Source organism: Meles meles, chromosome 12 (genome assembly GCF_922984935.1).
Source record: "Meles meles chromosome 12, mMelMel3.1 paternal haplotype, whole genome shotgun sequence".
Taxonomy (NCBI): Eukaryota; Metazoa; Chordata; class Mammalia; order Carnivora; family Mustelidae; genus Meles; species Meles meles.
This window is the reverse complement of record NC_060077.1, coordinates 83368920-83441008: the sequence shown is the minus strand read 5'-3', so window position 1 is coordinate 83441008 and position 72089 is coordinate 83368920. Positions and strand designations below refer to the sequence as shown.

Below are 72089 nucleotides of genomic sequence, written 5' to 3'. Positions count from 1 at the left end.
CCCTGTCTTTTCCATGTCTGTCTTGATTTTCTTCACAGCCTATAGCAATCATATTTCTACATTTGCTTATGCAGAAATATATTTATATATAAGAAATGAGATTTTAATTTTTAGCCATGTTCACAACACATCTGAATAACTTGAACACCAAGCCAGAGTGGACTGAGAAGCCAGGGAACTGGGCTCTCATGACATTATAGACACAAGTTGCTATGAAATACTGAGCAAATCATGGTTTGGTTTCTTTTCCAGGTTTCTTTCCCCCTGATAGGCTGCCAGTGCCTGCCTGGTTGTCTCACAGGACCAGTGATCCTTGCCACCGGGAATGAAGAAAGAATGAAGGAGAAGATGAGAAGTCTGTAGCCAGAGAGAAACAGATGGGAGCAATGTGAACTTGAGAGATGCATAAAATGCAAACGCAAAGGAGGAAAGAGGGGAATTTAAAGAAAGCTGCAGGGGCTAGATCCTTTCAATGGTGGGAGCAAGAAGACACCATCACAGTGTGGAGAAAAACATCCACTAGGGGCTCAGGGGAAAGTACCAGAGAAGGTAGCACAGGGAAAAGCCTGAACATTGAATTTGTATGTTTGGGAAGTCAATTTAGTTAGTTGGCAGCAGGTCCAAAAGACATGTCAATGCATAATATTAAAAAAAAAAAAATACATGTAAACCAACAACCAGCCATGAGCCAAGTAAAATGTGAATAATCTGTACTGATTATAGTTGACTATAACAAATTTTAAGTTGATCAACAATTTCAAGCATTTGTTGGCAATACAATTAAGAGAATACACATATTTGATAGTTTAGGGACTGAGTTATAAAATACAAATCCATTCTTTCTTATTAAGTGACATGTCTTATTTTGGTTTCAGCCTGATATCTTGGACACCTTTGGGGCACTCAGAAAAGAAGTTGAAGAAAAGAAGACTGGAGGTAGGAGTAAGACAGCACACCTGGAAACTTCTATTGTGATTGTGAATCTTGTTCCCCAGTTTGTCTTTGCTTAAGGTCACACCATTTTACAAATGACCTGCCCATTATTTCTGAAAGTGTCAATTCCTCATTCTCCATCACCTGCCTCTTTTCCAATTTGCAGTTAGAGAATTCTTTAAAAATGATTTAGCTTAACCCAAAGCCCAAAGTCATTTTAAACTTTTCCAAGACCTATATTTTATACCACTTCTTCATTTTAAAACTGGAATGCCAAGAATAGTGCTTCTATTTTCAGATAGGGTAAAAATACTATAGAGAATTTAGAAGAAGGCCTAACAGCAAAACCAACATTTTATAATACAACACTACACTTAGTTGAGTATGCAGGTAGGACAATCACTTGGATATTCATTATCTGCCTAAAGACAGAAACAATGTAACATGTGTTAAGGGCAAAATTGTTGAGGATTACCTCGAAGAGAAAAATTAATTAGGACACAAGACTTCATCCAGCCTGAAAGCCTCTGCTTTGGTGTGGTCTTTCTGAAAGGCACAATGATGGTGTTAACCAGCCATCAATAATGGGGTGCCATGAGGCTGTCAGGTGATGAGGGTCTGCATTTCACCTTTGGGGAGAGAAACACACCTTATCAGCCATCAGTTGGGAATCAGCCCCACTGGCTTTAGATGAGACAGTAGATGTTATAAATGTGAAAGACGGAACAGTCTGTGATGTAGATGAAATGTCGTATGAGGATTCCCCATCACCGCTATTTAACAGATAGGAAAGGGGGTTTAAAAAGTTAGGAATCCTGTTGAAGTTAAAAAACCAAATTAATGTACATGATGATTAAGTTACCCAATTAGGAGCTGGTTTAGAGATACTAACACATTAACCATTCAGCTCTCACATTTCTCCTCCTACCACCATATGCTAAAAACATGAAGGTTGGAGTAGGTGATTTTGCAGATCACCACTGTCAAATGAAAACGACTTTCTGCTCAAATCAAGCAAAAGAGAAAATGCAGAAGAAAGATTTTATTCTTTTTATGCCTCCTTGCTTCTCAGTAGAAGCTTCTCAATAGAAGCTTCTCACAGTTTCTCAAAGACACTGTCATGGGTTTTCATTTTATGAAATGAAAAATGTCTTTAGATTGTCAACAAATTATTTTAAAATCACTGGTTATTCACATGAAAAAAAGAAAGGCCTTACCCTTATTTCACCTCCTACATAGAAGTCAATTTGAGGTAGATCATAAACCTAAATATAAACACTAAAACAATAAATGGAAAAAGAAAACTAAAAAGAATATCTTGGTGACCTTGGGATAAGAAGAACTTTCTTAGAGCATATACAGAAAGCACAAACCATAAAAGAAAAATGCTGATAAATTGGACTTCACTGAAATTAAAAACAACTGCTCATCAAAAACACAAAATTAAGAAAATAAATACACAGGACACAGACTGGGAGAAAATATTAGCAATATATGCCTCTGACAAAATTATTTGTCTCCAGAATAGTTCCCATAACTTAACAATCAAAAGAAAACCCAACTGAAAAGTCTTTATAAAGAAAGATATATTAGGGCCAAGAAACATATGAAAATGATAGTCGATGTCATACCACAGTTTGTTTATCCATTCTCCTGTTGATAGACATTTGAACTGTTTTCAGTTTGGGGTTATGATAAATAATGTTGCTGTGAACATTTTTGTAAAAGGCATTTTGTGTACATATCTTTTAATTTTTCTTGTGTACTTAGTAGGAGAATTGCTAGGTTCAATGACTCTTAATCTCACAAAACAAACTGGGGGTTGCTGGGGAGAGGTGGGATTGGGAGAGGGGGAGGGGGCTATGGACATTGGGGAGGGTATGTGCTATCGTGAGTGCTGTGAAGTGTGTAAACCTGGCGATTCACAGACCTGTACCCCTGGGGATAAAAATACATTATATGTTTATTTAAAAAAAAAAAATTGGAAGGGGAGGTGAACCATAAGAGACTATGGACTCTGAAAAACAACCTGAGGGTTTTGAAGGGTCAGGAGTGGGAGGTTGGGGGAACAGGTGGTGGGTAATGGGGAGGGCACGTATTGCAAGGAGCACTGGGTGTTGTGCAAAAACAATGAATACTGTTATGCTGAAAAAATAAATAAAATGGAAAAAAAAATTAAAAAAATCACACAATGGTCAGTTGTATATATATTATCTTCTCCAATAAATTATTAATTCAAAAAAAAAAAGGCACAAGCCATTGATACATCTAAAAACCTGAGTGGATCTCAAAAATAACAAGCTAAAGGAAAAAAGAAGTCCACAAAAAAGTGCATACTGTATTATTGCATTTATTTAGAATTTTAGAACAGACAAAACTAACCTCTGATGATAGAATCAAATCAATGGTTGCATGGCGGCACAAAGGAACTTTTCAGGATGATCGACATATTCTGTGTCTTGATACACATTTGCCAAAACTGTCCAAGCATACTTTTTAAAATCAGAGCATTTCACTGTTCCTAAAAGAAGAAGACGGGAAGAAGGAGGAGATTGATAAGAAGAAGTCTTAGGTCTCTTACCTTTTGTCTTATTTTCAATCCATGAGTTAATCTAAATCCTGGCTCCTTCCAAATTATTTTTGAAATCCAAATTTTCAGGTTTCAGTTTATATGATTTTTCAACACAGTCTAAATATTCCTACAAAGTGAACATAGAAAAAGAAGAGACATGGCAAATAGATTATTATTTTAATACATTTAGACCATACATGGTAAAAGTCATACCTAAATAAAGTCAGAAATATATAAAATGCAAGTATCCAGGACTAGGCCCAACTAATAAAAATACATGCATTTGTCATATATGAAGCATATAATGAAGTAAAATTAACAAATTACTATAGGATGTTTTTTCAATGACAAAGACATTTCTCTTTCTTCCTAGCCTCGGAGGGTGAACTGCATAATTAGGATAATCTGACAGGAGAATTAGTGTCCTCAGTAATTAGTGTCAGATATCTTGGGTTCCAAGATATCAATTTTTTTTTTATTATTACTGATACCAAAATTTTGTCAGTGTCATTTTTAATCATAAACTATGTAAAATGTATTATGTTTTGACATATCTGAAACATGATTGAACATGTCACAAATTAGCATCTGAAAATTAGAATCCTGAACACTTCTATATGAAATAAATGCATATATAAATTATATTGCATATTCTCTACTTAGCAATATCTATATCTATATATATATGTATATCTTTTTTATTTTCCTACACTTTTGAAAACACAAACAGTACTAGAACAAATTAAATAAATAAAGGAAGGAAAGTCTTCTACCTTACTTATGGAAATATGTTTTACTCTAACTCCCCAGGAGGAACTTCTGCAAACATCCCACTTGCCATGTGGACTTTACTGGACATATTGATTTCTGGGAAAATTGTTTGAATGTGTGGATGGACCCCTGTTTCTTGTTCACACTAAGATGAAGTTAGAAAATACTTGAAAACAGGGACCTTAGTGTCACCCACCGAAGTGTCAGCTGAGGTTAGACAAGAGGGTCTTGTGTTTGCATTAGGACATGAAATTTCAGGGAAAAAAATGGAATCAAAGAATATTTGTTCCACCATTTGGACATATTGAAATTTTTGCCTTTCACTGACCGTGTTGTCTGACAATGAGACCATGCTCGGAGAGCAGGTGCCACGACGTGTCACAATCACCTAATGGGCATAAGGGATAATGACACAGCCCATGCCCTGGGCAGAGCTTGTCCTGAGTCTTCCACAAGATGGCCCCGGGCTAGCATCAGGGAAAAATGTGTTTGCTATATTTTGTAATAAATAAGAATTCTGGGCAATGAAGTTTGGTCTTAGTAGCCCACAGATAATAATGGGAAGCTCATATCTTCTAAAAAGCTGTAGACAGGGTGCTTGGGTGGCTCATTTGGTTAAACGACTCTCTTCAGCTCAGGTTATGATCCTGGAGTCCCAGGATTGAGTCCCTCATCAGGCTCCCTTCTCAGCAGGGAGTCTGTTTCTCCCTCTGATCCTCTCCTCTCTCATGTTCTCTCTCTCTCTCATTCTCTCTCTCAAATACATAAATAATCTTAAAAAAATAAAAAGCTATAGATCTCCTTACATAAATGAATACATTACCTTGTACCTTTAGAAATTACTAATATGGAAAAGCATTTAACAATAAGGCTTAAAAAGATAAGCCATCTTTAGTTATCTTTTCAAAAAATAATATAATTATATATTTTAAGCACTTACTATGGTCCAGGCACTTCTATTGTCCAGGTAGGTTTTGGATTCCACTATGAAGTCACTCTGACTCTACACTCCCTTCTGCACTTATTGTTCAAGGAAAAGAATAAACCTTCTTAAATATTGTCTCTCCCTCAGTTTTTTGACAGTGTCATCATCTCCTGTTTCCAGACCTCAGGATGATTATTATAACACGGCATGCACAGGAGTTTAACTATACATATCTATATTCAAGACTCAAAGGACATGTGGAATAAATATCCTCTTTTATTGCCTTAAACCTTTCATCCTCATGCACTGAAGATAAACTGCCATAAGAGAAATGAAAACAGAAGTAGGAATTATATATATCTTTGTTTTTAAGGAATTTGCCATTCTTATTAATTCATTCAAGTGAAGCACGTACCATGGGAAACAAAGAATTATTTTCAAAGGCTATTCAAATGCTACTCCAAGAGACCCAATGGTGACATAGGAAAGCAATTTCTTGCCATGAATGTGAAGCTGTTTACATCTTTATGAAATTTCTGTTATTCATTGTACCTTTCTCATATCTATTTCTTAATTTTGTTCCACATTAAAAAAAAGAAATTATTTCAAAGAGGAAAGGTGAGTTTGCAAATCAAAATCTTTCATGTGTTCTTAAGCAGGAGTCTGAGTGTTACAGTGTTAGGGATGAGGTGTAGGTACTTACTTGTGTGTGTATTTGCCTGTATATTCCCTGTGATAGAAAGTAAGACAGGTTTAAAGAGGTGCTTAAAAATAATTCAGGCTTATTCATTTGTGTTGTCACTTCATTTTGCTCATCTCTACATTCTCAGTTGTGAAACATAGTAGGAAGTCCGTATTTGCTGAATGAAGAACGAATTATTATGTGGATTAATGAATGGATCTTAACATCATTTGTACACTGTTAACACTATTGTTACTCACCAAGCATGCAAAGATGATCATTAAATTCGTATAAGAGGTAATTATTGCCAAGTTATGTTCACAAACATTATCTGATTTGATGTTCACAGTATCCCTTTGAGATTCCAGTACCTTCTATCATTTTCTCCACAAAGAGTTAATAAGTTTCCTGAAGTCCTATTGACTAACCCAAGGTGAAACTGTAGTTTCCTAAGACCTTTATCAGAGAACATCTGAAATAAAACATTGCAACTCTCTTCAAATATTGAAAGGGTGAGTATATTTAACATGCTTTGTAGAAATGGGATAAAGAAGTAGCTGATCCAGAGCAGATATTTCAATTTTCTTAAAATACACATGCAAGAGGATATAATTTTTGTGCATGTCTTTTAAGAACAGAAAATGATAAAGGAGCAATGGTTACGGAGTGGTAGACTTTGCTCAAGGCTAGGAAGAACTTTCTACAATGTCGAACGCTCTGAATGTTTGTTAAAAAGCTACCTCACCCTTTCAAGCTCTGCCTTATTGGAGGAATTTGAAGAACTGACCAGCCTTTTGCCTGCTGGCTTCCAGTATGGAAGTGGAGAGTGGAGAGTGACTCCAGCTAGCTCTGAGCTGGCCTGGCAATTTCCTATATCATAGGACAGAACTGGTCCAGAATCCCTGGACTCTGCATGAATGGCATCCCCTGGTATTGTTTTAGTGGTCCACCTTCTCTTCATCAAACGAAAGTGCAATTGTGTGCATCTAGCTGGGTCTGTGAATGCTATGAGGGAGAATCATTAAGGGGACAAAAATATCAGGGATTTTTCTCCATTTTGTATGGGAAGAAGCAAGGGAAAAAATGTGAACTCTTTGGATCTCTGCAAACTCAGGCTGCTTGGCTGCCAAAAGAGACAATGAATTACATCTGCTCCAGGCTCTCTGCTTGACTTGTGCCCTCAGCACAGTGGGCCAGGCCGTCTCTCTGGTGGCCAAACCCAAAGCAAGCAGCAGTGTAGAAGGAGCCCCCAGCCAGCAGGTCGTCTCTTGTTTTGAAGGAGGGGTGACGGGAAGAGGTGACTCTGCACATACTCATCCTACAACGTGTACAGAGTCCTCAGCACTCCCCTATGCTCCTATTTCTCCCCCACCAAAAACGAGTATTTATTGAGCACCTACTATGGGTAAGATACTTGGAACCTAGTCTCCCAATGCACAAAAACAGGATAAAATTGAACACAAGAGCTTTTACATTTAATTGGGGGGGGGGGTTAAATATATCACTAAACTCAGAGTTTGACTTCAGCTTTTCAAATTCATTCTCATTTTAAATCCTGACTGGGGAGAAGCTTGGTTCCACTAGTTACTCATTCCCTCTACAATAAGCAGAGAGATGATGAAGGCATGTTGACAGAGTATCTATGTATGTACTTAGTATGTATGTAGGACTATTTCTCCCAGTCACCCAGAATCATTGGCTGAATTAAAGCGTTCATAATCTCTTTGAAAATGTAACTGTATAGATTGTAAATCCTTGAAAATATTCTTTATGTGACCCATCAGAGGTAGGCCCTGGGAGGATGCATCTGGGTGGGCATGGAGGTACGGATATCAATTCTTCTGTAGGTCAGGCTTGCCTCGATGAGTGCCTCCCCTGTTTGACCTCTGCTGTGCTCTCTTATCACTTGCCCCCCAGAACAGAGCTATGGGAAATCCTACCTTTTGAACACTTTTTGAAAGAGCCAATTTGATAGGTAACCTGAAGTGAAGGTGGACATTCTCCTATGTTTAGATTTGGGCGTCCATGGGCGATCCTCTCACAGGACAGTGCTTGAAATCATCATGTGATTGTCTTCTAGACATGACTGAAAGCATGACATACCGTTTCCATCCGAGATGCACTGGTGGCTGCTAGCCCTGAAGACAAGGGAGAAAAGAAGAGGTTCTCAGTGGTGTGGTCATAGCTCGTCTTCTTAAAAACATCAAAGAAGAACTGTGCATTTGCTCCATGAGTGAGCTCATTCCTTTAGCTGGGTTTGGAATACAAAGGCAACAACAACACAAAAGTGTACATCAAACCACCGCTATGTAGCAGTTTATTTCAAATTAGGGAAATAGTTACTTTGATTTTGTGAAATCAAAATGCTCTAAAAGGGGCTTTATGCGAGCAAAAAGAACACAGATTTGGGGACAAAATGCATTTCCATCTCTGCCACCTTCTAGCGTTTTGACCCTGGGAGAGTTAGTTCAGTTCTCCAGGTGTCTACGTTCTCTCTGGTTGTGGCTAAGTAAAAGCTTCCTTACAGGATTCCTGTGAGGATGAAATCATGTAATATCTGTAAATTTCAGGAAGCACTGCACACTCAGAATCAGATGCTGGGCCAGCACCTAAGGATGAGTGCCTCCTTAACTTTTGTTCCTTTGGGAAACTTGCTTGCCTGCCCCTGCTCCTGGCCCTGCTTGGGATGCCACATCAGGGTTTTGGATGCAGGAGGCTGGTTGCAGGTCTGTATTTCTGGTGGCTATACTTACATTGTTCTATGGACATGTTAAGGGGCTTCCACTAAGATATTCAAACCCATGTGAAATTCTCTCTTCATCTGTTGTTCATGTAAATGGAGTATCTCAGTCTTAGAATGTCCAAATGTTTTAGGAAAATGCTTTCTTGATCCTATACATTTTAAAAGGAGATAGAATCCAATATGGTACATTTCTTTAAAAAGCATCTGAAAAGGAAAACATGTCGTTACTGAGTTTGAGTGAGGATACAAATACAAAACTCATCATTTTTTCTGCTGAAGTATTTAAATTACACAACGTCTTGCCAGCATCAGAGGCCCAGAAGCAACTTTTCCAGCCCAGGGGTGTGGTTCCAATAAAATAGACTTAAGAGTTCCTACACAAAGATCAAGTTTGAATAATTTGGCCAGCTAGGTTGCATTTCAAAGGGACTGGAAATGTTACCACTTGCTTAAAAGCTACCACTCTCTTCCCATCAACATGAAATAAAATCTTCTAAGACAATGTACTCCTGTATGTTCTAGAAATGGAGTTGGGGGAGGGAGAAAAATATGAGTCAGATGGGTTTCAAGTTCACAAGAAACTAGCAACAGATGAACAAACCAAGATCGGTTCCTCAGAATTTGTGAGACACTGACCCACTGTTTATCCCCCACCCCTGCCACACACACACTCAACTGTTTGGGAAGTCTATTTCCTGGTAACACACCCAGTCACCCTATAATCAAAAACCATCCTCTGGCTATACCCGTTAATTCTAGTTGGATCCAAAGAATCTGAAAAGTAGGATTACTCTGCTGAAGGGACAATTAGTTGAAATGGCCAAGCATGGGTCTTGATAACAAAGAGCCTTTAAACCTGAAAAGGTTGATTTCTTTTTTTCTTCCTTTTTTTTTTTTTTTTTTGAGAGGTAAAAGGTTGATTTCTAATGTGAACTTCACCTTCTGTTATGCATGTAACTTACTTAAGTTCTCTGAACCTATCTATAAAGTAAATCTCTTATTATAAAATAGGAGTCACCAGACAAGGTCGTTGTGAGTGTGAAATGTGATAATATATATAAAGCCTCTAAATAGGAACATTATTCAATACTATCATCTTCCTTCACTCTTCTAGGGTTTATGGATTAACTCAAACTAGAGTCACAGATTTGAGGAGGAAAGTATCAAGTCCCAAAATTAACTCTACAAATGTGGAAACTGAAATGAACCTAGAAGGGTTGGCATGACTTCCTCAAGTCCGCACAGCTAGAAAACACACAATTCACAATGAACACCCAGTTTTCCTGACTCAAGACCCTGCATCTCTCCCCCTAATTTACCAGATAAAGACATAACCTAGAAAAAGAGGATCTAGGTTTGGTACCACATAGCACAGCTTCCTTTTAGGTGTTAGAGCCATTTACTGGTAACTTTCTCACCTAGTCTCAGTTCAGGCATGCTGAAAGTCCTCACCTTGACCTGGGAATAAATATTGGTGACAGGAATGGCTCTCATCAGTACTGGAAATCACAACATCAAAAAGCTCCCTTGGTGAGTGCGCAGAGAACTATACTGCCTCGTTTTACATTCGTGCCTCCCTACCACTGTCCCCCAAACCACGGCGCTTCCACTGCCCTTTTCCTTTGATTATAACTGAATATTTTCTCTTAAACTTTTTGAGACAAGTTATCACCAGTTACAAAAATCACGTCAAAGTAGATATGACGATTTAGAGTTTGCATTTTTACCTTGTCTTCAGGTTGGCTGAAATTCTGCTCTGTGAGCCCACAACTGTGTCTGCAACACACACAGACTACCTGGCACCCAGAGTTTGCACCTCTTGTCTTCTCAGAATCTGGAGGCACAGATCATTTCTCCTTGCACTGTGAAATGATTTAAAGTATTTATACCAAGCATAGAGAGTGAACCACCTGACATACACAAGGTAAAATACACTGCTTCTCTAGTAAACATTGTGACCCAACAGATGAGGAAGACTTAACAAAATGTTTAATGCTGTGGATTTTATACAATAAATTGCATGCTATTTTATAATTATGAAATATTTTAGATGTTGAAAAATTGATTTGTTTCTATCTATTACATGTACAACATGTTATCAATGTTTAAAAGGCAGAGACAAAGTGTTTTGTCTTGGGGACTGGAAACAGGTTTCTTTCCTCAACTCTTAAGATGATGAAATGTTGTTCTGTCTGAAATAGAGGCATCCAGGGATGGAGTAAACCTTATTGGGTAAAAATTTCAAGCATCTCAAGACAAAGGGAGGCAGGATTCCCACGGGAAGCAAGTTACAGTTCAGTTGTGGCTCTAACTCAGACACTAGTATAGTGTACTAGAATGTGAGAGATGGGACAACTTGGCATCTCTTCAGAGATTTTTAACCCAACAAAGAAGTACTTTTTACACTGTGATCCAGACCATGTGTTCAAAATGGAAACAAGAGTTCCACAAAAAATACTTCTTCTTAGAGTTAATGACACATTCTGATTGTTCTTTTCCTATTTTCTCCTTTTTCATGTTTCAAACACTGACAGCAATTCACTAAATTGTTTTTACAACCCACTAATTGGTCCCATCCCGCAGCTGGAAAATGCTGATCTAGCCCAACGGTCTCATCTTGCAAAAGAGGAATCTAAGCCCTAATATAACTAGGTATTCATTTAACACAGTGCAGAGACTAAAATGGATTAGTGTTTTCAAATTGTTCAGTACAGAGAAGTAACATGTAAAAGATAATTCTGGGTGTTGGTGTTCAACTGGAGATTTCATCTATGTACTGTATTGATATTAGGCCTCCTGGTTGAGTTCATGCATTTCATCTGAATTCCCTAACAACTTTCGGCTTTCATTTACCCCTACCGGTTATAACTACTATGCTATAAAAAAATTTTTTTCAGGTTTTTTTTTTATTTCTTTTCAGCGTAACAGTATTCATTGTTTTTGCACCACACCCAGTGCTCCATGCAATACGTGCCCTCCCTAATACCCATCACCTTTTCCCCCAACCTCCCACCCCCCCCACCCCTTCAAGACCCTCAGGTTGTTTTTCAGAGTCCATAGTCTCTCATGGTTCACCTCCCCTTCCAATTTCCCTCAACTTCCTTCTCCTCTCCATCTCCCCATGTCATCCATGTTATTTGTTATGCTCCACAAATAAGTGAAACCATATGATACTTGACTCTCTCTGCTTGACTTATTTCACTCAGCATAATCTCTTTTGTTCCTGTCCATGTTGCTACAAAAGTTGGGTATTCATCCTTTCTGATGGAGGCATAATACTCCATCGTGTATATGGACCACATCTTCCTTATCCATTCATCCATTGAAGGGCATCTTGGTTCTTTCCATAGTTTGGTGACTGTGGCCATTGCTGCTATAAACATTGGGGTACAGATGGCCCTTCTGTTCACTACATCTGTATCTTTGGGGTAAATACCTAGTCGTGCAGTTGCAGGGTCATAGGGAAGCTCTATTTTTAATATCTTGAGGAATCTCCACACTGTTCTCTAAAGTGGCTGCACCAACTTGCATTCCCACCAACAGTGTAAGAGGGTTCCCCTTTCTTCACATCCTCTCCAACACGTTGTTTCCTGTCTTGCTAATTTTGGCCATTCTAACTGGTGTAAGGTGGTATCTCAATGTGGTTTTAATTTGAATCTCCCTGATGGCTAGTGATAATGAACATTTTTTCATGTGTCTGATAGTCATTTGTATATCTTCATTGGAGAAATGTCTGTTCATGTCTTCTGCCCATTTTTTGATATGATTATCTGTTTTGTGTGTGTTGAGTTTGAGGAGTTCTTTATAGATCCTGGATATCAACCTTTTGTCTGTACTGTCATTTGCAAATATCTTCTCCCATTCTGTGGGTTGCCTCTTTGTTTCGTTGACTGTTTCTTTTGCTGTGCAGAAGCTTTTGATCTTGAAGTCCCAAAAGTTCATTTTCACTTTTGTTTCCTTTGCCTTCAGAGACATATCCTGAAAGAAGTTGCTGTGGCTGATATCGAAGAGGTTACTGCCTATGTTCTCCTCTAGGATTCTGAGGGAATTCCTGTCTCACGTTGAGGTCTTTATCCATTTCAAGTTTATCTTTGTGTATGGTATAAGAGAATGGTCAAGTTTCATTCTTCTACATATAGCTGTCCAGTTTTCCCAGCACTATTTATTGAAGAGACTGTCTTTTTTCCATTGTATATTTTTCCCTGTTTTGTTGAAGATTATTTGACCATAGAGTTGAGGGTCCATATCTGGGCTCTCTACTCTGTTCCACTGGTCTATGTGTCTGTTTTTATGCCAGTATCACAGCTGATCACAGCTTTGTAGTAAAGCTTGAAATCAGGTAATGTGATGCTGCCAGTTTTATTTTATTTTTTTTTAAAGATTTTATTTATTTATTTGACAGATAGAGATCACAAGCAGGCAGAGAGAGGAGGAAGCAGGTTCCCTGCTGAGCAGAGAGCCCAATGTGGGGCTCGATCCCAGGACCCTGGGATCATGACAGGAGCTGAAGGCAGAGGCTTTAACCCACTGAGCCATCCAGGCACCCCTCGCCAGTTTTATTTTTGTTTTTCAACATTTCCTTAGCAATTCAGGGTCTCTTCTGAGTCCATACAAATTTTAGGATTATTTGCTCCAGCTCTTTGAAAAATACCGGTGGAATTTTGATCAGAATGGCATTAAAAGTATAGATTTCTCTAGGCAGTATAGACATTTTAACAATGTTTATTCTTCCTATCCAAGAGCAAGGAATGGTCTTCCATCTTTTTGTGTCTTCTTCAATTTCTTTCATGAGTGTCCTGTAGTTCCTCGAGTACATATCCTTTACCTCTTTGGTTAGGTTTATTCCCAGGTATCTTATGGTTTATAAAAATATTTTTTGCTAAAAATAAAGGAACATATTTTTGCCTTTTTTGTAAAGAATCCCCCCAATAAATGATTATATGGCATTAATTGGGCTCAATTAAAGTCAGATCCAACCATTTGTACTAACTCTTTTTATCAAATTATACACACATATACATACATAGAGAAGCTTCTACTTTTAAAAAGTTAGATCAAAAATACAAATATATCCAGAGGAAGAAGAGGTTAATTAACGGAAGAAAAAGATTCAAGGGAATGAGAAAGAAATAAAAAAGAGGCAGGATTTAAGTCTTTTGTATTTCCATTAAATGACACTTAATTTGTTTAGGTAACATAAAAATAGACACCAAATATAGTTACCACAGGACACAAATCCAATAATTCCTTTTATAAAATTTTATACTGAATTGATAGCAAATTTTATAAAATTAGTGTACACACAGGAATAAAAACTTGGATTGGGGTCTTCACAAAACAGAATTGTCAAATGCCTGCCATATCAGACCACTAAGCAGTGTTTGGCTTCACCCTACCGAGTGAAAAGGCAATGCACACAAGAAATGCTCCTTTGTTCCACTGGGTTCTCAGATTCTCAGAAGGTAAAGGGAAGAAATGAAACAATTTAATTACTTATAACATAAGCAAGAGGCATTCTGGAAGCTCGGACTACATTCACAAAAGTCCACTTCCACTTACCTCCAGGTTACAATCCTCCCTCTGGGTAGAGTCCCATCTAAAACGGATGCAGGAGACATGGTATCATTTGTTGAGGAGTGGAGGGCCTCTGTAGGGACTCTGGAGCCAGGAAAGGGTCAGTGTTCTTCATGTTCCCAGAGAGAAAAGAACTTCTAAATGACTCTAAATCTCTAGACTCTCAAAGAAATATACGTTGAATCATTTTGCCCACCAATAAAGAGAACTTTATTTCTCTCATATACAGTCTTCAGGAGAATTTGGATTCAAGGAGAAGAAGGGGTTCACAATAAAAAATAGAATTCTATCAACTTCATAGGACTTTGATTCATCTGCAGATGCTGTTCTCCAGGAGACCCAAGGAACAGATACCTTTTTTAAAAAAAGTTAATAATTCACTAGTTGACTATTGACAGAACCAGGGGGTCATTTGCAAAGAGATGGCTGGGCTGGTCCACTGACTTCTGTGCTATTATTACCTTAAAAACGCTGTTAACAAAATAACATTTACTGGCTTCTCTTGCACATTAAAGCTTCTCTATAAAGACTCTGACTCACAGATTCGAGTGAGGGTGTGTGTTCCTGCCTATTGTCCCAGTTGTTTAAATGGACAGGTCACTGTCTATGGTCACCCCTAGAGCCCCCATTCCACAGAAATTGTACCAGTCTAGTGGACCATGGCTCTTGTAGTTTTCTTGGTGTTACAGTGGACAGTTTCCACCCCAAATCCATTAACTTAGGTATAGAAAGCAATGACTTTTAATCTAGCAGATCTATGGATGAGATGCAAGAGGTCTTTGAACTTAAACTTGTATACCTAAGTTCTTATATGTGTGCATGCTTTGATACTTTGATTCTCAAAGGGAGTATTTACTTCAAAAAGTGAAGGATCATGACTCTCAAATCTCCTAGTGGCCTCACATGGGTCCCCCTGCACTTCAGCTTTCTCTTTCTCTGATGCCCACCCTCTCTGCTCTGGCTGTTTGACGTCACCATCATTTAAAGTCTGCCAGATCGAATCTTGAGAAGTCTTTATCTTTTGCCTTCAAATTCACTATCACAAAGCTCTGATCCCAGATTCATTAAATCAAAGACTGCCTCCTAAATCTGTCAGTTTCACTCTCTTCTGTCTACCCTACAACTTGCATTGTGGTCTAGACTTTTGGTGCTTCCCAGCTGGACCACTGCCCAGTTCTGCCTGCCTTGGAGCACTCTAGCTTAGCATCACACACCAAACACAATCCTTCAAAATACAAACCTGAAAGTGTCACTTCCCTCCTTGAAGCCCTTCCTGCCCTTGCACCAAACTTAGAAGAAAGGTAAATTCCATAGAGTGGTGCCATGGACAGCACCTGTTCCCCACTCCTCCCAGCCCACCTTTAATAGCCCTCTGCCCTCTGCATCCAATGGTTGCCCCTGCAGATCTCAGAAGAGACCATGGTCTTTCTCCTGTGGGCGTTGAACATGCTCTCACCTCTAATGAGCCCCTCATCTCCTCTCCTCCCAACCCCTTTACCTCCTCATTCCTTCTGGTTTGAGCTACAATGATCCTTCCTCCAGGAAGCCTTCCTATCCTTCCAGGACTGATTTAGAAGTCCCTACTGCATCATCCCACAGCATCTCTGCCCTCATTTAAAGAACTCATCACCCTGCCACGACTTGCAAAACTTGTGATAATTCCATCCAGCCTAAGACCCACACTCTTAGCAACATTGACAAGTCACTTGGAGAGAAATTTTGAACTCAAACTCTTAGCAACATTGACAAGTCACTTGGAGAGAAATTTTGAACAGACACACTTGGAGAGAAATTTTGCACTTAAAAATGAACTATTTCTAAAATATCTAGAATTTCTGTTCCTCTTCTTTTCCCTCTAAATACTTTCCATTCTTCTCCCTTTTCTCTCCCTCCCAACGCACTGAGTATATCAAGGCATATTATTTTGCTTTGTTCAAATTATAAACCAGTAGTAAAACTTAATATTTATAAAAGATTAGTCATCTTTGGTTTCACTAAAGAAATTTCATGTTTCAAGTTCAATGGTTTTCTTGTTTTGGTTCACAATGCCACAGGCAAGAAACAAGGAGAAGAAAAGAGAGTATCAAAGGAATGTCTCATGACACAATTAAGTTCTGAGAGCCAACACTTTCCACTTTTAGGTAAGCTCCCTGATGCCTTCTCTTCTTCAAGGTGCTGCTGGGATCTACAGGAAGATTAAGCTTATGAATGCTCTTCTAGTCCTGGGTCTTTACAAATTCTAGGATGTCTGTAGGGACAGAAATGAAATATTAGTGTCAAAAGATAACAAGATGATTCCAGACACATATGCTGCCTTTCTCTGTTAATGAGTAGAACCTGTCAATCAGTGAAGGGGTATAGAATGGGCTGGAGAGAAATTACAAAGTGAGCAGAAAATAACTGTCCCTTGCTTCAGAGAGTTTATACTTAGGCAAGTTTATGATTAGAAGAGTCTGTGCTATCATTATCAATCCTATATAACTCTCAAAAATTTATTATTAAGACAAATAATATGCATCCAGATTAAGTCACCCAAATCATAAAAGTGTAAATGACCCAAATATAAGAACACAGAGTCATTTAATTATGGATTTGCCCAAGTTTATAAGAGGTGTGGTGTCTCGGGAAAGCCCGAGCTCATCAGAGACACATGGTGTCAGCCAGTAGGTATGCCAAAGAAGGAGTGAGCCATGTGAGGCATTGGAGATGAGAGGGCACTGAGCGGAACCAAGGCACAAGTGAGATTCTTGAAGTCCAAGGCAGCAGGTTATGATGGAAAGAGCACATATGATCTTAAGCAATTGGCAACTTCTCTGACCCTGATTATAATTATGAAATGAAAGTAATATTAATAATCATAACAGTTTCCATCTTACAGGATTGTAGGGAGAAGTGAGATGTCACAGTGAGTGGCACTGTGACAACATTTTGTAAATGATAAAGCAGTGATGGTGGTGAAGAAGATGACAACACTGCTCTTCCTCTTCATTGAAAAATGGGTGGAAAAAAGCTTCTTTCTTCTCCTTCAGAGAGAGAAGTTTCTGACAATGCTCTTCTGTCCACTTTAGAGATCTTGCCCTTATAGACACTTTGGCATCTGACTGGCAGAAAACAGCATGCTTTCAAGGAGGCCCTGGTGGAGGTGGGACCAAAGGCTAGCAAGGGCCCCTGTTATCTGGCCAGAGTCTCCATCTGCACTACACTTTCTGGTTGATTTTTGTCCTTTCCTGAGACCTTAAGGGAAATCTACTCATTTAAAATGAGGAAGGGATACCCACCGTATGCCATACTCTGCCCTTTAAGAGTTTATACTCTAGCAAACCGTGGGCACACAGCACACAATGCACAACACATGCACATGTGTACACACACACATGCAAACAGAAAGTAGCAGGAAATTTGAGCATAGCTCTCATAAAAGGAGGCACGGTGTGTTTTGTGAGTCCACGTTTCCTGGGAGCTCTCCCAGGGAACAAAAAAGTGGTCAGTTGCTTGAACAATTCAAAGATGGAGAGAGTGTGATACTCAGAGGGGACAGGTTGAACAACATGAAATAGTAGATTGGGTTTTCTTTTTTTTTTAATTAAATTTAATTTAATTTCAGTGACCCATAATTCATTGTTTATGCACCACACCCAGTGCTTCATGCAATATATGTCCTCCATAATACCCACCATTAGTCCATATTATGTTGAGCTCAGTCTTTGGCAGAGAGTGGCAAGACTAGGTGGAGAAGAGGATAAGGAAAACTGTAGAAGGTCTGGAGGGTCATGCTAGAGTTTAGACTCCCTCCTTAGGTGGTAAAGAGCCATCAGTGCTTTATAAGAAAGTGATTGTTCCAATATGTGTTTCAGGAAGGTAACTGGTGTCTACAGATGAAAACATAGAAATCTGGGGTTTCTGGGTGGCTTAGTGGGTTAATCCTCTGCCTTCACTTGGGTCATGATCCCAGGGTTCTGGGATCAAGTCCCACATTAGGCTCTCTGCTCACCGGGGGCCTCCTTCCCCCTCCCCTTTTCCTGCTTCTCTCCCTACTTGTGATATCTCTCTCTCTCTCTCTCTCTCTCTCAAATAAATAAATAAAATCTTTTTTTAAAAAAAGAAAACATAGAAATCTTCATGACTTTGGGCTTAAGAGTGAAAGGGAAATGCAAGTCACAAGAAGCAGAGAGAACAGGCAGGAAACAAACTACAGATGTGAACAGTCTAAACTCAAGCAGTGCTCATGGGAAGAAAGAAAAGGAGATAAATTCAAGAGACATTTTCATGGTAACACCAGTGAACAGTCCCAGTGTGAAAAAGAAGAAATATACAAGCATAATCTTGATGGTTTGAGCTTAGGTTTAGACAATATTTGTCCTTTACTAGAAGCAGGCCCCCAAGAAGATCATGGGGAGGATGGTGATGTGTTTTTGTGTTTTAGCTGAGACATGTTTAATTTTACTCCAGGACGTTACGTGGACTTTTCAGGAGGCAGTCATGAATTTAGATGAAGTCAACCATATAGCTAGGTGTCATCAGCTATTATGGAAGCCATGTATTCAGATGGGATCACATAGAGAATTTTGAGTTAAGAGGAGAAAAGCTTTGGAAATATCTATGTTTAAATAAGAGTGAAAAACATGACCCTAAAAGATGGAAAGTCATCTTTGTATGAAAAGAAACCGGTTACAAGATCAATGACTTGATCTTATACCAAAGTGGTCCGTGAGGTCTCTTGGGACTTCCAACTACATTTATCCTGAAGACATGCTGAGTGCCCACTATATGTTAAGTACTGTTCTAGGGATGTTGGGATGCAAAACAAATCAGTCATGGCTTCTGCCCCAAGAAGCATGAAGCTCAATGCCAAGACAGAGGTTCAACAGCTGTTACTTCTGCTGTCACTGAGCTGAGGTATAATGACAACGTTCACAGGAAAGATCATGCTTCCACAACTGCCTGTTTCAGAAGATGCTCAGCTTGTGGAAGTAATGCCAAACGAAGCCTAGATCATAACTGGACAAGGTAGCTCTTCTCTGCATGAACTGGGGCCCTTAACCATGAAGTGGACATATGGATGGGCAGGACCAACCAACTGAAGTTGTAGCAAAAGATCACACCAGTTTTTCCATACTATTTCCTCACAGACCTGACCCTCACTCTCCCTGGATGCTTGCTTCAAACCTCAACAGTTATGAGTCCTACCATGGCTTCCCAGGAATCCCTACCAACAGACAAGAATGTCTATGCTTCTGAACAGCATGGCTGCCATCAGAATGCACACTCCTGCACACATTTCTTATATCTTTACTGCCTAATGACAAAGTCTAGAAGTATGTCATTTCTGAATAGCAATAAGTGGGAATGGGGTTATTCAGAAAAAATCAGTTCTTAAAAAAATATAGATAGATAGATATATAGAGACATACCACAGCATACTGGTTAATTTCACTCCCCCAAAAATAGTCTCTGAAAGACATAATACTTATTTCAGGTATGGCAGGTTAGCATTTAAATTATTTTGATTGGAAGTTTTTACATCTCTCAAATCATGTCACATTAACACATCCATGCCATATTCATGGATTCTACATTTGTTGAAAATCGAATAGCTGTCAGGTCTAGTATTTTGCACCACAGTGCCATGCTATAGACTATTCCAGATTTATTTAGTTGCTATTCAGGTGAAAGTCTTTTGTGATTAAAAAAAAAAATTCAATAGGCTGCTTATAAAATCCTAAGTGAATTCAGCTTTGTCTATTGATTCTCAATTTATTTTTGATCTGTTTTGTGAACTTAAATTCTTAGTATTTAAAATTGTTTAAAATGACCTTATCAGACTATGCATCTCTAAAAGTAATTTGCATGTGTAATAAATTAGCAATATTGAACCAAATCAGATTTATATTTAAAAAGAATTCTTTCGGGGGAGGAGTCAAGATGGCGGAGAAGTAGCAGACCAAGACTACATCAGGTAGCAGGAGATCAGCTCGATAGCTTATCTAAACATTGCAAACACCTACAAATCCAACGGGAGATCAAAGAGAAGAACAGCAATTCTAGAAACAGAAAACCAACCACTTTCTGAAAGGTAGGACTGTTGGAGAAGTGAATCCAAAGCGACGGGAAGATAGACCACGGGGGGAGGGGCCGGCTCCCGGCAAGTGGCAGAGCAGCAGAGCACAAAATCAGGACTTTTAAAAGTCTGTTCCACTGAGGGACATTGCTCCAGAGGCTAAACCGGGGTGAAGCCCACGCGGGGTCAGCGTGGCCCCAGGGCCCGCAGTGTCACAGGAGGATCGGGGGTGTCGGAGTGTCGCAGAGCTCGCAGGTATTAGAACGGGGAAGCTGGCTACAGAGGCAGAGCCGAGGACTGAACTCTCAGCTCGGGGTTACCTTGAACTGGTAGTGGGCTGGGTGAGCTCGGAGCGCGGCTAGAGGCCGGGGATACGGGAGTGATTGGGCACTGTTCTCTGGGGGTGCACTGAGGAGTGGGGCCCCGGCCTCTCGGCTCCTCTGGGCCGGAGACAGGGAGGCCGCCATTTTCATTCCCGTCCTCCGGAACACTACGGAAAGCGTTCAGGGAACAGAAGCTCCCAAAAGCGAACCCGAGACGATTACTTAGTCCGGCCGACGGTAAGGGCGGTGCAGTTCCGCCTCGGGCAAAGACACTTGAGAGTCACTACAACAGGCCCCTCCCCCAGAAGATCAACAAAAAATCCAGCCAGGATGAAGTTCATCTACCAAGGAAAGCAGGTTCAATACCTAGGCCAGCAGCAGAATTCCAGAGGAGGAGAAAGCAAAGCACGGAACTCATGGCTTTCTCCCCATGATTCTTTAGTCTTGCAGTTCATTTAATTTTTTTTCTTTTTCAATTTCTTTTCTTTCTTTTTTCTTCTTCTGCTAAATTTTTTAAAACTTTTACCCTTTTCTTTTTTAACTTTTTTAACTAGTTTATCTTATATATATTTTTTCTTTCTTTTTTATATTTTTTTCTTTATTTGTTTTCTTTTTAAATTTTTTTTTCTGAACCTCTTTTTATCCCCTTTCTCCCCCCCACAATTTGGAGGTCTCTTGTGATTTGGTTAAAGCACATTTTGGGGGGGTCTTTGCCACCCTTTTAGTATTTTACTTGCTCCTTCGTATACTCTTATCTGGACAAAATGACAAGGCGGAAAAATTCACCACAAACAAAAGAACAAGAGGCAGTACCGAAGGCTAGGGACCTAATCAATACAGACATTGGTAATATGTCAGATCTAGAGTTCAGAATGACAATTCTGAAGGTTCTAGCCGGGCTCAAAAAAGGCATGGAAGATATTAGAGAAACCCTCTCTGGAGATATAAAAGCCCTTTCTGGAGAAATAAAAGAACTAAAATCTAACCAAGTTGAAATCAAAAAAGCTATTAATGAGGTGCAGTCAAAAATGGAGGCTCTCACTGCTAGGATAAATGAGGCAGAAGAAAGAATTAGTGATCTAGAAGACCAAATGACAGAGAATAAAGAAGCTGAGCAAAAGAGGGACAAACAGCTACTGGAACACGAGGGGAGAATTTGAGAGATAAGTGACACCATAAGACGAAAGAACAATAGAATAATTGGGATTCTAGAAGAAGAAGAAAGAGAGAGGGGAGCAGAAGGTCTATTGGAGAGAATTTCCCTAATATGGCAAAGGGAACAAGCATCAAAATCCAGGAGGTGCAGAGAACCCCCCTCAAAATCAACAAGAATAGGTCCACACCCCATCACCTAATAGTAAAATTGACAAGTCTTAGTGACAAAGAGAAAATCCTGAAAGCAGCCCAGGAAAAGAAGTCTGTAACATACAATGGTAAAAATATTAGATTGGTAGCAGACTTATCCACAGAGACCTGGCAGGCCAGAAAGAGCTGGCATGATATATTCAGAGCACTAAACGAGAAAAACATGCAGCCAAGAATACTCTAACCAGCTAGGCTATCATTGAAAATAGAAGGAGAGATAAAAAGCTTCCAGGACAAACAAAAACTGAAAGAATTGGAAACACCAAACCAGCTCTACAGGAAATATTGAAAGGGGTACTCTAAGCAAAGAGAGACCCTAAAAGTAGTAGATCAGAAAGGTACAGAGATAATATACAGTAACAGTCACCTTACAGGCAATATAATGGCACTAAATTCATATAGTTACCCTGAATGTTAATGGGCTAAATGCCCCAATCAAAAGACACAGGGTATCAGAATGGATAAAAAAACAAAATGCATCTATATGTTGCCTACAAGAAACTCATCTTAGACGTGAAGACACCTCCAGATTTAAAGTGAGAGGGTGGAAAACAATTTACCATGCGAATGGGCATCAGAAGGAAGCTGGGGTAGCAATCCTTATATCAGATCAATTAGATTTTAAGCCAAAGACTATAATAAGAGATGAGGAAGGACACTATATCATACTCAAAGGGTCTGCCCAACAAGAAGATCTAACAATTTTAAGTATCTATGCCCCTAACGTGGGAGCAGCCAACTATATAAACCAATTAATAATAACAAAATCAAAGAAACACATCAATAATAATACAATAATAGTAGGGGACTTTAACACTCCCCTCACTGAAATGGACAGATCATCCAAGCAAAAGATCAAGAAGGAAATAAAGGCTTTAAATGACACACTGGACCAGATGGACATCACAATATATTCAGAACATTTCATCCCAAAGCAACAGAATACACATTCTTCTCAAGTGCACATGGAACATTCGCCAGAATAGATCACATCCTGGGTCACAAATCAGGTCTCAACCGGTATCAAAAGATTAGGATCATTCCCTGCATATTTTCAGACCACAATGCTCTGAAGCTAGAACTCAATCACAAGAGGAAATTTGGAAAGAACCCAAATACGTGGAGGCGAAAGAGCATCCTACTAAATAATGAATGGGTCAACCAGGAAATTAAAGAAGAACTGAAAAAATGCATGGAAACAAATGATAATGAAAACACAACAATTCAAAATCTGTGGGACGCAACAAAGGCAGTCCTGAGAGGAAAATATATAGTGGTACAAGCCTTTCTCAAGAAACAAGAAAGGTCTCAAGTACACAACTTAACCCTACACCTAAAGGAGCTGGAGAAAGAACAAGAAAGAAACCCTAAACCCAGCAGGAGAAGAGAAATCATAAAGATCAGAGCAGAAATCAATGAAATAGAAACCAAAAAAAAAAAAAAAAAAAAACAATAGAACAAATCAACAAAACTAGGAGTTGGTTCTTTGAAAGAATCAATAAGATTTATAAACCCCTGGCCAGACTTATCAAAAAGAAAAGAGAAATGACCCAAATAAATAAAATCGTGAATGAAAGAGGAGAGATCACAACTAACAACAAAGAAATACAGACAATTATAAGAACATACTATGAGCAACTCTACGCCAACAAATTGGACAATCTGGAAGAAATGGATGCATTCCTAGAGACATATAAACTACCACAACTGAACCAGGAAGAAATAGAAGACCTGAGCAGGCCCATAACCAGTAAGGAGATTGAAACAGTCATCAAAAATGTCCAAACAAACAAAAGTCCAGAGCCAGACGGCTTCCCAGGGGAATTCTACCAAACATTTAAAGAACGAATTCCTATTCTCCTGAAACTGTTCCAAAAAATAGAAATGGAAGGAAAACTTACAAACTCATTTTATGAGGCCAGCATCACCTTGATCCCAAAACCAGACAAGGATCCCACCAAAAAAGAGAACTACAGACCAATATCCGTGATGAACACAGATGCAAAAATTCTCACCAAAATACTAGCCAATAGGATTCAACAGTACATTAAAAGGATTATTCACCACGACCAAATGGATTTATTCCTGGCCTGCAAGGTTGGTTCAACATCCGCAATTCAATCAATGTGATAGAACACATTAATAAAAGAAAGAACAAGAACCATATGATACTCTCAATAGATGCTGAAAAATCATTTGACAAAGTACTGCATCCCTTTCTGATCAAAACTCTTCAAAGTGTAGGGATAGAGGGCACATACCTCAATATTATCAAAGCCATCTATGAAAAACCCACTGCAAATATCATTCTCAATGGAGAAAAACTGAAAGCTTTTTCGTTAAGGTCAGGAACACAGCAGGGATGTCCATTATCACCACTGCTCTTCAACATAGTACTAGAAGTCTTAGCCTCAGCAATCAGACAACAAAAAGAAATTAAAGGCATCCAAATCGGCAAAGAAGAAGTCAAACTATCACTCTTCGCAGATGATATGATACTATATGTGGAAAACCCAAAAGACTCCACTCCAAAACTGCTAGAACTTGTACAGAAATTCAGTAAAGTGTCAGGATATAAAATCAATGCACAGAAATCAGTTGCATTTCTCTACACCAACAATAAGACAGAAGAAAGAGAAATTAAGGAGTCAATCCCATTTACAATTGCACCCAAAACTATAAGATACGTAGGAATAAACCTAACCAAAGAGGCTAAGAATCTATATGCAGAAAACTACAAAGTACTCATGAAAGAAATTGAAGAAGACACAAAGAAATGGATAAATGTTCCATGCTCCTGGATTGCAAGAATAAATATTATAAAAATGTCTATGCTACCTAAAGCAATCTACACATTTAATGCAATCCCTATCAAAATACCATCCATTTTTTTAAAGAAATGGAACAAATAATCCTAAAATTTATATGGAACAAGAAAAGACCTCGAATAGCCAAAGGAATATTGAAAAAGAAAGCCAAAGTTGGTGGCATCACAATTCCAGACTTCAAGCTCTATTACAAAGCTGTCAACATCAAGACAGCATGGTACTGGCACAAAAACAGACACATAGATCAATGGAACAGAATAGAGAGCCCAGAAATAGACCCTCAACTCTATGGTCAACTAATCTTCGACAAAGCAGGAAAGAATGTCCAATGGAAAAAAGACAGCCTTTTCAATAAATGGTGCTGGGAAAATTGGACAGCCACATGCAGAACAATGAAATTGGACCACTTCCTTATACCACACATGAAAATAGACTCAAAATGGATGAAGGACCTCAATGTGAGAAAGGAATCCATCAAAATCCTTGAGGAAAACACAGGCAGCAACCTCTTCGACCTCAGCCGTAGCAACATCCTCCTAGGAACATCAGCAAAAAGCAAGGGAAGCAAGGACAAAAATGAGCTATTAGGATTTCATCAAGATCAAAAGCTTTTGCACAGCAAAGGAAACAGTTAACAAAACCAAAAGACAACTGACAGAATGGGAGAAGATATTTGCAAACGACATATCAGATAAAGGGCTAGTGTCCAAACTCTATAAGGAACTTAGCAAACTCAACACCCAAAGAAAAACAATCCAATCAAGAAATGGGCAGAGGACATGAACAGACATTTCGGCAAAGAAGACATCCAGATGGCCAACACACACATGAAAAAGTGCTCCACATCACTTGGCATCAGGGAAATACAAATCAAAACCACGAGGAGATATCACCTCACACCAGTCAGAATGGCTAAAATTAACAAGTCAGGAAATGACAGATGCTGGCGAGGATGCGGAGAAAGGGGAACCCTCCTCCACTGTTGGTGGGAATACAAGCTGGTGAAACCACTCTGGAAAACAGCATGGAGGTTCCTCAAAATGTTGAAAATAGAACTACCCTATGACCCAGCAATTGCACTACTGGGTATTTACCCTAAAGATACAAATGTAGTGATCTGAAGGGGCACGTGCACCCGAATGTTTATAGTAGCAATGTCTACAATAGCCAAACTATGGAAAGAACCTAGATGTCCATCAACAGATGAATGGATAAAGAAGAAGTGGTATATATACACAATGGAATACTATGCAGCCATCAAAAGAAATGAAATCTTGCCATTTGCGACGACGTGGATGGAACTAGAGGGTATCATGCTTAGTGAAATAAGTCAATTGGAGAAAGACAACTATCATATGATCTCCCTGATATGAGGACATGGAGATGCAACAAGGGGGGTTAGGGGGATAGGAGAAGAATAAATGAAACAAGATGGCTTTGGGAGGGAGATAAACCATAAGTGACTCTTAATCTCACAAAACAAACTGAGGGTTGCTGGGGGGAGGGAGGGTTTGGAGAGGGGGAGGGAGGTTATGGACATTGGGGAGGGTATGTGCTATGGAGAGTGCTGTGAAGTGTGTAAACCTAGCAATTCACAGACCTGTACCCCTGGGGATAAAAATACATTATATGTTTATAAAAAATAAGAAAGAAAAAAAAAGCATTCTTTCTATTCATTGCTAATTTGCTTGGCCTAGCAAACAAAGGAAGTACTAGTAGTCCACAATTGGTTAGAGGAGAACAATCACACTGTACAGCCATGTTGTATTTATTTATTCTGATAAACAGAGAATAAACTATACAGCATGTGAACTATATACTGCAAATAACAAATGGCAAAGTTCAAAGATACATAATGTTTGAAAAACTATGTACATGTTAAGTCTCCATCAAGGAAAAAAGTCTCTATCAAGGAAAGCCCAAAAGATAGGAACTTGAAATTATTAATGAAATATCTCAGTTGTCCCCCAATCCCAAATCTGTATTTTTTGGCATCTAAATTCAACACTGATTTCAAATCAGGATGTGTGAAGGAAACTCTTCAGTGTCTTCTTAGGTCAGTGGGGAAAGGTAATCCTTCATACTGATATTCAGTAGCTGGACTTCCTTCCAAGCCCATTTGCAATGAAACTGGAATAACTGGGATAACTATAGAATTTCAGGCGAATCCCTAGGCTGCTTCCACATTGTCATTACCAGAAGTTCCCCGACGTGATGCCTAGCTCCATCCAGGTTGAAAGAGAATATGCGGACAGGTGTGGGGGGGGCGGCGGGTAGGAATGATGGGAATGAGTTGGGGCAGAAAGAGAATGAACTTAGAAATATGTGAGGCACACAGTGGTAGATAGGCTAAAGCAGAGTCAGGACAATCAAACAAGTGTCTGCAAAGGGTCAAGTCTCCAAAATCACCTGCCGACCAATATTAAAAGGAAGTAAACACAAAGGAAACACCGCGTGCTTCAATTACACCTAAATCTATCTTCTTGTGGTGGTTCCTTGATGTGGTAGGAACTACTATAATAGAAACCAACTGTATTTTCAAGGGCAAGACACTTTGCCACTAAACAAGATGATGTCATCCTTCCTGATGACAAAGAGGAACGGGCGATCCGCTCTGAACACCCTGGACTCGGGCAGCTGCTTTTCTACGATGTTATTTCCTGTGGCAGCAGTGGCCTCCGTGCCCTCCTCAGTGACCTCAATGTAGGACTTATGCATCATTTTGGAAACATACAGACGGCCTCCGGAAGCTATACCAGAGAGATCAGCTCTGGATTCATCAAAGATGTCTTTCAGCCCTAGGGCTCTTAAGTGGTGTTTGATTTCATAATTCTTCTCTATCTTGAACTGAGGAAGAAACACCTCAACATACTGAGAGCTCATTTTTCTTGGATTGGTCCACTCCATTAGATTCTGAAAGGTCAGTCTGTTTTCAATCTGTAGGAATATTGAAAAGGCAATTCAATATGCTTAAGGGACAGATAAAACACCAACTACAAAGATAGATGGTTTTCCATAATTATTCTCTTCTGGATATTTGAGTGAAAGTATGTCAATGGGTCCAGAGGATTCTGAAAATGGGAAATTATTAGCACAAATAGTTCAAGCACTCTTTAACAAATCATGTTTAATTTGCTCTGCTATGACAAGGTGTGACTTACTTGTATTTCAAGGCATTTCTTTTCTCTGCCCACATATGAACAAATACAGTCAAAGTGGAACAACGGGCAGGTGAAGGAATTAGGGTAGCAGAGATCATCAGAGGGTGAAAGGAGCTCAGTGGTCATTTAAGTCAGCATTTCTTGACCATTTCCCATCATGAACGACATAGAAAATGGTAATGTTTGCATAGCTTGCCAGAATAACCAATGAAACAGCAGGTGGCCCAAAGCAAGGAGCCCAGAGCTTTAGCCTCCAGAGTTTAGGTGATCAGTACCTTCTAGCACAGTCGCTTAGACCACTGGGGGGATTGGAACCAAATACATCCTCCTATTCAACACATGGGATAACTGAAGTTCAAGACATTGTAGGAAATATGCCAAATTGCATAGCTGGGCACGTCAGTTACATAGCTAGGAGCCCAAGGCCCTCTCTCCAGCACCACTGCTGCCCCCAATGATTCACAAATGGAATTCACCAACTCCTGAATACTGAGAGTTGATCAGGGACTAGTCCAGATGTACACAGGGAAGATTTTTCATGCACATTGCTTATAAATCTTATATGTAGATATTTATTCTCAAATTCAGTCTCATTGGAATTTTAAAGAGCTTTTCACAGTTATCCTTATCAAGGACCTAAATTTGTTTAATCAAATTTTGTCTGATTAAAATTTTATGTGTGTAAATTATCCAGTTTATGGTTAATCTATAATAACTTCTCACTCTGAATTAGAATTGTTTCCTCATTTGCTTACTATAAAGCCAACTTCCCCATTATTTCATTGCATAGGATTATATATGTCTATAGGATAATGTAGGAATGTAGATTTATACTTATCTGATCTATACATTATTAGGAAGATCTATTACAGAAAAGAATAACTTAGACAATAAGTATAAGAACAAATCTATCTTTCCTGTTATCTGCCATTTGTCTTATATGGGCTAATTTTTCTGTTATGGTAGATTATTTGAAGTTAAAATAACTGATGTATGCTAAAATCTAATTGTGATAAAGATTGTCAAGTGAATTATTGGTTTAATATGAGTATTAATATTTTATATTGTCACTTTAGGTTTAACAATAGCAGCTTCATGACATTCCTCTTGCTGTTCATCAAAAAACAGGTAATTAAAATGAAACTAAATGAAAATCATTATAATGATTCAGTGGTTTTGTCCATTTAGAAATTGTATTTCTAAAGTTCTAAAATCATGTTTCTAAATCATAGAAAAAGGATGGATAGAAGTAATGCCTCTAGGTAGGAAGAGAATTTCTTTATATTCTTTGTAGCTTCCCAGTTATTTTATAAGCAAGCATCAATATTTTACTAATCAAAAAACAAAAAAATATTTTAAACTTTAGTTGTAACATTTTAGGGTAGCTGATAGGTGTGTACACACACACATATTTGTACATATGTATGTACCTATCAAATAAATTGATCAAATTCCATGAGCCTCCTTTCCCTGCCCCACATGACTGCTGTATGGATCAAATGAGGTAACATAAATGCAGCTCAGAGTACATGGCCTGGCACATAGTAGGTGCTCAATGAATGGTGTCTATTATTACTTTTGATTGGAAATACAGAGAGGGTTGTTGACACCCAGGCTTCTGGGATTTCAGGTCACAGGCTCAGGAGGCTACATTGATAGGCCTGAAAAAAGATCAGGATCTGAGATACAGTGATTCTTCCTGGCTTTGCAGAACTATCACTCTTTGCCTCTTGTACCGTGCTGGTCTATTGTCCTAGTCACACCAGTCACAGGGCAGTCCCTAACCTCTGCTTTCCCCAGAGGCACAGCAGCTCAGAATGAGACCATACATTTCAGTGCACAAAGGCTCAGGACTCCAGACCCCACAGTATCATTCCTGCCTGAAAATAGTCTGTGCAAATTCCAATAATACATGAAAGACTATTTTCATGGCCAAGTGCAAAGACCTAAACTCATGCCATTTTTCTCTCCAAGGCTGAGATTTGAGAGGGTTCCAGTTACATAGCTATTCAACTAAAATTATGTTAAACAGAAGTAAGTCAATCTCAGTAACTGTAATGGCATTTGGCACAGAGTAGGTACTCCTTAAATATTTGTCAAATAAATGAATAGGGGTAAATCTCTAATTCTTACAACCCAGAATTGTAAAGTTGATGCATAAAAACACAATAATATCCTAAAAATTTTCTAATTCCCCAATAGTGAAAGTGGCAGTAGCAACTTACTTGGGACAGGTCATTTTCAGGCAGCATAATGAACATGCTTATGCCACCATGATACTTGAGCTCAAGAACCTGTAGGGGTGGGTCTCTAATGACGGAAAAATTGAACTTCCGTTCTTGATGCATCATGGCAACTGCTTTCCCAGGACACTGGAAGTCAAGTCACAAAAATTTTTTATTAGTCTACCTTATTTCACTTATAAGAATAGTGTTTCAGTTTTCATTTGGTTGATCCTGTAGATTTTTCCTGACTTGTTGCCAATAGTGGTTGCAGTGGTTCACGGCTTAGGGGTACAAAGTACAGACTTTGAGATTAACTGCCTGATTTTAAAACTTCCGGCATGCAACTTTTGGCGAGTTACTTCACCTTTCTGTGCCTCCCTTTTTTCATCAATATAATGGAGGTAAAATTAGTCTCTACTGCGCAGGACTGTTACAAAGATCATGTGAGTTACTGTACCTAGAACTTGGTTCATTTCTTTACACTTAGCATTTTATCTGAAAATGTCTATATAGTAGGTAACAAATAATTATTAAATAGCATTATAATTTTAAAAGATTGCTATAGATTTTGTATTTTTATAAGACCTCATTCTTTTTTTTTTTAAGATTTTAAGTATTTATTTGACAGAGAGAGACACAGCAAGAGAGGGAACACAATCAGGGAGAGTGGGAGAGGGAGAAGCAGGCTTTCTGTTGAGCTGAGAGCCAGATGCGTGGCTCAATCCCAGAACCCTGGGATCATGCACCAAAGGCAGAAGCTTAATGACTGAGCCACCGAGGTGCCCCTAAGACCTTATTCTTAAATTGTGTGATTTTGATAGTACAGGTCTGTAATTGACTTCTGATGAAAGAAAAAAAAATCTATACTATTCATAGCAATACTTATCACTCATTCAGCGATCTTTGATTTCTACCAGCTCTCACCAATCCTGTATCTAAAAGTTCTGATGTGGAAGAATGCAGAAAGAACATTTCAATAAATAAAACCAAATTTAAAAGTTTAATCTGAGGTTCTCTGTTTCAACACAAAAGGCTGAGAGACTGAGAGAAACTTTAGAGGTCAATTAGTGGAATTGCCTCATTTGTGAGGATGGGAAGGTCTGCAGTGGTTAAGTGAACTTGCCTAAGACAATGCAGATTGGCATTGAAGCAAGGCAAGGACCCCAACACAGTATTTCTGACTCCAAAGTCTCTACTATCCCATAAGATTATTGTGTACAAATTGGTAAAACACACACACACATACACACACACCCCACAAGAATATATGTTTTACAAAAGTTGGTTAAGACTGACACTTGGGGGGCACCCGGGTGGCTCAGTTGTTAAGCATCTGCCTTCGGCTCAGGTCATGACCCCAAGGTCCTGGGATCAAACCCCTCCTCAGCTCCCTACTGGGCAGGAAGTCTGCTTCTCCCTCTCCCACTCCCCCTGCTTGTGTTCCCTCTCTTACTGTGTCTCTCTCTGTCAAATAAATAAATAAAATCTTTTTAAAATTTTTTTAAAAAGACTGACACTTGAGAATTCATAACTTTACTAAACATAACTTTTTCCTTTGTAAAAGGAAACACATCCTGGCTTTGACTCGGGAAAAACCACTGATGTTAAATGACTAAAATTATCTACCCCATAGTTAGAATCACAAAAAATGAAAAGCACACTTTTGCTATATTTTCTTCTTATAGACATCCAACTAGATTATCTTAAAATGAATTCACGTTATTACCTTTCTCAAATTTGAACATATTTTAAGAAATATCAATTTATGGGGCACCTCCAATAGTGTACGATAACCTGCATTATCAGGAAAATAGGTTGTTTTATAAGCAAGTCACCATTTAATATTGGGTAACTAGAGAAGAAATAAGTAAAGAAATGATGAATCCATCATTTATCTATGCAAATACCATAATTTCTGCAAAGGAATATTATGACCAAAAAAACTTTTTTAAGATCTTATATTTATTTGAGAGAGAAAGCACAGAGGAGAGTAAGAGGGAGAAGCAAACTTCTCACTGAGCAGAGATTCTGATGCGGGGCTTGATCTCAGGATCCTGACTCTGAGATTATGACCTAAGCCAAAGGCAGATGCTAAATCAACTGAGACACCCAGGTCTCCTGGAAAAAAAAAAATCTAAAAAATATTCCCATACCTTGGGAGATTTGAACAGGCAATTTACAGTTTCATTCTTGGTGAAGGCCAGCTCCCACTTGCCTTTGAAGTACACAGCATTCACCAGCACCATTACAGCCGAGGAACTTAAGCTACCTGCTTGAAAGATGTTCTTGATTTTGCCTTTTGAAATATAAATGGAGAAAATACGTTAAGTTTTAATGTATTTTTTTTAGATTCTTTTATTTATTTGGGAGAGAAGATGAGAGAGCAGGGGGAGGGACAGAGGCAGAGGGAGAGATAATCTCAAGCAGACTCCCCACTGAGGATGCCCCCTCCACCCCCGCCGTGGTAGGGCTTGATCCCACCACCCTGAGATCACAGTCTGAGCTGAAATCAAGAGGTGAATGCTTAACCAACTGAGCCACCCAAGTGCCCCATTAAAATAATTTTTTTTAAAAAATACAAGGTGAACATGATATTTTCCTTACAACATAATTATAATAACAATGATATTGTAATAACCTATGAGCAATTGCTCCATCCAGTACTCTCTGAACACTTTATGTACAATGTTTGATTTAATCCTCACAAAATCTCTGTGAGGTGGGCACTTTCCTGTTGAGGAAGCTGAAACACAGAGAGATGAAGTAATTTGTACAAAATCACACAAGAAATTTAGGGCACCAGGATTCTGACCCAGAAAGACAATTCCCAAAGCCCCTCCTTGCTGTTAAGCACCAAACTACCTTTACTGCCTCGACAAGGCCACAGCACTTCAAATATAATTTAACTCCATTCTGTTGGGCTAATTTCTTCCTTCCTTCTGCATGAACAAGATTTTGCTGGATGTCAACCCTATTCTCGATACTTGAATCACAACCATGAGAGGCACAGTCCTTGCCATCACTGGGCTCGTGGTCCGCTGCAGGGGAGCAGCTGTACACATGGGGTACCACAGCCACATGCTGAGTGTGCTGTGGGAGCACAGATGAGGGGCACCCATCTCAGGTTGGCCCTCTGCTTGAGCTGACGGCAAGGTGGAAGGTGGCAGGAATCTACATACAGCAGAGGCTGTTTACCCAAACACATGGAAGCACGGAAGAGCACAGTGTATCTGGAGAAACCCTAAGTCATTCCAATGTGTAGGGAAAGTAAGGTTGGAAAGGTTAGAGGCAGGGGCCAGTAATGAAGAGCCTTGAATGTCTGGTAATAATCTTGGGTTATCCTGAAAGCAATGGAAAATAATCATTCAGGATTCATTGGAAGATAAGAAAGGACACGGTCATGATGAGTCACTGCTTTGGCAGTGTGTGAAGGATGGAGTTGGGGTGGTAAGACTTGGGTGGATTTGTTGGAATGTTGACAGCATTTTGAAGTGTTCCCTCCAAATGAGTACTGAGAACTAATGCTAATCAAAATAAGAATAATTTTTGAAATATATTTGCATGAAAAAAGAAGAGAAATGAATAATTTGTCCTGATGGAAAAAGATATTAGCAATCTGATACCCTTAAAAACTACACACTAAATAGAATTCCATTCAGTTATTAGGAAAAACAATTACACGGTTCCTCTTCATTTGTGAATAGTATATTTGGAACATGTGGTGGCTAATGGTCCAAGTAACCCTCTACTGAGGTAATGATGAATGAATAAACAAAAGAAAACTGGGACACTGTATTCTTGTTCCCAGGATGAGCTGTAGTATGTCAAATGTTTGCAAGTCACATGTTTCATACTTTTGAGACAGAACCACACTCAGCAAATACTTGTATGTTGTTCAGAGTATAAATCCAAGTCAAGCCTTAAGTAAAGAAATGACTAGGTTTGGGATGAATTGATTAACAAAATAGCAATGAATACATTTCCTTATTTGTTTTGAACTCAACAAGAACATCTGCTGGAATTCAGTTTTTAGCTGTGTGAAAACACCAATAAAGCAATGTACTTTTTCTGGAAGGTACCACTTTTGTCACATACATTATTCTGATACATGAAGAGAGTTTTAAATGAAAGATAAACAATGCATCTTTTAGAGGAAGTAATGATATAAAATATATTTCCCACATAGTAATTTATGAATGGTCATAATGAAATCAACATTTGTTTCATAGGCTTGTTTACCAATCCAATGAGAAATGTAATAGGTAAGATTTCTGAAAAGTATAAAGCATTCAAATTATTAAGATTATTCAGAACCACATTGTGGACAAATACTAAAGCAATTTTCCTCTTGTATTTAATAATTTATTTGATGTAACCAATACAACCCAAATATTACCATTCCACCATATAGTAAATATAAAAAACTATTAAGGATGTTTACATTCTTTACTTCATACTTGACCTATGTGATTAAATGGTCATAAAAATTGTAAAGTAGTCTGTAAAAATATGGGAGATAGAATGTGAAGGAAAAAAATATAAACACAGATATGAACGTAGGCTCTGAACATAACTAGGTCAACTTATTCTTTGTATATAAAGCCAAGGACTAGAATAGAAAATGGGAAAAGGAAGCATTGATTTTTTGAGGTGCTAGGATTATGTTAAAAAACATATACCATCAAATTTACCATCTTAACAGGTTAGTTGTATTAACTATAATATGCCTTGTGGTATATCACATTTTCAGAACTTACTTCACTTTACAAAACTGAAACTCTAAATACATCAAACAACTGCCCTTCACACAATAATCCCCAAACCCTGGTAACCACCATTCTGGTTTTTTTTAATTGAAGCATAATTAACATACAGTGTTATATTATGTTTCAGGTGTACAATACAATAATCCAACAATTCTATACATTACTCAGTGCTCAACAAGGTAAGTGCACTCTTAATCTCCTTTACGTATTTGTCCCATCCCCCAACACACCTCACCTAACCATCTGTTTGTTCTCTGTAGTTAAAAGTCAGTTTTTTGTTTGCCTCTTTTTTCTTTGTTTTGTTTCTTAAATTCCACATGTGAATGAAATGATATTTGTCTTTCTCTGTCTGACTTATTTCACTTAGCATTATACCCTCTAGGTCTGTCCACATTGTTGCAAATGGTAAATACCTCATCCTTTTTATGGCTGAGTAATATTCCTATCTAGCTATCTGTGAGATATATATCACATCTTGTTCATCCATTAATCTTCTGATGGACATGTGGGTTGCTTCCACATCTTGGCTACTGTAAATAATGGTGCAATAACCACAGGCATACATGCATTTTTTCAAATTAGTGTTTTTTTCATTTCCTTTGGATAAATACCCAGTAGTAGAATTACTAGATCATATTGATAGCTCTGTTTTTAATTTTTTGAGGTACCTCCATTATGTTTTCCATAGTGGCTGCACCAATTTGTCTTACCACCAAGAGTGCATGAGAAATATTCAATAGCATCAATCATTACTTTGGATTAGGAGGAACTGTTCCTTGCATGTCTTACAAAAGATGACCAGCTTTAAAGTTGGCCATCCTCAGTATTCACATATCACTGACAAATCTTGTAAAAAAAAAAATAGGGTTTCACTCACCATGTGTTTCATTTTCAATCCATTTATTAATTTTATATCTGGTATCTTCTACATCATTTGTGAAGTCAACTCGTTCCACTTTGGCATTGTATAATTTTTCAGCACACTCAATATAGTTCTATAAATATAAATAATTACAGTTCTGTAAGTGATACATAGTTCTTATAGTCACAAGTCACCATTAACTAAGCATATAACAACTCTGATTTTGAACTTGTCTCTTCATTTCCACCATTTTACTCAAGAACTCATTCCCCACTCAAAGATGAAGAAATATGGATAGAAATATGAAAATATGGCTGGACAGGTTGCTGGAGAACCTGAAACTGAATTTGCACAGCAAGCACACTATTTGAACCTAAATTTATCTGAAGTGGATTAGGGGAGGCTAACAGGGATTATGGCTAAAGCCCACTTCCTTGGCTTTAGCACTGTTTTCTCACCCTAAGTACTTCAACAGTGTCCTTGCTCATCTCCCTTGCTTGTGTCACCCGCTTCCTATTGAAAGCATTAAGAAGGTTTCCAGGCAACTTCTTGTACTTAAGATAAAGCTCAAGCCCTTGGACCTGGCCTGCATTTGAAAAAAAAAAGAAGTCAAGTTGAAGAGGATAAGCAGAAAAGGTGAGGCCCCAAGCAGTAATACACTCAGAGGAGTAAGAGGATCTTTGCACACTCAGGAGACCCACAGGAATTTGTGATGACTGAAGCATGTGGTGAAAGGGGAAAATGGAGGACAGGAGCCAGGATAGAGGAAGAGCATGACTGTCTTGTTTCCCTGGAAAAGGAGCTTTCGTTTTATTTTAGGGAGAGTTATCAAAAGGATTTAAACAGGAGAGTGATATAATTAAATGTACATTTCATAAAGAGGACTCTGAAATCAGCATAGAAAAAAAAATGAATGGAAATAGAGGGACTTACTAAAATGTCCTTATAGTTTATCCTTAGGAATATAAAGAGGTCCTGAACTGAAGCATTGGCAGTTTCCAGGGCCATGGGGAGGACAAAACAAATTTTAGAGATACACTAAGAAGGTAGACCTAGCTCTTTCTTATCCCCTACCTTTCCCTTTCCTTGTTGAACAGCTGAGACTCAAAGCCATTAGGAGGGGCAAATCTAGGTAGGTACACATCTCAGGGTGGGGAGGACAAGTGCGGCAGAGCTGGATGGATGGCACAGCTCCATCATGGTGAGGAGCAATTCAACACAAAGTATTACCACCCAAAGGAGACAAAGAACACATTGCCTTGTCAGGGAAGCCCAGCTCTGGAATTCAATCTTGGGCAGAATCCAGAGGCATTCCTGAGGAGGGGTGGCCTCATGCAGGTGTTAGATCCTAAATAGTGTGAAGTGGACAATCTTGTGGGGTGTCAAAGCCCAAAAAAAGTGACAGGAACATCTCTGTGGTGGGCAACCTCCATGGGATGTGGGGGACTAAGAGGAGGGAAGATGTATACTCCATAGATATATATATATATATATATACACACATGCAGCCTAGCATGGAGGGGCAGATCTCTCATGGGATGAAGAAGGTGTTTTCATATTGGGAGGAGCAACAGCATCCATCAGTGATGGGAAATGGGTTACATAGAGGGAGATTGATCAAACAAGTAAATATGTAAGAATAATAGCACCCAGATTTCTCAATGTTGGAGAAGGGAGTTAAACAAACACAGAAAAAGAGAAAAAAAAAAATGAACCCTGTGGTGTTTGATGGAAATTGGAGATATCAGTAGGAACTCATGGGTTTCACTACATTTGGGTAAAAAGATGAACATTGATTTAATATGTGCATGTATTTTCCTAAAAAGGAACTAGGGCTCCTGGAGAAATGGCTGATTCTAGGGCTGAGGCAGGGAAAGAAGATGAGATTAGAAATTCTCATGGTGCAAGAAAGAAAGTGCTCAGATGAGGTGGGCATGTCAAACAAATATAGATGTCAATAGAAGGGATAATTTGAACATGAAAATAATATGATGGATTACTCCTTTGGCTAAAACAAGACATCATGGGTCCATATTATTATAAATAAACAAATAAATATCTTTTATCAAGAATGAGATATTTACACAGCCTGAAAGCCATTCCTCACAAGATACTTAACAACAAAGGGAAGAAGAGTAACTTCACAGCAGAGAAGCCCAGCATACATCCCTGTAATCATGTGACCAAAGATGGCAGGACAAGCAACAGGATAAATCAGAATTCTGCCAGTGTGCCACAGGGATAACACAACAAAAACAAACAGGCTTCGTTGGATGTTTCCATCAAATCTGGTGCAAATGTTAGCTAATACTAGGTGATAATTCTTGCATAAGATGTAAGTATATCAAATCAACATGTTCTATACCTTAAACTTATACTATATTATATAACAATCATTTCAGAAACGCTGGGAGAAAACCGGACTCTAATCATGAAGACATATCAAAAAAACCCACACTGAAGGGCATTCTAAAATATAACTGGCCTAAAACTGGACACTAAATGATCATCAAAAGTGTCAAGATCATGAAAGTCAAGACAGGCTATGAACTGTTCCAAACTGAAGGAGACTAAATGTGAGTCAACAACAGAATATAATGCATGATTCTGAACTAAGTCCTTTGCTATGAGGGATGATGTTGGGCTGATTGGTGACACCCAAAAGGATCTGAAGATGGGCTGAATGTACACTGTTAACTTCCTGATCTTGATGGTTGTATGGTGACTATGTAGAAGAATGCCATTGTAGGAATTACATGAAAGTATTCAAATGTGATAAAGCATCTTAAATGCTTCAGAAGGAAAGTGTTCTTTCTATAATACTTGGAACTTCTATGTGAGTTTGAAATTATTTCAAATAACTTTTCTTTGAAAGTAGAAGGAAAATAATTAACTCTTCTTCACTAATGGACAGTGAAGCTCCAGGGAAAGGAAATGTCAAAGTTGATCAAAATATCTGGTAGGTCATTCACTGAAAGAGAACCCAGAGGAAAGAGAATATGTGGGGATAAGAGAGATGTTGTGTTGAAGAACCTATAAATGCCCACTTGAAGACTGGCAGTAGGCAAGCAGAGAGATGATCATGACATTGAGGGTGAGGAATGAATGAGCTGTGGAGGTACGGAGGACAACATCAAGTTAAACTTTTTAAGTCAATCGTCTCTTCTTAGGTGAGACAGTAGACTCACAGTGGAGGAGCCCAGAGGGCAGAACCCTAAAGAGAAACAGTATTTCAGAGATGAATAAAGGAATAAAGATAAACAAGGGAAAATGAAATGAAGAGAAGGTAGAAAACCAGGAGAAATCAATGCCATAGAAACCCCGAGAGGTGAAAGTTTCAGGAAGCTCCAATAGCATTGAATAGTAAAGAGGCAGGTAAAGTGCCCATAGCTTGGTGTCCACTGGAAGCCATTAGTCACCTTGGTAAGAACAGCTTCAGGAGAATGTGGAAGGTTGAAGCTAGTTTGTGATAGATGGAGCAGTGAAAGAGGGTGAAAAAAATGGATTCTGCCTGCACATATCACCCTTCGAATAGGATTTTTCAAGTTTAGACTGTCAGAGTGAGAAACACAGGAATGGAAAGAGAATCATGGGGTAACTTTAAAAAAAAAAAGGAGAGGGCGCCTGGGTGGCTCAGTGGGTTAAGCCGCTGCCTTCGGCTCAGGTCATGATCTCAGGGTCCTGGGATCGAGTCCCGCATCGGGCTTTCTGCTCAGCGGCAAGCCCGCTTCCCTCTCTCTCTCTCTGCCTGCCTCTCTGTCTACTTGTGATCTCTCTCTCTGTCAAATAAATTAAAAAAAAAAAAAGGAGAGAAAAATTAAGAAGATGTGTATCTGGAGCACATTTATATGTGATGAAGAAGAAGAAAACAGAGGACAGAAGTTCAGGAAAAATACAGAAATATCATCAAGAAACTGGGGGTGAGGGAGGGGGTGAGGTGGCAAGGAGAAATGGAGGATGTATGCATTAAACAAAGTGTTCCCCCTGATATTGAAGGGAAAAGGGAAAGAGGGCAGAGTATTATTTGGGATATGGATCTGCCCTGATTGCCTATTTTCTATGTCAAGTAAAAGACAAGTGGAAATAGGAATTTATTGCTTAAATAGGAAAATGACATTGTTTAAATGTCTATACTGCCTAGAGCAATCTATGCTTTTAATGCTATCCCGATCAAAATTCCACTGGCATTTTTCAAAGAGCTGGAACAAACAATCCTAAAATTTGTATGGAACCAGAAGAGATCCCGAATTGCTAAAGAAATGTGAAAAAAGAAAAACAATACTGGGGGCATCACATTGCCTGATTTCAAGCTTTACTACAAAGCTGTGATCACCAAGACAGCATGGTACTGGCACAAGACCAGTGGAACAGAGTAGAGAGCCCAGATACGGACCCTCAACTTTATGGTCAAATAATCTTCGACAAAGCAGGAAAAAATATGTAGTGGATAAAAGACAGTCTCTTCAATAAGTGGTGCTGGTTGTTAGACAGCTATGGGTAGAAGAATGAAACATGACCATTCTCTTAAACCATACACAAAGATAAACTCGAAATGGATAAAAGACCTCAACATGAGACAGGAATCCATCAGAATCCTAGATGAGAACATAGGAAGTAACCTCTTCGACATTGGCCACAGCAACTTCTTTCAAGATACATCTCCAAAGGCAAAGGAAACAAAAGTGAAAATGAACTTTTGGGACTTTATCAAGGTCAAAAGCTTCTGCACAACAAAGGAAATAGTCAACAAAACAAAGAGGCAATCCACGGAATGGAAGAAGACATTTGCAAATGACACTACAGACAAAGGGCTGATATCCAAGATCTATAAAGAACTCCTCAAACTCAGCACACACAAAACAGATAATCACATCAAAAAATGGGCAGAAGACATGAACAGACACTTCTCCAAAGAAGACATACAAATGGCTAAAAGACACATGAAAAAATGTTCAACATCATTAGCCATCAGGGAGATTCAAATCAAAACCACATTGTGATACCACCTTACACCAGTTAAAATGGCCAAAATCAACAAGACAGTAAACAACATGTGTTGGAGAGGATGTGGAGAAGAAGGAATCTTCTTACACTGTTGGTGGGAATGCAAGTTGGTGAAGCCACTTTGGAAAACAGTGTGGAGATTCCTTAAGAAATTAAAAATAGAGCTTCCCTATGATCCTGCGATTGCACTACTGGGTATTTACCACAAAGATACAGATGTAGTGAAAAGAAGGGTCATCTGTACCCCAATGTTCATAGCAGCAATGGCCATGGTTACCAAACTGTGGAAAGAACCAAGATGCCCTTCAATGGATGAATGAATAAAGATATGGTCCATACATACAATGGAGTATTATGCCTCCATCAGAAAGGATGAATACCCAACTTTCGTATCAACATGGATGGGACTGGAAGAGATTATGCTGAGTGAAATAAGTCAAGCAGAGAGAGTCAATTATCATATGGTTTCACTTACTTGTGGAGCATAAGGGATAACGCGGAGGACATTGGGAGACAGGCAGGAGAAGTGAGTTGGGGGAAATCGGAGGGTGAGATGAACCATGAGAGACTGTGGACTCTGAGAAACACACTGAGGGTTTTGGAAGGGAGAGGAGTAAGGGTATTGGTGAGCCTACTGGGGGCACATATTGCATGGAGCACTGGGTGTGGTGATTAAACAATGAATTCTGGGACACTGAAAAGAAATTTTTAAAAAAATGAAAATGCATTATTCTGAGGCAGATTTGCTTCTACCTATAGAAGAGAAGCTGGAATATTACACAACTCAAGTCTAGTTTTTTTCTCTAGATACAATTTGTTCCAAGAACTTATATGATGTATTCACCTTTAAGAAAGAGACACTGTTGTTTTGTCTCTTAAAAATTCTTCCATTAATTTTAAGAAGATCAAATGGCCTGTCCAGAACTAAAATATTCATCCTATGTATATTACAACATGTATTTCCATTTCGGTATTAAAGTTAGTTCCTATTTAATAAAAAAAAAAGAAGAGAGAGAAGAAGTTTGAAAGCTGAAAGTGCTTGTGCAGTATGGGAATTCTATTTTTGAGGTGAACACAACAAATGGCTATAAAATGTAGGAGCTAAGTCCCAGTGTTGGGTTTTGGGTAGGCGGAGAGCAGTAGGCGCGCAGGCAGTCACCCCAGAAACCGAGAGCAGCAATTCTGAGGAGCACAGGGGTGTCACCCTGAGGTCTCAGGTTATCCCAGATGACCCAGACGTCCACCCACCCACTGCACCCGAAGGCAGTGGTGACACCCTGTTACTGCTGTGATTCTGATAACCAGGGGAAGCAGGATGTGCACTAAAGAAAACCCAGGGCCATTTCCACCAACTCCCATGGCTTCTAGTCCTTACCTGAGCTCCCACGGCACTGGGCCCTTTTCCTGCTCCAGGACCAACTAAACAAATCTAAGGAAGCAGAGATTAGATCTCCTGGTATAGACCTAGTTGAAACTGATGGTGGCCGTAAGGGGTTGCTGAGAAATGGAGAGAAGCAGAAGAGCTTTCAGAAACTGGTGTGAGGAATTAGAGAAATTACTGTGAGCGCCCAGCTGACTGCTGGACAGCATGGAGGACACCTAGCAGGGCTAGGAGCCTGTGGTGTCCTGGTGGTGACCGCACACACCGAGGCTTGGCACAAGTGTCACCTATGGGCCGAGGCACAGCTGCTTAGGGAAGTCATGGGACTGATCCGGGTGGGGCTGTTGGGGGAAAGAGAGAGCTCCTATGTTGAGAGATGATTAGAGATGGAAAAATTGCATAACTCGATGCAGTTGAAGAACAGGTAGAGTGGGACCGAAATAATGAGAGAATGAGAAGCATGAAATGATGTGGCCACTGACAGGGCAACTCCAGTTGTAGATTTCAGGAGTGGAACAGTTCTGGGCGTTGATGAGTTTCAGGGTGGGGCTTGGGCATTTGTTACTGTAATGGCATAGGGAAAGAGGCTCAGGAGACTGTAAGGAGGGAAACTGAGCTCACAGCTGGCTGTCACAGGGACACTGAAGTCACCCTCAATGGTGGCAGAGCTTGGGGCAATAGGGAATGACATTCACAGAGGTCTGACCAATACAGATTTAGCACAGATTTAGGGAGGAGAGTGGAGAAAAGTATCAGAGATGGCGGCTGGGTCTTCTCCACACATTTTGTAAAAAAAAATTATACATTATTATTATCTTCCTCAATTCAAATAGCCTCCTTCATATTCAAATATGAGTAAAAAACTGTTACACAACAAAATGTAGAAAATTTGGAGATGATCTATGTTTGCACTGCACTGAGAACTAAAGGCAAGTCATGCTTTTAATCAAAAGTAGTTTTTAGAATAGCTGTGTTTGTAAATGTTTGGGAGGAAAAACAATGGCAGCCTCTATTTCCCTGATGGTGACTGGATCGCACCTTTCCTGTGCTGGGTGCATACACTGAGTCCCAGATAAAGGAACATGGAAATGTGCTATAAATAGTAACATGACAGACACATCAACTTCCAGGTTAAAAGGGTTAACAGTCCCTCAGGGAGTCCGAAGTACGTGTGGGAAAAGAGACACGAAATGTGGAGTTGAGCATGCAAGGCGGCCCTGGAAAGCTTGTGTAGGATTCTTTTGGAAAGATTAAAACACACAGTGGCCTAGTGCTTCATACCTGGCAGGTTGCCGAAGGGCCTGGGCGCGGTGTAGGAAGGGACAAAGATCTGTGTGGGTGACAGACAGGAGACAATAATGGTTGGGTGGAGCACGGACAGCTGGCACAGACACAGCGGAGATCAGCCCAGAGATGTCACGGAAGCAGAGCTTTATGGTTGTCTGACAAGTGGAGAATTACAGGGAGCACAAACACGCCCTGAAAATCATGGCCACCGCAGCTGCTGAACAGCGCTAACCAGCTTCCGGCTGTCACCGCGACAGCGACAGTGCCTGTAACGCACGTGTGGAGCATGCGAGAAGCCCAGGAGCCTATAGGGTACAGCCTGGGTCTCACTGGTCTTTGCGTGAGCAGGAAGCCACAGCGAGTGAACTGAAAAGCACAGAAAACACCCAGTAACGTGGAAACTTCACTCTCTGACCTCACGTGAGCCAGACCCTGCCTTTGGACCAGCCCGAGCAACTCCTCCGCCAGCAGCTGGCTGTATCTGCCTATGTCCCCTACCAGGACACTCAGGGCCGTAAATGATCTCACGGCAAAGTTACTGTTGGCAGGAGGGGTGAAAGGGCGTGGCTGAGAACAGAGGAGGTGAACTCAGCCCTGGGGATCCACAACAATCCCAGGAGACACAAAGCTCAGAGGAAAAGGAGGTAGACTTTTTCCTCTGCTGCCCACCGACGACCCTAAGTGGGCTACCTGCTCCTCCCTCCCCATCACTGCCAGAGGACATGGTTTCCTCTGTTTTGGAGCCTCTCAGTCTGGGGACCCTGAATAGGGGGAGTGCTCAGCTCCAGTAAAGCTGTACTCAAGAAACAGGAGAGATGAAATTTCAGAGATGTCTGGGAACATAATTAGCAGCTATAAGAAAAAAAATCACCATTGTGTCATTCTGTAGAAAGACAAAAGCCTTTTGCAGATGATGGACTGAACTAGGGTCCAGAGTGGAAATAACCTGTGACAGGGGAGGCCACACTTACCTTATGAAAGTCAAACACTTTTTCTGCGAAAAGACCATTGGCAATGTGGAGTTTGTAATCCCTATGGGATGTGTTTATATCGGAGAGAACTCTTTTCAGCTGAGACTGAAGTCCTGGCTGTTATTAAAAAGGTGTATAAAAATGTATTACAGGACTGCAAATATATCCACACTCTTATTTACACATAACAAAATATGTATATTATTCCATGAAAGAACTAAAAAATAATGATGCTTGTAAATTCAGCAACGCCACCTCTATTTACAATTTCTTGCCCTTTCTCAAATAGTACCTGTGATCAAAGTTAATGACAATTTTTACTAAAATAGTTAACTTGAGTGCTCATTTCGGCAACACATATAAAATAATTAACTTAAGAATAAAATTACTAACAGCAGATAATGAATTTGCCTTGCATGTATACTAAATAATTCATTTTACCAATGTAAGTTGGCTGTGAATATTAAAGGATAAAAGCAAAACATTTATTTCCAAAATCTGGCCAACACAGAAGTCAAATATTGGTAAGTTAATAATTAACAAGTAAATTACCAAAAACTGTCCTTGAGATGTCACAAGATGGAAATCTGAGTGAGACACATTCCTTTGCTTCCCATCCTTCAAAGATGGGAAGCAGAATTAAATACATCAGAGAGATAGTGATTTCTCTAAAGTCAGTCTCACACTCTGTTTCCTTGAAAGAACGTGTTTTCTTTACCTGAGCCTGAGAAGAGCTTCCCCATCCCGAGGGTGTGTTGAAGTGAAGCATCTGCAAACAGGGAGCAAGGAAATCAGTTAGCAGGTCCTGCTCCACAGGAAGGGACCCCGCAAAACAACAGAAGGAAGGGATTCATTGTTAGTGGTTGTGTTTGCGTGTGTGTTTGGTAGCAAAAAATAGGTAGCTATGGACTTGGTTAGAACACAGATCATGACTGTGATCTCCTGACAGAGCACAGATCATGCATTGGGGAAAGTGCCAGAAGCTGGCAGAGTGAATAAATCGATGGCTACAAAATGAATTGTGTCTACAAATCATTTTGGTTTGCTCACTCTCACCGAGCAATTTAATAATTACTCACTGATTAAACCTAGACAATGAGAAATTTTATTTGCCCACATGGCAGGCAAGATTAAGGCTAATGATGCAGGCACGAAGATATAGAAGAGAGACAAAGGTACTGGATATCTAGGAAATCCCAAAAGAAGCGAAATTGGGACTTGAGAGATGTGAAAACAAAATAAAACAAAAAAGATCCTACAATTATTTGAAATTAAGTAGTTTTAGGCTTTTCCTTTTCCAGTGTGGCTCTCATAATCCCATTATTCTAATAATTGCTATCCTGCCCAAGCTTTGATTTTCTATTGCACTTTATCTATTATCTAGTATCTATTGCACTTTTAACTTCCCCAGGACCTTATGTCCATGGGATCCAAAAGGCAAAACGTTTGGCTTTTCTACCAGGAAGTGATAAGGGGCCTACGAAGTGACAATCATTTATGCAGCCGTCTGGAGCAAAATGAACGCGCACTAACAGAGACAGGTAAGATTTTCTGTAAAAAGATGTAGGTTTTCTTTAAGGGGTCATATGCGGGGGCGCCTGCGTGGCCCGGAGGGTTAAGAGTCTGCCTTTGGCTTGGTTAGGATCCCAGTGTCCTGGAATGAAGCCCCAGGTCAGGCTCCCTGCTCAGCATGGAGTCTGTTTCTCTCTTTCCCTCTGCCTGCCGCTCCCCCTGCTTGTGGTCTCTCTGTCTTTCTCTCTCTCAAATGAATAAATAAAATCTTTAAAAAAGAGGGGGAGTCATGTGTGCCATATTTGAACCATATCCCTGGTGGGAGGTAGAAATTGGGTAAAGAAATTATGGATGGGAATCTGATTAAGTCAGTGTTATTATTTGTGCATCTGTGGAGGCTTTCAACTTCAAGACTTTGGACCCCTAATCAATAGCACCACCTTATTGGCTAGGATGAAATGGAAGAGCTCCGTAAGATACATGAAAAGGTATGAAGGCAATGAGTGTCATTATTAGTCTTAATAGGTCACAGAGAATAGGAACCTACCTTAATTTCTACATTCTCTTAATCTGAAATAATAATTAACACGAGATGGAGTAAGAGATAAGGCAAAGGCAATAAGGCAAACTTGATATACAAATCAGTAGTAAATTTAATATTCACCGGTGGGGTCTCTGCAGGCATGGAGGCACCATGCTTCATGCCCCAGATGTCCTGCCCCCCAAGTTCGATGCCGCTGTGGAACATGAAAAATATCAGGTTCCTTTCTCATTTTGCCTTGGCATTAGATAGACTGGTATTTGGGAATATATGGAGGTACCAGAAACATAAAATATCATGGGACAGTGTCAGGATTCAAAAATGCTAATGTCTTTTCTGAACTAATTCTTGTGGAACCAAGGAAATATTATAAATATTATATGAATCCCCAGAAGTCATTCTTGTTAACTTTTTGAAAAAAGCTTTAACGAGTAAAAATATTTAATATTATTCTTTGATCATTTATAATTTTACTCTATTTTGATAATAATCTAGTTGTCTCTTCTGACATTCCTAATAGGCTTTTAGTAAACTGGGCTGGTACAATATTGACGTGATGCACATATTTTTTTTTATTTTCAAAAATTCTAAGATATTACACATTCAACAATACAACTACCATGACTAAAGGTGAATAGTGATACTAGTAAATATTCAAATGTAACAGGTATTAAATAAAATATCAAAGGGCATATTCATCATAATCCAAAATGCCGGCAGTCCTGTGCTCTCATATCCCCTGACTGACCTTATGAAGGAAAATCAGAATTTCTTTTTCTTGTTCATAACTGATAACATATTCAGATAATGGCAAACAAGGAAAATCATGGGCCATCACAAATTAAGAAATTTTAGGATCTTCAGACCGAAGGTTAGAAAAAAAAAAAAAGATTATGAATCATTGCATCCCAGTGGCCTTCCACTTGTGTATTCATGACAAATTATAAAACTATTATGTTTTCCCACAAAAGTGGTAGAATAAGTAACATATTAAAATGATTATTTTTTGAAATGTTTTTGGTAAAACCTAATTATTTTAAAGAAAATTCTTATTTGGGTGCCTGGGTGGCTCAGTTGGTTGGTTGGTTGCCTTTGGCTTAGGTCATGATCTGGAAGACCTGGGATAGAGTCCTGCGTCAGGCTCCCAGCTCCATGCGGAGTCTGCTGCTCCCTCTGACCTTCCCTCTAATGCTCTCTTTCACTCTGTCTCTCTCTTTCTCTCTCAAATAAATGAATAAAATCTTTAAAAAAAATTCATATTTCTATAACTTCTAAATAACACTGTAATAAAAAGACATGATTAAAGATAAAAAAAATTATGACATACTTTATTTCAACGAAATGCTATGTGAGAGAAAAGAGAAGAGTAGGTAGCTCAGAGAAAAGAAAAGTACATTTGAAAAAGCACTATATTAGTGTGAGCAGAAGTGCTTCAGTCTGTTGCCAAACTCCTGTTTACCAGAAGGATCACCAAATCATTTTCCGTAAGCTATAAAACAAAATCCCTGAGGTCACTAATTTAGAAGGGGAAAAAGAAAAGGTTTCTGGATCTTTGTTTTGCTTGGCTTTGTTTTATATACAAGGGCCTGGTTTTTAAGGTGTGGAGGTGGGAGAGGTGGTTTGGGTAAGAACTTTGAATACTTCCTTGTGGCTATCTGTTTCTGGCCAAGAAGATGTGGATATGCATTTCTTGGAAAAGACATTACATCTTCCAACTAGGAGGATGCTCCTGCAAATACATGGGTGGTAATGCTCCATGAGTATGGGAAGCAGCCCTTGCCACTCACTAGCTGCCATGATGCGCCCTGAGGCTCTCGGAAGCAGAGGCACAGGACGTCCTTACGGTGACAGTGGCATTCTCCCTCAAAGGGAAAGGGGCTTCAATTGCACCGAGTACAAGTATCCAGGAAGGAACATTGAAGGATGAATTGCTGTCTTCTTAATTAAGACAGTTATTAAGTACGGGATTTGGAAAACATCTGTTTATATAGAATAAGATGGAATGAGAGCGTAAAGTCAGTCTAGCTTATTTACCCCCTATTGAGATAATCCCTGAGCAACAAAGGTCAAGGGAGAAAATTTAAGCAACTCAAGACTGAGCTATGATTCCTTTAAAACAAAGAGGAGCAACCTCCCCACCACCACCACCACCACCACCACCAAATACCACTTTGGCCTAATGGCCTTTGTAGCAAGCTGTGTTCCTGCCCTTGCTGGAGCACCTTATCATTTTGATAAGGACCTTGTTCTCTTTTTAACAGCTTATTACTTGAAATGATAATGTAGTTTATGTGCCTATGTTTGGTGTTTCAAGGCTGTGACATATTTTCCAGGTGTTTCAGTCTTAAAAAAAATAAATAAGGTTTAACTTTAAATTAAAAAATTAAAATAAAACAAAAACCATTATATTAAAATATATTTTATATATTTTGTATATAATATATATTAAAATATATTTTATATATTTTGTATATAATATATATTATATACATATGTATTTAAATATATTTTATATATTATGTATATAATATATAAAACATATATATATATATATATATATATTCTGGATTTCAATGCTATTGTCCAGTAAAGGAACCAGGGTTTCACTGAGAGTGGGAGACCTGACCCATCTTGAGCCAAGAAATTTCAGGACAGAACCAGAACATCGTGTTGTCAGTTAGCAAAGATTTAGAATCATCTGAAAGGATTGTTTAAAAATGACAAGTTTAAAGAGATTTCTATTGGCCCAACTGTGACCATCTGAGCATTGAAAACAAGAACGAACACTGGTCCATGGCAAGGCTTAAGAGAGAAAGATGGATGATGCCATAAATTACAACTAAATTGACTGAGGCTTGATTTCTCTAAAAATATACATATGTGACCCACAGTGTCAAGTGTCAGGTATTGCAAGGAGAAACTATCTGGGACAGAGTTTGGGGACTGGAGGAGGAGGCTTAACAATTAATTTCCAAGAAGGTTTACTGCAGATGACTAAATTTTGGACCAATGAATTATATGAATGTTTCTGTGTCTACAGTTGCATTTTTCCCTTTTCCATGTTTCTTATAGGAGGTTACAATAGCAAGAGGTATAAAAAGTAGCTCAGGAAAGGCACTGATTCCAGTGGTGACGGAAGAGCAGACCCCAGTAAGATAGGTTCTCTGAATCCACTGTGACCCACTTCCCATGAGCGGTTGACCCTTGTCCGCCAGGCTGCTGGGGGGCAAGGAGACCTTGGGAAATGAATCAGGCAATAGCCCAGGAATGTTCCTAACCCAAAATCATACAATAACAAGTAACTGTGCCTTCTGTTGGGTTAAAGGCATGGAGTTTTGTCATAGGTGTGGAGCCTACACATCTTTGTGTAACATATGGAGCAGGAACAAATTTTAAGCTATTCATTAAGTGGATACCCCCAAATTAACCCCAATAGTTTGCAGGTGAGGATGATGAGGCCCACATGGATGAACTAATTTTCCCAAATCAGAATTTGGATCTGATTTTCTTTTTTTTTTTAAGATATTATATATTTATTTGACAGAGAGAGAGAGAGAGAGATCAAAAGTAGGCATAGAGGCAGGCAGAGAGAGGGGGGTAAGCAGGCTCCCTGCTGAGCAGAGAGACCAATGTGGGGCCCAATCCCAGGACCCTGAGATCATGACCTGAGCCAAAGGCAGAGGCCTAAATCACTGAGCCACCCAGGCACCCCTGGATCTGATTTTCTAACTCCCAGACCAGTGTTTTGTTTCCATGACACCGCGTTGCTTTACTTGGTTCTAAAACATTATGTACTTATACCAATGAATGGATACATTTTTATTGGTTACTAAGTTTTTTTTTTCTCCAAAGGCTTTATATTTTATACTAACTTTAAAATAAATGAGGCTTTGCAATAATGTACTTTGGGCTGCATTTCAGTTTGGTGGCTTTAAGCCAAATAGTTCTCCACTGTGGGTTGACTCTCCTTCCTGGGGGATATCTGGCACTATCTGGGGACATTTTTGATTGTCATGACTGGACAGAGGTACAGTAATGATATCTAGTGAGGAAAGGCCAGGGATACCGCTAAACCTTCTAACCTTCTATAATGCATACCAAAGCCTCTTCATGACAAAGAATTATCTAGCTCAAAATGTCAGTGGGGCTGAGATTTAGAAACCCTGATTTAGAAGATCACCATGAATTTGAATCATAGTGCTGACACTAAGATGGCACAGGAACACAAAAATCAGGGTAATTGTCCCTACTCCGGAGCTATTGGGAGCAGCCAATAAGATACTCTTAGAGCTTATCCCAGAGCTGGACATTGATGAAGTTTCCAGCAGTTAGCTGCTATCATCTCATTAAAAGTATTCAATGCACTGTGGTTGCAAATCACTCCAGCGCTTGGGAGAATGGTGTTCTGAGACTCTGTGGTTATTCCCTAATAATAAATATTCGCTGAGTTATCCAGAATGAGAAATGAATTGTCCTCGCTTAGATTATCTGAGCAAACAATCTTCAACAACTGCTTAGTTGTGACGGGTTACAACATAGACAATCTTCCTCTAGCTCTCATTTATAAACTAAAATAATGGGGGGAGGGGGGGACCAGGAGGCAGAAAGGGATAACAAAGACCTCCACAGGCAGCCTGAACCTGGGATCTCACCTGCCACTGAGCTACTACAGTTCTGTGACTGTGTCACTTCCCTGGACAGCCTGGATCAGGGTAGTATACAAGGGTGAGTTAAAAAGCACTATCTACGCGTGTTGGTGACAATTTGATAACCATTCAGGTAGGTTGCTATTATCTGGAATATACTATTATGTCATTGGTGCCCATGTCACTTGTGTTTAAAGTGGGACTTCAGGGGCACCTGGGTGGCTCTGTCGTTAAGCATCTGCCTTGGGCTCAGGTCATGATCCCAGGGTCCTGGGATTGAGCCCTGCACCAGGCTCCCTGCTTGGCAGGAAGCCTGCTTCTCCTCTTCCACTTCCTCTGCTTGGGTTCCCTCTCTTGCTGTGTCTCTCTCTGTCAAATAAATAGATAAAATCTTTAAAAAATAAATAAATAAAAATAAAGTGGGACTTCACTGGTATCTTCTTGTTGCCCTCCTTTCTCATCTACTTCTACTCAAGCAGTGGTTCCCAAGCTTTAGTGCACACATGGAGAGTTTGTTAAACCACAGATTTCTGGGTTCCATCCCCATGGTTTCAGTAAGTCTCAGGTGGGGCCCAATCATTCACATTTCTAACAGGTTCTCCAGGTGATACTAATGCTACTGGTCTAGGAAATGCATTTTGAGAACCACTGTACCAAAGAAAAGAATCAAAGTGGTGGTTCTGAGAATATTCCTGTTGTCTCCCATCTCAAAAAACAAGTGCTACAAGCAGTATGGGTTCTTCACACCCAGAGAGGGACTCACTGAGATATCTTCATTTAGATGGTACCATTGCAGTAGAATGTGCTCTTATAGGAAACAATTTGCCCTAATTGATGAATCGCAGAAACCATGGGTGGTGGCACAACTGAGACTGACCTTATCAATCTGAGAGACACAGTCACCTCGTGCACCCAAACGGACCAGGGCCAGGGCAGTGAAGATGCTCAGAGAAGAGAAGAACACATTGTCACTTCCTTGATTGTTATCCATCTCTCTGAACAGATTGAAACAAAACTCTGCATTTGCAGCAGCAAGGGAGGCCATTGTGGAATGGAGCGCTGCCTAGAGGACAAAGAGAAATGGAATGAGTGCCAAGTATATTTTGGGGGCATATGATGATTTTACTAGTCATTGATTTTTGTATTTGAAACTTCATTTCTTCAATCTTGGTTATAACCATCAAATAACTTAGAACAAAAAGAAAAATTTCCTTTGGTCCTGTATCCTTGTTAACAACACTCTAAAAGTCTCTGTTCTGCCAATAACGTCACGATACCCTCACTTTTTCTACACTGATATTCTTTGGTGCAGTGTTTCTGTGTATCTGCCTATGCTCTCACAGTCATATTCCCACTTCTCCTTGACGTGACCTTGCTATCATCAGTGGCCTCTGAGAGTTCTGTTTTCAACCCATAAGGAGACACATTTCCAGCGTCTACCTTTCATCAAATCACCCCAGCTTTCTAAGCTGAAATAGAGCAAAACAGCTCTTTGCAGTAAAACAAAGAGTACAGCATTAGATGGTCTCTTAAAGGGACTATAGTCCTTGCTTTCTCAATCTGTAATTTTAAAAAACATTAACATTTAGAGATTTAATACATAATTTCCTTACTCCTTCTCTCTAGAAGAGCCACCATACATGTGTTTAATCATGCATCCTAACTCTTCTCAGGACAGTCCTAATTTCAAACATTATGCATCCTTGATCCTGTATTTTCACACCACTTTCTAATTTTTTTGGAATGGAAAGTGTGATTAACCATATTATGTATCACAAACATGCACATGATTTTCTAACACAGAGATCTATCTCTTACTGGAGAACCTGAGGTATAATAGCAAATTTAGAATCCAGGATGAAAATGAGATTGTCTTCAAATTCTTGATAATGCTGTTTCTGAAATATAGAGGGCTACCACTACTGCATGGAATTTTTCAGGAGTCTACTTTGGTATTTCTTGGCAGAATTTTTCCACAATACTAAACTGATTGTAGTACCACAGTTGGAGTTGTCACAGACTAAATGAATTCACATGGATCCTCCAAATTATTCTTTTTGAATATTCTGACATTATGCCTAATGCATGGTGGGTTCCAAGACTCATGGACCCTTAAGAGACCTGGTCTTAAACCCAAACTTGTTGCTAAAAGTTGTATGACCTGGGTTAAGTCTTAACTTCTCTAAGCTCCTAAATTACCTCTTATTCAGTAAGATGATTAATTTACAAGACAAAAAAAAAAAATGTGTGCTTCCACCCTACAGCTGTTAAAGTACGGAATAATGTCAAAGCTTTTGGGGAGCAGGATGAGGGCATGGTATAGAAAAGGAAGAATGCCAACAGAAGAGGGATATGTGTGGTTTGAAAAAATAATATTCTAAAACTTCTACGTGTTGATTTTGTTGAAGTCACAAAAACTTAATACCTTTCAAAGTTACAAATGACGTTAAAATAAGTTTTCAATTTTTATTTCATCAAATGGAAACTTGAGTTTAAACAAAAATGAGAAACAATCTAGCATAATGCCTGATTCATTGTAAACAGTGAATTGAAGCTGCCCCCATATTCATTATTCTTTATTAAATGGTAATAAATTTGATCTTCCTAAAAGACCACAAATTGGACATTTCCAGAGTAGGCCTGAGGAAACAGTATTCTGCACTTTGGAATTCCAACCCCTGAGAACGTCACTGAGGCACAAGGCCATAAATGATGCTGTTTTGTAAGGTCAAATTCAGCTACTTTCAATTCATTACAGGTCCCACTCCTCAGTTATGTCCCCAGAAATAAAGGATGAAAATATCATTCACACTCCAAACACTCTTCACTCCAAGAAAGAACATCTATGTTTTTTTTTAATGGTTATCCATAAAATTTAGTGATTTCATATCAAATCCATGTAAAGTAAGGGAACATGTAGTGGCAGCTTTGATTGGAAGGAGAAACCCCTTCTTGTAAGGGGAAGAAGGAAACAGAAGGAGAGGACACAGGATGAGAGATACAGGACAGTTTTAGCCAGTGAGTGATATCGGCAGGAACTAAGGTCCCCAAACTTTCCAGGGGCTCAAAATCACATTCTACATTGGAAAAGTAAGTATTTTTTAAAAAATTTTTAAAAATGACAAAATTGAAATTAGTATATATATATAAGTAAATATATTTATATTGAAGCATATACTTAAATTGGAACTTAAATTGAAACATTGATTTTTATATTAAATTTTGTACTTATAAGAATTTCCTTAATTTTAAAGTGAAATTGTGTGCTAGATTCTGTCTCTTCAGTTTCCAAGACTTCATATTGATTGCTGAAAAGTGTAGTAAATGAAATTAATCACTCTTAGAAAAGTAACTTTAAAAGCAAAATTATAATAATCATTTCCAAATATGTATAGTGAAAATTATAATTAATAGAGGGTTGTGGAATTATTTTAATATATTCTATATTATTTATTTGACATATTTGATGTAATATATTCAATATATATTGAAACTTTAAGACCTGCAAGATTTAAAAATGACCCTGTTTGGGGACCTGCCTGTGTGGGACAGTGGAGACTAGAAGTTACTTGGTTAGTATCATACCCCTAAGTACAAAATTTCAATGCACTCTTATTTGGTCAAACCCCAGTTCTGTTTGATGCTTTACGAAAGTATGTCTTACTGGGGCACCTGGTTGACACAGTGGGTTAAATGTCCTTATCTTGGTTTCAGCTCAGTTAGTGATCTTAGGGTGATGGGATCAAGCCCTGCACAGAGCCCTATGCTCAGTATGGAGTCTGCTTGGGACTCCCTCTCCCTCTGTCCCTCTCAGTCCATGTACTCTCTATCTCTCAAATAATTAAATAAATCTTAATTTTTTTTAAATTTTAAAAGATGTTATTTATTTATTTATTTATTTATTTATTTGAGAGCAAGAGAGCATAAGCAGGGGGAGCAACAGAGGGAGAAGCAGGCTCCCCACTGAGCAGAGAGCCAGATGCAGGACTTGATTCCAGGACCCTGGGATCATGACCTAAGCTGAAGGTAGACACTTAACAGATTGAGCCACCCAGGAGCCCCAATCTTTAAAAAATTTTTTAAAAATAAAAAAGCATATCTTACTATTTTACCCATAGGCAACATGGGGGGCCTTTCATGTCTTTAAAAACCTTTTCTTAAATCATGTTCTAAGCAATAATTACAAATGTTCATTTTCTAATTTTTCAATCATCCTGATGACTTTTCTCAAAACTATCATTGTACCGGAGAGAAGAGAAGCTACACAGGAATTTGTTTATTGAGGCAACTGAGTACACATTTTTACGAGTTAGATAAATTTTATGGAAGAGACACCCTGCCAGATAAACATTAAAAAAAAATGAGCTGAGACTTTACTAGACCAATATAAATTCTCAAGCAATGACTTTTAAAGTGATAAATGGTACTAGATCCTATATCTTTAAGCATTCCTGTAAAGACGTGTTTATGCACTTTGAAAATAAATACCAAATAGTATGTTCCACCTCACATAATTGTTTTTATCTTTCTCTCTGCAGGTGCACTGCAGTTTCTAGAAATGAAAGCAAGATTCTTTCCTTCTCTTTTGATATAAAGTTTAAATCCCACTGGCAAATAGATAAACAATATTTAAGGGTGAGTTACTTTTTTACAATCTCGAGCTTCCATCAGGTGACAGATGAATAAATATTAGCATTAGTACCAAAACTGTGGTTTTCCTTTCTCCTATAATTACTTTTTATTGCAACTTTAAAGAAAATAATAAATAAGCACCAAGAGAAATAAATTAAGTTCAAACAAGCCATTCAAAAGTATCCAATGATTTAGGTCCCAGTTAAATAACTACAGGAAATGGAAAAGGAAAATAAATTACGTTAAGCCACAGAAGGTATCAGTATGATATGACCCAGGACCCAGGATGCCTTTGTCCATACACAGCAATGAAGAAATATGCTTTCCAAATCAGGAAAGAACTTGGCTTCAGATTAATTTTTCATCCCACTAAAAAACACTGCATTCTTACATTCTTCACACAAATATTTTAGTTTATTATACAGATATGTAATTTATCATTTTCAAGTTAACACAAATTAACAAAGATTCCTGAAGCTTTTTAAATCCCAAGCGTCTACCTTGAGGGTTTAAAACTCCATGGGAACTCAAAGCTTATTTGTTACTTATGGTATATTTTAATCCAAGAAGATTTTTACCCCTTCCTTCCTATAGTCAACATTTTTTATGTCAAAACAAAAAAATACATGTTCTCACTAAAGTTTTTTTTAAAGTCTAATAAAAGGCAAGAAAAATAATTTTTACATAAAGCACAGGAAAAACTAGGGACAAAGCACAATACAAAAAACCACGAAATTATAATAACATTTTATGGACCTAAACGTATTATACCTGATTGATAAGTTATGTGTCTTAAATCTTTGATAAAAATATTACCTAATCTCAGGATAATTTTATCTGTACAAGGAAAAGTAGCTCTATTTCATGGTACATTACTGAAGAAAAAAAAAAAAACCTTGTATTTACGAATTAAATACATATTAGGGAAAAAAATGAGAAACTACTGTCGAGCATGCTTAGTTTTTATTCTTATCATATAAGTCAATTGTAATGCTATCAATAGTTACTCCTCTACAGAAGTATTTTCAAATATTTCCATTTCTCTTAAAATCTGGTTATCTGGTTTCAAATTTTAGTAAATCCCTAAGCAGACAAACACCATGCTACGTGATTTTTTAAGTTCAATTCTAATCTCAAAACCTAGTTTTTCCTATGCTTTACTTAAAAATTCTAACTTACAATGCGTAAAATAAGAACACTGGAAATATAGAATCTAGATTGGTACATAATTCCCCAGATGCTATTTATCTAGTCCAGAATGGAATATGAGGTGTTCGGCTATCTCTGATCCCCTGCATGGTACTGCCTGCCCTTTCCCCCATGACACGACAAAGTCAGCCATCTGACCACCCTAAGAGGAGCCCTAAGATAGAGAAAGTTGAGGGCAGGACTAGGCAATGATTCTGATATTGTTTGATGAGTTCAGACCCTCAGGTACAAACAGCCATTGTTCTCTCTCTCTCCTCTCTCTCACCCTCTTTGTCTCTCTCTCTCCTTCAAAGTGTCTGGCCAGACTTTCAGTTGTGGGCTTCAGAAATATTTACCTTACTCTCTTCATAGAGGAAGTTAGCAGCTGGTTGGGTGAGTCTGAAAGAGTTCCTTGCATTACTCTGAAATATAAAGCCTCTGACTCAGACACTCCCTACTTCCTTTTGTGATGACCGTGGAAGTTTTCAAGAATGGCATTAAAATGTAATTGCGTTAAGGCCCTTTCTAAAGCAGATTAAGAGAAATGGGTAGCATATGTGTTACAGATCCGATTCAAAGTGGTCAGAGTAGCTATGTTTTAATAAGTGTAATAATATGTTATATATAAGTATAATTTAGCATGAACTTTTATTTAATTTGATATTAACATCGCATGGTATTTTTATGTAGTATATGCAAATATTCATATATTGTGCTATACTGGTATTTTTCTATAGGGAAAGGTATGCTTTTCAGATTCAACCCCTGATTTTTGTTATTGCTATTTGTTGGATTCCACCTCCTCTTTGGATTTTGGTGTCTAACAATACAGCAGAGCCTCACCTAGAAGGGCGTCGGTGGCCCCCTGGAGAAGCGAGAAGGCAAAGAGCTGGGGGACAGCGTGGGGACAGCAAGCATCGCTCTGGCTCAGAGACAGGATTTCTGTATTTGAGGACAGCGGGTGAGCTCACTCTTTCACAGCTACGCTGGTTTTACTTGATGCAGTGTTTTTTACTTTACCTTATCATTATTCCTACAGGCGTTTGCCCACCCGGCCTTAATTTTAATTGCATGTTTTAATACTGGAAGTTTTAATACTAGAAGATCGTTTAAAGTTCTCTAAGGTGAATATCCTATCAGGATAGATGTGTTTGAATATATTGAACACGTGGGAGAGACCTACCTTCACCAGAAGACGGATAAGCTAGTGATCAGAAAACACTGAAAACTAAACCAAAACAATATTAGGAAAAAAATATAGTTATTAACTCAAGGGAAAACAAAGATTACACAGTGAAAGGTATAGCCTACTACACTTTGTAGCTCAGCTGAGGGTAATATTTTCTAGTTGTAATGATTTAAATATTAAGTATTGAGATAAACAAGACTCATGATGTATCTCTGTTAGGATGCCAGGAGGAAACTATGGGTAGGGGTCAGGTGGGGAATAGGGTACCCAAGAGACACATCTTCCTTCCATGAAAGGAAGTCTTTAGTATAAGCCTTTAAAGTTAAAATGCAAAAAAAAAAAGAGCAGCATTAGCATGGTATTTAGATGTCTGGAGGAAGATACAAGCCAGCATTAAAAGCACTTGAGATTGGAGATAAGTATACACCTATGAAATCACCACCATAGTCAATCACACTTCAATTAAGTGGTTTTTAAAAACAAAAGCATTGAGAGTTGTTTTTCCTGTTATGTAAGAAGTGGGGTGGGAGGGGGAGGGAAGAGGGCACTGCTGGTCTACTTGATCAGCTCTGTGGTCTCATTTTGACTCCTCACTTCTTAGATCATATCTAAACTTGTAATGGATGAAGGATAAAATACTAGATCTAGGGTTAAGTTCCAGCTTGGCACCTCTACTAGCCGTATGACCTTGAGCCAATAACTTAGTTTCCCTGAGCTCCCATTTTTTTATCCATAATGTCAGAATTCAGATCAATTCTATTTTTATTTAAAGGCATATGAATATATGTGTATATCTACGGGTACTACACCACATGTACTATGTATATATACCACAATAGCGTTTGGTGCAGGAGAGGCCCTCAATAATTTTAACCCCCCTCCATGCTCACTCTGTCCTGGCTGTATTATATTACATGTGATTACATACAACATAGAAAGTTGGATCACCTCAACTGTTTGTATATAGCATTTTACCTTCGAGAATCTGGAGTTTTACTGCTATTATCTCTCTAGTGTGAGTTCCATCCTCCTGAAAATAATACAATGATAAATAATACATGGAGATCTTCATCATGGGAGGAATGGAGAGGGCTTTTAGGAATAATAGGCAGTTGGGAGTGCAGGCTCAGAGTTAAGAGGTGGGGAAGGGACCTGTTGGCATGGAGGTTGAGGTATGAACAAAGAACCAGGGTGCTCAATTGGTTCCAATTTGCCTTAGATGTTCTTGGTTTTAGTGCTGAAAGTCTCACCTCCCGGGACACCCTCAGTCCCACTGGGGCACATTTCTTCCATTCAGCCACAGTTCCCAGACCACCGCTTATCTAGCACATCCCAAAACTCCACACCAGGTCATGCTCATTCAATTCAAACTATCTTGAGATACAGGAAATATATTGCTGACACCCAAAATACGTCCTCATCTGCTCACTAATGCCTTAAATCGCTGAGACAGGACAAATGTGGTCCTAAACCACAGTCAGAAGAGAAGCACAAAAGAAAACACACATTGTGATTTCCTTTATGAGAAGTCAGGCCAAGCAAAATTGTGTTTTTAAGGATGCTTATGTAGGTGGGCAGACTGTGTTAAGGGAATGATTGCCTTTACTTGGCTTCTCTTACCTCTTAGGGGGAGGGAAGGTTTTTTGGTAAAAGGATGAGGGAGGCAGGCTTCAGAGATATTGGCAATGTTTTGTTTGTTAAATTGTATGCATATATTTTATGTGGTCAATTTATATTTCATAATTTTAAAAAATCAATCAAACATATAAGGAAATAAATACCTCAGAAATAGGATGTAACCAATAACAGATCTTCTCCTGAGGACAGATTTTGATGGGGGAGGGGCAACCTAACTGAAGATAAACAGAGTGGCAGGGAGGTGAAGAAGGATACCAAGTAAGACTGGAGCTCAGACAGACACAGTGCATGATGGGAGACCAGGAGTCCCAATGTTCCCTCCAGCAACCCCCAAACCCAGCAATCTCTCCAGAGATTTCACACCTCTGCATGTAATCAGCCATTTTTGACATCTTTCTTGAGATTCACCAGTGAGCATACCTCTCACCTACAGCTGCAGAAACAGGAGCAGCCTTTTGAATATGCAGATCAAGACTGCATTCACACCAGCCTCCTGGCACACACACACAGTGATGAAACTCTGATCTCCTTTCTCAAACTGATGCATTCTCACTCACAAAGAAAGTGTTTTCATACTACTCTGGACCGTTCAGCCTTAATGTGTTTTCCCAAGGCACTTAGGAAGGGGACAAAGAAGAGGGGAGCTGAAAGCCTGACTTACCACTATCTAATAAAAAGAACCAAGCATTTCTAAGCTGAATATTTTCCTAAAAACCTTAAAATTAGTTTTTAAAGGCTGTTGGTAGGTGCTATCTACACCCTCCCTGCCCCACCAACTGCTTATTGATGTGTAGACTTAGCTTCTGGGATGGATTCCCTATGACTCACAGTAAGCACTGTCCCTAAAGAAGTTAATAAGCATTAAGGCTTTGCACCAAGTTTCAAAATAGTATCTAAGGCAGTCATTATGGGGTTCTCTCAGTTTGGATGTGAATGAGATTTAAAGGGGGAATTGGCCCATCTCTCTTCGTTACAGTGCCAGTGGTTTTAATGTAAGTATACACAAAATTTCAGGATCTACTGCATTTATTAGCCTGTCTCAAAACATACCCTCTGCTTGTGAGAGGGATCATCAGTAAACTAAAGCAAGACATCAGGGACTTCTGTGAATTTTGTATGAAATTTTATAGCAACTTGTCATTGCTCTCTTGTGGTCTAATTCCTTTCAACCTTACTCTGTGTAGATAAGCTTAGCATAAGAACCTAAAATAGAATTTAACATAGTATCTTCATCATTCCTCAAGTCAGATGTTCATCTGGACCTCAAACTATTTTAATTGGCTTCTTTTTGTACTATCCTCCATCCTTCTCCTACTTCCTCTTCATTTCCCAGTTTTTTCTGGCCTGGAATTTTCCAGAAACATATCTGTTGAGTTTGTAATCTCAACTGGCTTCTCTAGATGCTTACCTTAACTGAGCAGCTTCAGAGAGAAGCTGAAACTTGGGGTGTTAATTCATTCTTGTCACCTGGCCAGATTCCTCTCCACCCTTCTGATCTGGCAATGAATGGAAAGCCACATCTGCAACATCTAGATCCTCCCTGCTATAATACAGGCCACAGTTCATGGAAATGGGTTTGTCCCTTGATAAGTGGCCATGTGTAGGCAAAGATAGGTTTGCCATTGGAATATACCACACAGGACAACCCGGTCAGGTCCCCTTCCCTCCTCGGGAGCTTTATGCTGTCACTTTGCTCTTGCTCAATAAAAAAGAACATCCCACACAGGGGCATCCATTTCAGTCCCAGTGCTAGCATCACATGATTGAACTCTGTGCCCCCTGCATCTGCTGTGCACAGAAGGAACTGCAAGCTGGTTCTTTCGGCTGAATGTTTTCTAGTATACAGCCAATGCTTACCCAAGTGACTGAGTCTTCTACTGTAAAAAGCTACTGGGATCCAAAGGGGCCACAATCCTACAGTGGCTTATCAATTTTATCTAGTTTTGTTTCTTGCCAAGGAAGAAGGGGAGCCAGCTAGCTTATCCGAAATCAAATAGTTATTGTTCACGTCCATGATGGTTTATGAGTAATATAATAATAGAGAAAAATAAAGTCACAAAAAAAAATCCTTGAAACTTATTTTGGTTTAGTAGTTTCAATAAATTTTCTGGTGAAGGGTGTTGTTAATACTGAAAACGGGATTACAAGTGGATTTCCTATTCTCTGTGTCCTGACTGCATGGAGCTGAAATATGTTTAGTTCCATATTCTATCACCTGCCTACTGTAGGCATAAAGTCCTTTCAAGTGGCAAAACAGCCAGTAGGTAAAAGGTAAGCATCCAAGTGACACATAAACTGGATAATCCTCCTGGAATTACCAAGAGTCAACCATAATTAAAGTTCTTCTCACCAGTGTTTTCTTCTCCACTTTAACTCAGACAACCCTACTACTACTACTGTGTTTGCAATAGTTTATGTAGAACTAACCAACCTTCAAGTGACAGAAGTCTGAAAAGGAACCTCAGCCATGGGAACTGGTATATCATATCAATTCTTTTCTCTTGCCATACAATGGTAACCCAAATTTCCATAGACTTACCAGTTCATGAGTAGAGATGAGATCACATGAATTATAGTAACCTAAACTTGACTGTCCCTTGTCCTCACTTATTTACCCAGGATTGAAGCCTGGGATGATATTTGCGGGTTCCCAAGGAAACAAGTTTGCTTGCCAGTTAGAGCCACCATATAAGCCTTCCATATTTCTCTTCTGTTCTGGTACCTTCATCAATATCCTCTGTCTCCAGGATTCTTGAGGATCCCTCACCTTTGTTACCACTCACTGAAGGAACACCACTATCCCCACCAAGAATATTATTACCTGGTGTCCTCACAATTGTTGGGGAGTGGGGTTCAACACCTTCATTTGGTCTCATGAAGAAATGGGAAGAAGGTCCCTTTGTCACTTTTGTTACCAGGTACCTGGCAGAGATGCACCTCCCAGGATTTGTGATCTCAACCATATCTGGCTGATGCTTAGCCTTGGGACCAGGTGAATAACAGAGATTATACCATTTTGTTTTGTGCTTTCTCACTCACCCATGATGCCCATCAATACCCACGCATAAACATCCTTTGGATAAGCTCCTTGCCTCAATTAAATTACAAGTATGCATTTTGGGGAGCTACCAAACCATCATATAATCCAAATATGTCTACATTGTCTTACTGTTACTACTGAACTTTCAATCTTTAACATTTTATATGAAGGCTTTATCTGAAGCTTATGCTCCTGTTACTGTCCTCAAATGAACTGCTAAGCATATCTTCTCTTTAAAGGCATAAAGTGAAGTGAATAAAATGTCCACCTTTCCCAACAGAAGGCTGGGAAATAAAGTAATCTATCCAGACCGAAGTCATTCCTTTTTCTTCCCTCATGTATATGACAGTGTCTGATACTACATTCAGCCTTCATAAATGCTATTGAATTAATGAAATGACTTAGGGTAAAATAAGTGTTATGACAGAAAAGAAAACAAGTGAGAGCTCTGAAAGAGAAATAGTTAATTGGAAGTGAGGGTATTAGGTAGGCCTCAAAAATGAGCAAGCCTCTGATCTGAATCTTGAGGAATAAGAGTAAGTATTCCAGGGATAGAGAACAGCCTGAGTAAAGGCCTGTGGAACCAGTGGACATGATGTGTTCTGGGAATAGCTGGTAAGTACCTAGTGAGGTGGTGTAGAGGGGTGGATGGACAGAAGAAGAAGAAAGAGATAATAGGGTCTACTTCTGATATATTGAATTTGAGATGCTTTAGGACACCCAGCTGGAGAAGTAGTTGGAAATTCAGTTCCGTATATAAAAGAGGTGGTTGGTGAGACAGATGCTAATTCAGCAGTCTTTGACACATTGATGGTGATTAAAACCATGAAGGAGATTACCAAAGGTAAGAAGAATAAAAGCTCACTGGGAAGGCCCCTGAGAAATTCCTACATTTACAGGACAGGCAAAGTAAGGATCCAAATCCGTAGAAGAGTCAGGTAATATGGCTACATGACTTTTCTTCAGTAACAGCAAGAAGCCCAAGAGCAGCACAGAGGAAAAAAAAAATGGTTGGGTTTTGAATTATAAATGTAAATGATGTAGAATCAGATTTAGTGTTAATGAGAGTGCAGTTGAAATGGTGGACCCTGAAGTCCAGGTTTAACAGAGCGTCATAAAGAGAGAGCATGACCCTCTTCACAATTTCCCAGAGCAGAGATGTTTGCAGAACCCTGTGCATCAGCACATGAGGCTCCAGCCCCAAACTCCTATTTTGCAGTGAGTGTGGTGAATGTTGGCAGGCTACCTGAAGGGTGAACCATAAGTTTATGCACATCATTATGCTGGAAGACAAGATGTTATTAAGCCTGTTTAATGGGAATGTGGACCACAAAAAGATCAGTTAGTGTGACTGGGGTAAAGAGCTCAAAACTCTAGAAGTGGATCCTCTCTAGCCAATAACAAGGTCCACATGTGTTCAGAGAAGTGGCCTGCAGAGGAACACAAGAGGCTAGATAGTAGACAGTATACCAACATGAATGTTCAAGCCAGGGACACTCCAAAAGAAAAATTGCAAATAGTAACTAAGACCCAGATGCCAAAGTCCTCTAGAGTTCTCAGGGCATAACTAAGAGTCTGGCAGATGGGAAGTGGCCAGGCTGAGAGAGAAGGGGCAGATGTAGGTTTAGAGTTTCAAAGGAGAAAGGGCAATAGAAGATGAAAATGCTCTGAAGGTGTTGGTGGGGAGCCAGAGAAAAGCGCTTACCTTCTCCTCCTGGCCTCAGACAAGGAGATCAGAAGAAAAAAGAGCTTCCACTTGAGAAGGCTTTCAAGCAAGTACTAGGAGTAAATACAGGATTATACAAGGTATGGGTTGAGAAGGCTGTGAACTCTGGTTAGAGCTCTATATTTGGGCTAAGAATACACCATTTCTGCAATGACAGTATACTAATACTAACGGGCATAGAAAAGGGTGTGGATCAAAGTGGTGCTCTCAAAGGGGAATGGCCTAGGGATTAGTGATGATTTTTCCAAAGAACAGAACAAAAACTCTTCATCATGTGCCTTCCGTTAGTCAGATAGTAAAGTAGGCATTATAAAGGCACATATATGGAAAATGGAAAAAAAAATCCCTGTCTTCATGGAATTTTCAGTATACTTAGGGTTAAAAGACATTAAAATGCATAAAAATAATGAGAAATACAGAGTGGCATAAGGTCAATAACACAGTCTAGGTGTGTAGAGTTTAAGGAGGCTGAGATCCTTGCAGGAGGAAGCTATCATGTTGGCATCGTGGATGATCCACAAGAGTCAGTCTGCAGAACAGAGACGTGTAGAATGAAGAGAAGTGGGTAGGCTACTCCAGGAGAGGATGCCTCCATCAGAAAGACCTGAAAGCATTAAAATGGATACTTATTAAGGATTTGTTTCAAACAACCCCATGTTGTGGCCGAATGAAAAAGGAGTAGAGATGAAATAAAGGACAGAGAGGAAACGAGACTGGCCACAGGTGCTTACTGTGGAATTTGGCTGATGGGTAGAAGGTTTGGGGTAGATTATTTTCTTCCTTTCTGTGCATGCTTGAAAAATTCCATGAACGATAAAATAGAATTTAAATTTTCTATTGGAATTATGGTGTAGGAAGAGAGCAATAGCATACAATTAAATCAAAGTAAAAAATAAAGAAATTTGGGGCGCCTGGGTGGCTCAGTGGATTAAGCCGCTGCCTTCGGCTCAGGTCATGATCTCAGGGTCCTGGGATCGAGCCCTGCATCAGGCTCACTGCTCAGCAGGGAGCCTGCTTCCTCCTCTCTCTCTGCCTGCCTCTCTGCCTGCTTTGTGATCTCTCTCTCTGTCAAAGAAATAAATAAAATCTTAAAAAAATAAAGAAATTTTAAAAAGAATAAACAGTGCCTAAAAACTAAAAACAGAAATATACATTTCATGTCCTGACAGCATGAAAGGGAAAGAGACCAGTTTGGGCGCCCTACAGCATCTGCATGTGGGTCAAGTTCAATAGCTCAACAGAGGCCTGCAGGACACCCCTGAGGACTGCACTTATATGTTCTGACTGTTTCCTCTCCCACACCGCAACCATCATCATCTTCTTACTAAAGACCATCCATAAGAACAGCAATAAAATATCACTAAAGGGAAATTTCCTACACATCCTAAAATAGATTAGAATAGTCTCTGGAAGCTACAGTCTTTTTTTTTTTTTATTTCGTTGGTGTTTTGTTTCTTTGTTCTGAATTGCAGACATTGAAATTTTGTTATAAACTGTGTTTACCGAATCTAATCCTCTAATCTATCTATTTGAATAAAACCTTGCAGTAGCAAGTTCCATGGCTTAATTTCATGTTGTGTCATGGTTTATTCATCCTAAATGCTTTGAATGTTAGGTCTATTTTTATTACTTGATGTATTCTTTGTTGTTGCACGATGGGCAGGGCACAAAAGAATTCCATTAGTCTACATCTCCTACTTACATGTCAATATTTACCCTATCTTTCCTTCTTGCTCTACCTCCTCCACTTTCTTCTTCCCTCTTTTATTTTCAAAATGAATAATGTTAGCTCTCCCCTGGCCATGAATACCATGATGGAGTACTCTCCTCAGACATTTAAATGAATGCAGTCTTTGGAACTTCCTAGATCTCTTCTCATCAGAATTTCAAATATCCAAGGCCTTATCAGTTTCCACTTACTTGTGCATGTCATTTCATCACATCTTCATGGCCACAAACAATAGAATAATGAATGGTAAATTCCCGAAGAACTGAGTCCTCACTATGGCTTTTACTAGTAACCTTTCCTATTTGAACTCTTAGTTCTCCGATATTTATGAACAGACTGAGACAGGGAGGTTTCCCAAATAAAATCCAGTTCTAGTTTCTTTTTTAAGGCTTTATTTGTTTATTTTGATGTGGGAAACCGAGGCAGAGGAAAAATTATTAAATTTCCTTACCCATTGACAAGCCCTTAAAACAGGCAGAGTGACATTCCTCTAGGGACTCAACTCTAGGGAAGCAACCTTAACAACCTTAACACTTTGCTAAGGGCAAAGGGCAATCATAGCCTGATGACCCCTACCCCCTACCAGGATCGAGAAGTCTACTTTAACAATTCCTTTAAAAACGTTATCTCTAAATCTTCTAAGATACATGTTGATAATCATTCCCAAGCATATGGCCCACTGATATACATCTAAAGGGTCTCAAGACAAAGGTCTTATTACTGGTAATGAACAACATTTTTCCCAACAATAGCTAGCCCCTCAAGGTCCTGGAAACCTTGCTTCCAAAATTCCTTAGAGACTTACACCATCCCTAATGCCCTCCCAACTTGCAAGCACATAATGGACCACTCCTCACAACCCCGGGGCAGCAGCTCTTTCTGGCCACAGGTCCTATCCCCGTGCTTTAATAAACCACCGTTCTGCACCAAAGATGTCTCAAGAATTCTTTCTTGATTGTCAGCTCCAGACCTCACCCCACCGAACCACACTTATATTCTAAGACTTCATCAGTTTGGCGGAGAGAGACACAGTGAGAGAGGGAACACAAGCAATGGGAGTCAGAGAGGGAGAAGCAGCCTTCTTGCTGAGCAGGGAGCCTGCTGTGGGGCTCGATTCCAGGACCCTGGGATCATGACCTGAACCAAAAGTAGACTCTTAACCACTGAGCTACCCAGGTGCCCCCAGTTCTAGTTTCTTAAGAAGCAAATTAGAGTCAACTTTTCCATCTCAGAATGTCAACTTGCCAAATAAATGCAATAATTGGTCCCATTGGATTTCCTGAATTTTTTTTCACCCCAACTTGAATATCATCATCTTTCATGAAATATAATCCCAGGGGCGCATGTGTGGCTCAGTGGGTTAAAGTCTCTGCCTTAGGCTCAGGTCATGGTCTCAGGGTCCTGGGATCAAGCCCCACATAGGGCTCTCTGCTCAGCGGGGAGCCTGCTTCCCTTCCTCTCTCTCTGCCTGCCTCTCTGCCTACTTGTGATCTCTGCCTGTCAAATAAATAAATAAATAAAATCTTTTAAAAAAAAAGAAAGAAAGAAAAAACAAATATAATCCCAGGTTCATTAAGCTTTGATCAACTTCAGTGGCAAAGTTCAAGGTAAATTACATAAATTACTTCTCAAAAGTTTGCATTAAGCCACTTGGCTTTTTTTTTTTTTTTTTTACAGCATTTGGCATCACACCCAGTGCTCCATGCAGTACGTGCCCTCCCTATTACCCATCACCTGATTCCTCAACCTCCCACCACCCCCCCCCGCCCCTTCAAAACCCTCTGGTTGTTTTTCAGAGTCCATAGTCTCTCATGGTTCATCTCCCCTTCCAGTTTCCCTCAACTCCCTCTCCTCTCCATCTCCCCATGCTCCACAAATAAGTGTTATGCTCCACAAATAAGTGAGACCATATGATACTTGACTCTCTCTGCTTGACTTATTTCGCTCAGCATAATTTCTTCCAGTCCCGTCCATGTTGCTACAAAAGTTGGGTATTCATCCTTTCTGATGGAGGCATAATACTCCATCGTATATATGGACCACATCTTCCTTATCCATTCATCCGTTGAAGGGTATCTTGGTTCTTTCCACAGTTTAAGCCACTTGGCTTTTACGAAAGACCTGAGTTTAGTAGCTGTTTTGCTAACCAAAATAAATCCAAGGAGGACTTTGTCTTTTATGAAAGAAGGTAAAAAATGAAGACAGCATTCAGTGTTTGTTTTGCAAGAGCCACAGCCACTGCAGGGGTAGCTCACCACTCCCCACCCCAGCAGCAGGGAGAGAGGCGCCACCCGATCCTTTCCAAGGAAACACACTGGGCATCTCAGCAGCAGCCCTAGTGCTGTGAACTGTAGCTGTGATCGTCTGGGCTTTGTGTCCATTTATTTTGTGCATCTGTGTCCTAAGGGATCAGGAATGTCTAAGAGAGGTTATTCTGGGACCAGGGAACATTCAAACATTTTTCCATATAAATTAAGGTAATTGTTTCTTTGCTTCAAGCCATCCCAGCTTACAAAAGGATGGCAGGAGAAACCTGTGTTTAGTTTTTCTGTAACCTTTTGTTTTGTCATCCTTTAACATCATGGTTCTAGTTCTCACTGGGCTCATTAAACCTATAATCTAGATGCATTCCTCTACTTGCACTGTAATTTTAAGATCTCCACTTTAACTTTATTTAACTTTGTGAATTCAGGGACATGGGAGGTAAACATAAATCAATTCTGCCTTTATTAAAAACAGATATATAATGAGCTAGAGGAAACTTTAGAGATCATTTAAATCTAAATTTCCCATTTTATAATATGAGAAAATTGAGACTCAGAAAGTTTGTGCTTTTTTAAATCTTTTTTTTTTAAGATTTTATTTATTTATTTGACAGAGAGAGAGATCACAAGTAGGCAGAGAGGCAGGCAGTGTGCTTTTTTAAAATAAGAAACTTTTGGGGGGCGCCTAAGAGGCTCAGTCGGTTAGGCATCAGAGTCTTGATTTCGGCTCAGGTCATGATCTCAAGGTTGTGAAATCCACACCTGCATTGGGCTCTGTGCTGGGCATGGAGCCTGCTTGGGATTCTTTCTCTCCCTCGCCCTCTGCCCCTACCCACCCTCCCCCAAAAGAAACATTTGGAACTATACCCCAGGATGCCTGGGATTTTTCTTCTCATTGAACCATAATTTCTCCTGGGTACTTCTGGCTTTTCTGCAAGCATCGCTCAGGCTTCCCCTGAGACTTACTTAGAAGTCAGAGCTAATATAACTGCCATCCTGATTTATGCATAAATGTGCCCACCGTAGATTTCTACCTCATAACTAGCAGCCCATCAGTTCTCATAAGGGCCTGTGAGAAATAGAGAATCCTATATGATCTCATAGGAAACTGAAATTGAAGTAAACCAATTCAACTCAGATTTGTTTTCTCACCGTTTTCGGAGTAATAACTTTCCCACCCCTTAAAGAGGGATGCCTTTGTGAGTGGAGTTGTCAAGCACATAAAGATTCTGGTCTTTAAAGAAAAAAACTATGTGCAGGGTATATGAAACATAGAGAACATATTAAATGAGCATGAACTAATGGTAAGTCTATGAAGATACAGGAAATGTTTAAAAATTTCTTTTATTATGGTCATTTCATGTCAAATTATGTTAATTTAATTATGGATAAAATATAAACAAAACTGAGAATAAAAACTAGGACCACCAGGATCCAGTCTGTGCAAAAAGTCACATTCAAAGAAAATACACATCCCATTCCATTTATTTAGGCTTCCTTAAAGAGACCATTCGAAAGATTTCACAAAGTATGCCGCATAAAAAGTCCCTCCTAGATCCTTTTTAGATATCGCTTTCCATCCCCATACTTTCACTCGGAGCAGCAGCTAACCATCCTTCCTTATACCACAAATCCTCACCATGCCTAGGCCCCACTCTCCATTCGTCCCTTCCTTTTTTGCACAAGTCCACGCTATCCCCATCCACAGAACACCTAATGACAGGAAACCCACTTGCTTATCTCCTCCATGCAAAGTGCATATACACCTTTTGGAAGTTCATCTTTTCTCCCACTGTGACTACATTTCATGAGACTCTCATCCCGCTTTGTTCTGGTGAAAGGGAGTAACATTCTGTGGAGTGCGTGTACATGTGTGAGAGATAGGAATGAAAGAAAATAAGGTCAGATGTTAAAAGATTTAGACAACATAGTCAGTCATCAGAGTAAATCTTATGGAAACCTATGAACTCTATACCTTGATCCTGGAGAATACACTCATCTCAATGCCCATGGCTTATTCACAGAAACTGATCAGATACTGCATCACAAAGGAAGCTTCCATCAATAACTTCAGTAAGGGAAAATATGATGAACAACACCGTCTGATCACACTGCAACGAAACTATAGAGTTTACTAACGACAACAAAGCGCAAAAGACCTTTCCACGTGGGTAGTTAAAATCCTGCTATTTACTCCCGGGTGAAAGAGAACATTGAAATTAAAATTACAAGAAAAAAAAGTTAAGACAATGGTTTCCAGTTCCAGTCAAAATAGGAAAAACATACCCCACCTCTTTTTTCCTATAAATCACAACTAAAGTCCCTGGGAAAAAGCCATAAAGGAACAAGGAGAAGACTCTGAAAGGAGAAAAAAAAGAAGGAAGAATGCCTGGAACTTCAGGACTGGAGGTCAACTTAGTGTTAAATTTGCTGCGTTTTGTTTTGTTTTGTTTTTAATTTTATTTATTTGACAGAGATCACAAGTAGGCAGAGTGGCAGACAGAGAGAGAGACAGAGGAAGGGAAGCAGGCTCCCCACTGAGCAAAGAGCCTGATGCGGGGCTCGATCCCAGGACCCTGAGATCATGACCTGAGCCGAAGGCAGAGGCTTTAACCCACTGAGCCACCCAGGTGCCCCTGCTGCATTTTTTGTTGTCTTATACATCTCAGCCTGAGTTCCACACTCTGGAACTCCTAAAAGGGACAGGAAAAAATCTTCAAGGAAAGCCTGTTCTCTCTAGCCACAGGTCTAGGAAGAGGGTAGCCCTGTAGGCAAAGCCTTTTAGACTCTACCCATCCAAGTACAGGCAGATGTCATGAGTGAAGCAACACCCCTAACCCCTGGCCCAACATTGGTCTGGCTGCTGCAGACAGTGGAGTAAAACCATGGTGAATATCCCCACTCTACGCCAAGCAAACAGTGTCACATGCCTGGCCACTGGTGGTGGCTGCAGACACAGATAATAGAACCCCACTCCTTCCCACTTGCACTGAGAACACAGTCTGTGAGGTGGGATCTTGTCAACCATCACCACCCCAAAGGAAGTAAAATGAAGAATACAATAACCAGCAAACAAGTGCTCGCTTCGGCAGCACATATAATAACCAGCAAACAAGTAGTTCCCCCCCCCACTAGAAAGTTGGAGGTTGAAGATGGAGAAAAGGATCCTTTTAATTTGTATGTGAAGTCCCAGACACACCCCTTTTCCACTCATCTGTAAAAGAGAAGAGAATCAATACAGCAGATACTCTGAGAAGTAAATGACGATGCAGTTCCATGCAGGTCTCTGGATAATGCAAAAGTGGGGCAGACCAGAATAACACTGCAAAGAGGTGGACAACTAAACTGACATTAAAACCACAGCCCCCAGAGTGAGCCAGGATGTACTCTGTGATCATAAATGTGTTAAAACCTACTAAAAGAGAAGATTTAAATGGGACTAGAGTCTCATTACATCATACTCAAAATGTTTGGGTCACAATACAAAATTAGTCATCTTACCGAAGACCAGGATATTCTCAATTCACATGACAAAAGATGATCAACAGATTTC

At 39.3% G+C, this 72089-nt stretch overlaps 1 protein-coding gene across 2 annotated transcripts; it reads right to left on the bottom strand.

Moving 5' to 3' along the window:
- Nucleotides 1-27312: 27312 nt before the first annotated feature.
- Nucleotides 27313-52175, bottom strand: SERPINB7 (serpin family B member 7). Of its 2 annotated transcripts, XM_046025883.1 has the most exons (7): nt 52008-52175; nt 45150-45200; nt 44432-44548; nt 35804-35921; nt 32314-32456; nt 30161-30307; nt 27313-27711 (listed from the first exon to the last, which is right to left on the bottom strand). In XM_046025883.1, exons 1-7 carry the CDS (start codon nt 52173-52175, stop codon nt 27313-27315), a joined length of 1143 nt encoding a protein of 380 aa, XP_045881839.1. The 2 variants fall into 2 exon arrangements, with proteins under 2 accessions (XP_045881839.1, XP_045881840.1); XM_046025884.1 differs by lacking the exon at nt 45150-45200.
- Nucleotides 52176-72089: the final 19914 nt, after the last annotated feature.

Bases quoted from the DNA above. Each gene is read 5' to 3' on its own strand.
- SERPINB7 (XM_046025883.1), bottom strand. From the start codon at position 52,175: ATGGCCTCCCTTGCTGCTGCAAATGCAGAGTTTTGTTTCAATCTGTTC. The intron at 45,201-52,007 runs GTCAGTCTCAGT...CCCTGTTTGCAG, and splicing joins GTGTCTCTCAGATTGATAAG to ATGCTTCACTTCAACACACC. The intron at 30,308-32,313 runs GTATGGGAATAT...CTTGACTTCCAG, and splicing joins GCCTGTTCAAATCTCCCAAG to TGTCCTGGGAAAGCAGTTGC.